The following is a 72,089-nucleotide window of genomic DNA, read 5'->3' on the forward strand; positions in this document are numbered from 1 at the left end:
AGTGCAAAGGAAAATAAATAATAGAAAGTAGAATACTGTGAACCAAGACCAACACGTATCTGCCTGCACACAATCCATATACCTTCCTTCCCTGCGAGAGTACGATCCAATTCACCTCAACCCTATTGAGAACATTGGATTTTGTCAATGGAACTGATGTGCTACAATACTGAGAGATACATTCTACACTCTGTATATTCTTCTTTACTCTATGTGTTGTAGTTGAGTTTAAGCTCATTGTATCTACAGTATGTATGGTGTATCTGATCTTTAGGTTTCCTTAATATAGCTTTAGAGATGCAGCGTGGAAACAGGCCTTTGGGCCCACCGAGTCTGTGCCAACCAGTGATCACCCCGCACACTAGCACTTTCCTACACACTAGGGACAATTCACAATTTTACCGAAGCTAATTAATCTACAAACCCGCACGTCTTTGGGGTGTCACAGGGAGACTGAACAAACTCCATACCGGTGTTTAAGAAGGAACTGCAGATGCTGGAAAATCGAAGGTACACAAAAATGCTGGGGAAACCCAGCGGGTGCAGCGGCATCTATGGAGCGAAGGAGATAGGCAACGTTTCGTCCCGAAACGTTGCCTATCTCCTTCGCTCCATAGATGCCGCTGCACCCGCTGAGTTTCTCCAGCATTTTAGTGAAACTCCACACCGGCAGCACCCATGATCAGGATCGAACCCAGATCTCCGGCCCTGTGAGGCAGCAACTCTACCGCAGCACCACCGTCCCGAAATACAACAGAAGTTGATGCTGTCCCAGAGGGGGGATCTATTGTGTAGGAAGGAACTGCAGATGCTGGTTTACACCGAAGATGGACACACTATGCTGGAGTAACTCAACGGGTCAGGCAGCGTCTCAGGAGGAAAATAAATAGGTGGCGTTTTGGGTTGAGTCTATCGTGTTTATCTTCGAGGATCTATTGCACTCATCTGCGCTATGACTTGGCTGGAACACGTTCTGTACACGTGACAATAAATAAACTAATAAACTAAACTAAACTCTGTCTTTCAACAAGTGTGGCTGGCTTTTGGATCTCAGACTTCCGACCCAGAAGGACAAGAGTTGTTGATGTGGCCACAGCTGACAGGAGACAACAAAGCTGGCGGAGTTGGCAGCCGTCTCCGCTGTTAAACCGCGGCCAAGTTATTTGGCCGAGCAGATAGCTGCGTTTTTTTTCGTGGGGGTTGTGCGAGACAGGGAGGGTGGGACTTCAACTCAAATCGTCCCGCAGACCAAAACAAACAATTTCCTTTTGGGACGCGGGCTGTCCAGGATTTGAGTCATGATGACTGTCAAGACTGTTTAATTCTGACTGGGACCATGGAGAGGGGAGAGCGGAGCGGATTCGTGGAGTGGAGTCAACGCTGCAGGTGGACACTGCCCCTCCGGCCGCTATTCCAAACATTCCAGCTATTCCACATTCCCAATCCCCTTGGCGCTCCTCCTTCTACATTTGTTTCTCATTTTAAAATAAACCAAAAGGCTCGCAGCTCCTGCACCAGAGGAACACTGTGTTTTCTGAACGGGTCGAGTCTGCCTCTAGGTCAGGACTGCATGTTCCCGGAGGTGGGCTGCGGGATGGGGGAGGAGGGGGAGTGGAGAACATTCATGGGGATTGAAGGGGTGCCAAGGGGGTGGGAATGGGATCAGGAAGGGTGAGATATAGAGGGAGAGCAGTGAGCAGACGGCGAACACGAGCAACAGCAATCTCTGGCCCTCGCCACTCAAATTAATTCCGGGATTTCAGGGAAGAATGCACTTCAATTATTTTTTTTTATGCATAAGAATCACCATGGGGCCTTTGGTATTTTCAAGAAACAAGAGTTGCTTCCTCCTTCTTTGTGTCTCTTGGGTAAAATTGCGTAGCTAACCGCATCCCTGTCAAATAGCAGCCGAGGGTATTCATATCTGTAGCCTTTGCAGCTCAAACAAGTGTGATAGAGTCACAAGATCATAGAGTCTCCATGAGACAAAGATTGTATACAGCATGGAAACAGGCCCCTCGGCCCAACTCATTCATGCCGCCAAGATACACTATCTCAACTAGTTCCACCTGCCCACGTTTGGCCCATACTGTACATTTCCAAACCTTTCCTATCCATGTTCCTGTCCTTTAAATGTTACTACAGTACCTGCTCAACTACCTCCTCCGGCAGCTCATTCCATACATCCACCACCCTCTAGCTGATAAAGTTGACCCCTCAGATTCCTATTCAATCTTTCCTCTCTCACCTTAAACCTACTCTGGGTAAAAGACTGTGCATTCAGCCTCCCCATTCCCATCATGACCTTATACACCTCAACAAGATACAATAGATAACCTCCTGCACTCCAAGGAATAAAGTCCCGACCAACCCAACCTCTCCCTATAGCGCAAGTCCTCAAGTCCTAGGAACACCCTGATAAATCTCCCCTACACACTTTCCAGCTTAACAATACCCTTCCTCTAGTAGAATGATCAAAACTGAATACAATACTCCACATGCCGAGACCCTGACCAGCACTGACGTACAGAGGGATCTTAGGGTCCAAATCCATAAGTCCCTGAAAGTGGCAACACAAGTAGTTTTAGTTTTTAGTTTCAGAGATGCATCATGGACCAGCGATTCCCATACACTAGCACCATCCGACACACGAGGGACAATTTACAGTTTTTACCAAAGCCAATTAATCTACAAACCTGTGATAGACACAAAAAGCTGGAGTAATTCAGCGGGACATGCAGCGTCTCTGGAGAGAAGGAATGGGTGACGTTTTGGGTCGGGACCTTTCTTCAGACTCATAGCAGGTTTACCACAAGCCAGTAATTCAGTATTTTTTTTTTGCTTTAGTATATTTTGCTGTTTTAGAGGGCCTAGTGTTTGACTCTCCAAACCTTGATGATTCAAAATAGACCTTAAATGTTGTGATACCCCATCCTTTAAACCCATGCCCTCTAGTTACAAATATCCCTGCTAGGGCAGAATTTATGACTCTCTATTTTATCTATGCCCTTCATTTTTCACACGCTATCAGGTTCATTCCTCTTTAATTGGATTTGTTTTTCTTGACAATATAAGTGTTTACTGCTAATGCCTTGGCGTCACCACGGAAACAGGCCAATCGGCCCAACCAGTCCATGCTCTCCAATATGCCCTATCCAAGCTATTTTCACTTACTTGGCCCAATCCCTCTAAATCATTCCTATCCATGTACCTGTCCAAGTGTATTTTAAATGTTGTGAGAGTTTTGAAAGGAAGTGGATTGCTGGAGACAAATAACTTCGTTTAGTTTAGAGATACAGCACGGAAACAATTCCTTTGGCCACCGAGTTCACGCCGACCATCGATCACCCCGTTCACACCAGTTATATTATTCCACTTTCTCACCCACTCCCTGCACATTAGGGACAGTTTACAGAGAGCCAATTAACCTGCAAACCTGCACGTCTTTGGGATGTGGGAGGAAACCAGAGCACCCAGAGGAAACCCCCGTGGTCACGTGGAAAAGGTGTAAACACCCTCTTCTCCCCTCTCCCATTAGGCAAGAGGTACAGAAGTGTGAAAATACACACCTCCAGATTCAGCAATAGTTTCTTCTCAGCTGTTATCAAGCAACTGAGCCATCCTACCAACAACTGAAGAGCAATCCTGAGCTGCTATCTACCTCATTGAAGTCCCTCGAACTATCTTTGATCGGACTTTATTGGACTTTATCTTGAACTAAATGTTATTCACATTGTTCCCTTTATCATGTATCTGCACACTGTAGATGGCTCGATTGTATCACGTATAGTCTTTCTGCTGACTGGATAGCACACACACAAAAAAGCTTTTCACTGTATCTTGGTACACCTGACAATAAACTAAACTCAAACAAACTCAAACTCCAATCACAGACAGCGCCCAAGGTCAGGATCGAACCCGAGTCTTCAGCGTTGTGAAGCAGTAACTCTATCCACTGCACCACTGTAGTGGAACTACCCACTGCACCACTGTGTCCCTATAAGTGGAACTGGTGTCACATGTTGATCCACCCAACATACCTCCTCCCCTAAATTACATTCACAGATCCAGATGAGTTTTTAGAACAATCTGGTAGTTTTGTGGTCATCATTACTAATGTCTAGATGTTTTAAATTCCAGATTACTAACCGAATTTAAATGGCACAGCTGTGGAGGTGGGACATGAACTCAATGCTCTGGATTGTTAGTCTAGGTCTCTTGGTTATTAGTCCGATATTAATCATCATGCCAACACTGTATCCAAATTATTTTTTGGCATGTGGCCATCAATTGAAAAAGCTCACATTTAGACTCATAGAATTAGAGTCATATGGTCATACAGCATGGAAACAGGCTCTTCAGCCCAACTTGCCCATGCTGACCAACATGCCCCATCTACACTAGTCCCATCAGCCTGAATTGGCCCATATCCCTCTAAACCTTTATACCCAGGTACCTGTCTAAATGTGATAATACCAACCTCAACTATCTCCTCCGGCAGCTTGTCCCCTATGATTCTGGTTCAATTTAGTTTCGACTTTAGAGATATAGCACGGAAACAGCTCGAGTCCATGCCGACCAGCGATCTCTGCACACTAACACTATCCTACACACTAGGGACAATTTACAATTTTACCAAAGCCAATTAGCCTACAAACTTGTACGTCTTTGGAGTGTGGGGGGAGACCGGAGCTCCCGGAGAAAACCCACCCAGGTCACGGGGAGAATGTAGAAACTCCGTACAGACAGTACCAGTCGTCGCGATCGAACCCGTGTCTCTGACACTGTAAAGCAACAACACTACTGCAGCGCCACTGTGCCGATGAACATAGAAAATAGGTGCAGGAGGAGGCCATTCGGCCCTTCGAGCCAGCACCACCATTTATTGTGATCATGGCTGATCGTCCCCAATCAATATCCCGTGCCTGCCTTCTCCCCATATCCCTTGATTCCACTAGCCCCTAGAGCTCTATCTAACTCTCTCTTAAATCCAACCAGTGATTTGGCCTCCACTGCCCTCTGTGGCAGGAAATTCACAAATCTCTGGGTGAAAAAGTTTTTTCTCACCTCAGTTTTGAATGGCTTCCCCTTTATTCTAAGACTGTGGCCCCTGGTTCTGGACTCGCCCAACATTTGGAACATTGTTCCTGTCCAGTCCTTTTATAATTGTTTATGCTTCTATAAGATCCCCCTCATCCTTCTAAACCCCAGTGAATACAAGCCTAGTCTTTTCAATCTTTCCTCATATGACAGTCCCGCCATCCCAGGGATCAATCTCGTGAACAAACGCTGCACTGCCTCAATCACAAGGATATCCTTCCTCAAATTAGGAGACCAAAACTGGACACAATACTCCAGATGTGGTCTTACCAGAGCCCTATACAACTGCAGAAGAACCTCTTTACTCCTATACTGAAATCCTCTTGTTACTCGCTATGACCAACTGGAGTCACATGTTGACCCATGTAGAACCAGAGACTTGTACAACAAAGAAATGGGCCCTTCAGCCCAGCACGTCTTTGCTGACCTTTCAACCTATCTGCATCTTCCTGCATTTGGACCAAATCTAATAGGTAATAAATGAGGGATCATATTTCCCATCTCTAATTATTTTTGAGAAGATGGTTGTAAATTGTTGGTTTAAGGCACTATGGTGGTTTTCCCAGTTGCTAACCATTTCAACTCCCCTTCCCATTCCCATACCAACCTTCCTGTCTTGGGCCTCCTCCATTGCCAGAGAGGCCACATGCAAGCTGGAGGAACAGCACCTCGTGCTGGGCTGACAACCCAATGGAATGAACATGGAATTCTCCAATTTTAAGTAACACTTCCCAATTCTGGGAAGTGCCTCCAATTCTGCCTCTTCCCCCTCTTCCCCATCCCACCCTGATACCTCTGAACTCTTCCACCTTTATCACACCCTCCAGCGTTACATTTCACTCCGCTTCTCTCTTTAACACCCGTCTGTCTCCTATTCTAATCTAGCCTTTGTCCACTTAACTGCCATTCAACACCCCCCTCACCTGTATCACGTAGCTGAGCAGACCAGGCAGCATCTCTGATGATTTTTCGGGTCAGAAACCCTTCTTCAAGTTGATTGTAGTGGAGTGAGAAAGTTGGAAGAGAGGTGGGGGTGGGACAGAGCCTGGTGAGTGATAGGTGGATGCAGGTGAGGAGAGTTGATTGGCAGATTTAGACTTTAGACTTCAGAGATACAGCACAGAGACAGGCCCTTCGGCCCACCGAGTTTGCCGACCAGCGATCACTTTGTACACTAGCACTACCCTACACACTAGGGACAATTTATAATTTTTTTACCGATGCCAATTTACCTACAAATCTTAGTTTAGTTTAGTTTAGTTTTAGTTTCGAGATATAGCGTGGCAACAGGCCCACCTACCTTATCTATGCCTCTCATAATTATATATACTTCTAGCAGGTTTGCACTCAGCCTTTGTTTATAATGTGCATCAAACTTGCTCCACGGCTACGACCCAGTGCTACACAAAGGCGAATACACAAAGTGCTGGAGTAACTCAGCAGGTCAGGCAGCATCTCTGGAGAACAATGATCGGTGACGTTTCAGGTCGACACTCATCTTCAGACTGATAACAAGTGAAGTTAGTCTGACAGGTGATCAGATCGAAGAAATGTCCCGACCGTATCGTCACCAATCCATGTTCTCCAGATATGCTGCCTGACCGGCTGAGTTCATAAGTCATAGGAGCAGCATGAGGCCATTCAGCACATCGAGTCAACTCCACCATTCAATCCTGGCTGATCTATCTTTCCCCCTGAACCCCATAACCTGATCTATCTTTCGCCCTAACCCCATAGCCTTCTCCCCATAATCTTTGATGCCCTTACTAATCAACAACCTGTCAATCTCCGCATTAAAAATACCCATTGACGACCTCCACAGCCATCTGTGGCAATGAATTCCTCAAATTTCCCATCCACTGACTGAAGAAATTCCACCTCATCTCCTTTCTATAGGTAGATCCTTTTATTCTATGGCCTCTGGCCCTAGACTCTCCCAATAGCGGAAACATCCATTCTACCCATGCTTTTCACTATTGGGTCATTTCAATGAGATCGCCCTCATCCTTCTAAGCTCCAGTGAGTACAAGCTCAGGGTCATCAGTTCATGTTCATAAGTGATATGAGCATAATTAGGCCAATAGGCCTATCAAGTGTACTTTGTGCAATCATGGCTGATCTATCTTTCCTTCTCAACCCCATTCTCCTGCCTTCTCCCCATAACCCCTGACACCTGTACTAATCAAGAATCCATCAATCTCTGCCTTAAAGATATTACTCCAAGGTTACTCCAGCACTTTGTGTCTTTCGTTTGTAAACCAGTATCTGCACTTTCTTGTTGCAAAATCTAAGCCCACGTTTAAAACTGGTACAGAAATATGTTTGAAGCCCAAAGAAAATAGATGTCAATAGCGTACAGAGTGTAACAGTGTGTGCGGTTGTGTAACAAGGGTGTAACACACTGCTTTCAGATCAAACTGATAAAGCACTCCCATTTCTCTCCGTTACTTAATAACATTCGCTACAACTTCCCACCAGTGCAGGACAGACTTACAACACATTCCCAGACATCTGTTATTTGTGTAACACTATCCCTATTAATAAGTGACACATGTTTTTTTTTAGGTTAACGTGGCCCTAAATATTGTTGTCAGTGATGAGGGGCAAACTGGTTACATCTGAGCAGGATGAGCGGCCAAGAAGCCCCCTTCAGTTCAGTCCATCACTCAATGAGGTTCTGGCCCACTGCTCGTCTCAAATTCACTTTCTCCACCAAATCCCAAAACACATCCTTGACTGAAACTGCTGACTGAGCCCTCCAGGAAAGGAAATTCCAACAATTCATTTTTCCAAGTGAAGGAATTTCACCTCATCTCGTTCCGAAACGGCCGATCTCTTACTTCTGAGACTGTTCCTTTGGTTGCAGGCTTCACAGCCTGAGAAGGTACTCACTGGCGACTCTACCCTGCATGGTAACACCACCTCCCAGCCTTCAGTTATACAGCGCAGAAACAGGCCCTTCGGCCCAACTCATCCATGCCGAACAGGATGACCCATCTAAACTAATCCCATCAAAGCTAGTTCAATCTGAGATTGACCTATCTAAGATAGATAGCCACAAAGTAACGCAATGGGTCAGGCAGCTTCTCTGGAGAAAAGGATGGGTGACGTTTCAGGTCAGGACCCTTCTTGAGACACATCTACACCCATCTAAGATAGTCCCATCTAAGCTAGACCCATCAAAGCTGGTCCCATTTGCCTGCATTTGGCCCATATCCCTCTAAACCTTCCCTCTCCATTTACCTGTACACTGTGTATTATGTCACAGCCAGTCATATATGCGGAAATAGGCCCTTCAGCCCAACTCATCCATGCCGTAAGATCATAAGACCATAAGGTATAGGAGCAGAATTAGGCCATTGAGCCGACTGAGTCTATTCCACCATTCGATCATGGCTGATCTATATTTCCTTCAGGACCCGTTCTCCTGCCTTCTCCCCGCAACCTTTGACACTCTTACTAATCAAGAACTTATCAATCTCCTATCAATCTCCATATCAACCTATCAACCTCCATGCTGACCAAACCCCATATTCCTCTCAACCTTTCCTATCCATGTTTCCTGTAGTGTCTAATAAATGTTGTTAAAGTAACTGCCTCAACTATACCCTCTGGCAACTCGTTCCATATATTCACCATTAGATGAATATGGGCCAATTGTGGGCAAATGGGACTAGCCTAGATGGGGCATCTTGGTTGGTATGGATGAGTTGGGCCAAATGTCCTGTTTGCATGTTGTGTGGCGCTATAACTGTGTTCCAAGTACCTCTCCGACCAGGATTCAGCTGGTTCTTTAGTGTTAGCCACAATCCGTTGCTTCACGCCCAACAATATTGTGCTGACAACCTTTTTGTAATTCCATTTGTATTTGTATTAAATAGATACCTAGAGTACATCGGAGCAGCACAGTGGCACAGTGGTAGAGTTGCTGCCTCACAGCGCCAGAGACCCGGGTTCAATCCTGACTACGGGTTCTGTCTGTTCGGAGTGGGTACGTTCTCCCTGTGACCATGTGGGTTTTCTCCTGGTGCTCCGGATTCCTCCCACACTCCAAATACATATAGGTTTGTAGGTTAATTGGCTTCGGTAAAGATTGTAAATTGTCCCTGGTGTGTGGGATAGTGCTACAGTACGGGGTGACCGCTGGTCGGTGTGGTCTGGGTGGGCCGAAGGGCCCGTTTCCGCGCTGTATCTCTGATACAAAGTAATAAAAAACGGGGTTTATGGCACTTTTGAAAGTCAATTAGTGGAGTTATTTCACTGGGCTGCAGGTGCAGAGATTGAATCAGTGCTTGTGTTATTGGTAACATGCGTTCTGCATTTGTGAGAAGTATTAACTAGCACAAAATGACAGCCCTGGAGAAAGCACTGATCTGATTAGTGTTCTCTTCCTCATGCAACCAACTCTGCTGCTGCCACACAATGCCTCCCTTAATATGGAGACCACACTTTATCCCCAATCTGAAGTCTCATATTCCAGCTCGGTTCCTGGTCTCACTGTAGGTCAAAGTACAGTGTAGGGGAAGGTGGGAATGAATCACATGCTGGAAGATAAATGTTGGCATCTTGTTCGCATCAGACATTGTGGGCCGAAGGAACTGTTGCTGTGCTGTATTTTAAAAATAAAGAATACCAACATTGTATGCAGTCTCGCCCTTGAGGCAGCACAGTGGCACAGCGGTAGAGTGGCTGCCTTACAGTGCCAGAGATCCGGGTTCAATCCTGACTACGGGTGCTGTCTGTACGGAGTTTGTACGTTCTCCCTGTGACTGTGTCGGTTCACATTCCAAAGACATGCAGATTTGTAGGTTAATTGGCTTCTGTAAGTTGCCCCTAGTGTGTAGGATAGAACTGGTATAGGGGGTTATCACTGGTCGAGTTGGACTCAGTGGGCTGAAGGGCCTGTTTGCACACTGTATCTCTAAACTAAACTAAAATAAACTAAACTAAACCAGCCATCTGTTCAATTGTAGAGAGACTTCTTTGTTTTTGTGCCCCTTTGCAATAACAGCCGACATTGTCTTTACCTTCCCAATGTCTGGTATTATCTGGATCCATGTTTGATGCATGAAGTCAACCGTCCCCTCTGCACCACAGCGCTCTAACAGGTCGCTCTCGGGAATTCTAGGGTAAGCCTGGATCACAAAGGCACAACCAGAGTGTTTTTGTTAATTTTAGTTTAGAGATACAGCGCGGAAACAGTCTCTTCTGCCTACTGAGTCCGCTCCGACCTGCAATCACTCCGTACACTAACATCATCTTACACACTAGGGACAATTCACGATTTTTACAAAGCCCATTAACCTACAAACCTGCACGTCTTTGGAGTGTGGGAGGAAACTGGAGCACCCGGAGGAAATCCACGCGGTCACGGGGAGAACGTGCAAATTCTGTACCGACAGCACCCGTAGTCAGGATCGAACCTGGGTCTCTGGGGCTGTGAGGCAGCAATGTTACTCTGCGCTACTGTGCTGCCACCGTGTTGTTGACACATGCAGCAGTGTTGCAGCGTGTGTTTTGGGCTGCACTGCACCAGCTGCACTCCCATCGCCACTCCGACCACGAGGAACACTGAGATTGATTTCAACAGAGTCGGTGCCAAGATGCTGTGAAACCTCCAGTACTTGGTTCACTTGGTTTAATAAACAGTGTTGCTACTTAACGCAGGTCCTGCTTAACTCCACGCCACTGCAGTCAGTTCCCCATCGCCTGGTCATTCCTTCCACTTCAAATGTAATCACGAAGCAGTCGTCTACAGCCAAGGAGCATTAATGAATATTTGCTTTATCCTGAGTGTATCAGCTATGCCTGCACACATACACACACACCCATATACACACACACACATGCACACATACACACACACCCATATACACAAACAAACACACACACCCATAGACACAAACACACTCACACACACCCATAGACACAAACACACACACACACATGCACACTCACACACACCCATATACACAAACACACGCACATACACACACAAACACATATACGCTTAGATACACACTCACACACATACACACACAGACACCCGAGCACACATCAACTCATATACACAGGCACACACATACAGACACGTACATACACAAAGGTAGACAAAAAATGCTGGAGAAACTGCAGGTGAGGCAGCATCAATGGAGAGAAGGAATTGGTGACGTTTCGGGTTGAGATCCTTTGAGACATATGCAGATGCCCGCGCACAGACACGCACGCACACAGATGCACACATACACAGGTGCTGAGACCCGCTGAGTTACTCCTGAGTTTTGCTCCAGATTCCATCATCTGCAGTTCCTTGTGTACAATCTTGTGTATAACCTATACAATCCCTGGCCTTTATTTGTTCTCCATGATAGCTCAATGGCTCCTATTAATTATTCATATTGACTCCCATCATGTTAAAGCCTTTGGTTTGTTCATATATCTGTTGGTTAGTTGTTGACTGAGCTTGAGGATACATTGTTTGTGAGGTTGATGATACCAGAGAAAATGGCCTGGATTCAGCTCCTTACCTCAGCGTGCGGTGGTTGCTAGTGGAGGCGGGGGGGGGGGGGGGGGGGGGGGGGGGGTTATGGTAGTGCGTCCACATGTGCGTTAACCCAGCTCCCTTTTAAGGAGCAACTCAGCGAATCAAACTGAATAAGGGTCCCAACCTGAAACATTGCTTATCCATGTCTGCCTGACCCACTGAGTTACTCCAGCCTTTTGTGTCTGTCTTCCCAAGAGATGCTGCCTGACCCACTGAGTTACTCTTATTTTTACTTGTGAGTTTTGCTTAAGATTACAACATCTGCATCTGCTTGTGGCTCCATGGACTTTAGAGTTACTGCGTGGAAACAGGCCCTTCGGCCCACCGAGTCTGCGCCGACCAGTGATCACACTCAGGACAATTTTTACCAAAGCCAATTAACCTACAACCCTTGGAAGTGTGGTAGGAAACCGGAGAGCCCAGGGAAACACCATGCGGTCACAGGAATATGTGAGTTACGTAAGCTCGCACTTAAGTAAACAATTCTGTACTCAGTCCCTAGTGCAATTAGTACAGTGTTGTAAATTCCACCACACTGTACGATCAAGTTTACATCAGAAACAAGCAGGCAATGGTGGTGGTGCTTACCCAGAAGGCCGTGCGCTGCAGAAGGTGCCCTGGACGGAGCCGGACGCCACTGAGACAGTTAATATTCTTGGTGATTGATTTCAGACAGTGGATGGCGATGGCGATTCTGGCTTACGTAAAATCTGACTTATGTAAGTTTTCACGGAAGGTAACCCTTAGGGGAGCGCCTGTACTAACACCGGTCTTTCATCTGCCAGGTACAGACGCCCTGCGAATACAGTACAAAGTCAGGAGGGAAACAAAAATCAAAACAAAATGGGCCTTGTCTGAATCCACCCCGCATCGATGAACATAGACTCACAAAATCGTCTCTACAACTTGAAAGGGAACGGAGAAAAAAGGCTCACACAATTTAAAGCACAAATTTAGTAACTAGGACATAGAGACAAAGGTCTCGATTACAAATAAAACGTTTGTTATGATTGTGGGGAGGGGGAGGTGGGGGGGGGGGGGGGGGGTGGGGGGGGGTTGTGGCAGAGGGGTCAGGTTCTGTGTCTTCACTTCTGGGTCCAGAGTTTGAATCCAGCACAGATGAATAGGAGGAAAATATTCTCTCGGTGTTGATGTATGTTGACTTTGGTCCTTAGTGAAGTAGATTCAGGGCAATCTCGCTATTGCACCCTAGAGGTCTGAATCCACAGCACAAGGCTGCCTATAATTCATGACTAATTGCCACTAAGTTGGCACGCAGACCCAGTGAGGTCATACGATGGCTGGTGTGAGGAATGGATAGTGTCACTCCCATGCCATACCAAGTTTCAGGAAAGTTTTGAAGGAGAACAGGAACTGTTTAACTCTATCCCAGCCTCACTCTACCTATGTTGCTGCCCGGGGAAAAAAATCACCCTTTGTTTTGACACAGCACGAGCAGAGAAAATTGGCAGCATGGAGGCTAGGCAGTAAAGTTGCTGCCTAATGAGCCTGTCCCATTCACGCGATTTTTTCGGCGACTGCCGGCACCCGTCATAGGTCGTCACAGGTTGCCGAAAATATTCAACATGTTGAAAATCCAGCAGCGACCAGAACAAGGTATGACTCTGGGCGACCACTCACGACCATACAGGCTTCAACCCGCGACAAGTCTCCTAGTCACCCAGAGTCGTAGCGTCTTTCTGGGCGCCGCTAAATTTTCAACATGTTGAAAATTTTCGGCGACCTATGATGGGTGCCGGCAGTCGCTGAAAAAGTCGCGTAAGTGGGACAGGCCCTTTACTGCGCCAAAGACCCTAATTTGATACTGGCTGCGGGTGCTGTCTGCACAAAGTTTGTACGTTCTCCCCGCGACCCGTGTGGGTTTTCTCCGGGAGCTCCGGCTTCCTCCCACACTTCAAAGACGTACTGGTGTGTAACTTAATTGGCTTGGTAAAATTGTGTAAATTGGTACTAGCTTGTGTAGGATAGTGTTAAAGTGCAGGAATCGCTGGTCGGTATCGACTCGGTGGGTCGAAGGGCCTGTACCCGAGCTGTATTTCTAAACTAAACTACACTAAAAATGGATAAAACCTGTCGGTCCCTTCATTCCAGCTTCAACCCAGCTCACCATTCAGTCCGGTCAGTGCTGGCTACGTTTTAATTCCACCCACCCTCTTAATCTGATATTCCTATCCTTAGTTTATTTTAGAGTCATACAATGTGGAAACAGGCCCTTCTGCCCAATGTGCCCACACCAGCCAACATGCCCCATCTACATTAGTCCCACCTGCCTGTGTTTGGCCCATATCCATCTGTCCTATCCATATACCTGTCTAAATGAGGGTCCAGAGGAGGTTTACAAGAATGATTCCACGAATGAGTGGGTTAACATATGATGAGCGTTTGACAGCACTGGGCCTCTACTCGCTGGAGTTTAGAAGGTTGAGGGGGGGCCTCATTGAAACTTACAGAATAATGAAATGAATGATAGAGTGGATGTGGAAAAGATGTTTCCATTCGTGGGAGAGTCTAGGACCAGAGGTCATAGGCTCAGAATTAAAGGGCGCTCTTTTAGAAAGGTGAGAAGGAACTTATTTAGTCAGAGGGTAGTCAATCTGTGGAACCCTCTAAACCCTCCTTTAGTTAATCTACTCTAAACCCTCCTCTAAATGTGACCTCACCAACGTCTTATACAATTGCACCATGACCTCTCAACTCCTATATTTAGTTTAGTTTAGTTCATTGTCACATGTACCGAGGTACAGTGAAAAGCTTTTTTGCTGCATGCTATCCAGTCAGTAGAAACACTCTACATGAACACAATCAATCCGTCGACAGTATACAGATGCAGGATGAAGTGAACAACGTTTCATGCAAGATAACTCCAGTAAAGAACGATGTAGTCCAAGGGTCTCCAATGGGGTAAATGGGAGGTCAGGACCACCACCTCATTGTTGAGAGAATGGTTCAGTTGCCTGATAACAGCTGGGAAGAAACTGTCCCTAAGCCTGGAGGTGTGTGTTTCCACACGTGTACTCTGCCAAACAAGTCTATTCCCTCTCTTCCCTGTGCCTCTTTCTGTCTGTCTACTTATCATCCGTAGAAGGGTCCTGACCCAAAATGTAGCCCATCTATGTCCTGACCCGCTGGGTTACTCCAACGCTTCCTGTATTGTTATATTTTCTATCGTAATTACAATTGTTTAGGGCCAAACAAGATGGTGATTCTAGCTGCACTTTTGGCTGAGTTTTGAAGAACCCATAGTTCCAATTGAAAAGGAGCAGGGAAGTTTGATCTATATTTTGGTCCAAAGCATTTCACTCCACTGAAGTCACAGCTCCAGAGACCCAGCTTCCACCCTGACCTCGGGTGCTGTCTGCGTGGAGTTTGTACGCTTTCTCCTTGCCCGTGTGGGTGTCCTCCGGGTGCTCGGTTTCCTCCCACATCCTAAAGTCGTGCGGATTTGTAGGTTACTTGGCCCTCTGTAAATTGGCCCTAGTGTGTTGGGAGTGGATGAGATAGTGGCATAACATGGATCTAGTGTGAACAGGTGATCGATGGTTGGTGTGGACTCGATGGGTCGAAGGGTTTGTATCCATGCTGTATCTCTAAACTAAACTAAATGAACTAGAAGAGACACCCAGCAACTGCTGGCTTGTATTTTTCCACACATATTGATTGCAGTAATTAAACACCAACAATAGAAGCCACGGACACTGCCAGTTGCGTTAAGGGCGATGGTTTTGCTCTGTAGTACTTTGGGATTTTTGTTTTAATCAAATTACACTTTGGCTGCAACATCAGACTGATTTTCTGGTCTGACATCAACTTTCAAGCAAAACAATACCACGAGCTGCCAAGGGCTCCTTTTATCCCTGCCATTCCCTGGATGCGGGGTCCACAGAGAATGCTGATTGAGTATCCCCACTCCTGCGATTCCGTGATTCGGAATTCACAACTTTGAACAGAATTCCAAAATTCCTACAGCCCAACATCAAGAAAAGATATTTGGTTTTAAAGCTGCGTTGTATGGTCTGCTTGGAAACACAGGTTTCCAATACAGAAGGTACACAAAATTGCTGGGGAAACTCAGCGGGTGCAGCAGCATCTATGGAGCGAAGGAAATAGGCGACGTTTCGGGCCGAAACCCTTCTTCAGACGCTGGTTTACAAAGAAAGACACAAAGTGCTTGCTTTAGTTTAGTTTAGTTTAGAGATACAGCGTGCAAACTGGCCTTTCGGCCCATTGAGCCCACGCCGACCATCGATCACCCATACACTAGTTCTATCCGTCCCTTTAGACCTACACTTTAGAGATACAGCGCGGAAGAGGGAGTACAGAGATACAGTGCCATAGAGGGAGTACAGAGAAGGTTCACCAGACTGGTTCCTGGGATGGCAGGACTTTCATATGAAGAAAGACTGGATAGACTCGGCTTGTACTCGCTAGAATTTAGAAGATTGAGGGGGGATCTTATAGAAACTTACAAAATTATTAAGGGGTTGGACAGGCTAGATGCAGGAAGATAATTCCCGATGTTGGGGAAGTCCAGAACTAGGGGTCACAGTTTAAGGATAAGAGGGAAGTCTTTTAGGACCGAGATGAGAAAATCATTTTTTACACAGAGAGTGGTGAATCTGTGGAATTCTCTGCCACAGAAGGTAGTTGAGGCCAGTTCATTGGCTATATTTAAGAGGGAGTTAGATGTGGCCCTTGTGGCTAAAGGGATCAGGGGGTATGGAAAGAAGGCAGGGATGGGATACTGAGTTGGATGATCAGCCATGATCATATTGAATGGCGGTGCAGGCTCGAAGGGCCGAATGGCCTACTCCTGTACCTATTTTCTATGTTTCTATGTTTCTATGAAACAGGCTCTGCCGTCCTGACCCACTGTAGTCCTTCTGGTGAAGATGCTGCCAAGGTACACTTGTACAGGGAGTTCCAGGAATTAGATCCTTCAACCTTGGAGGACTAGAGATACGCTTCCAGACCAGGATGGAACCTGCAGGTAGTGACAAGGAACAACAGATGTTGGTTTATAAAAAATAGACACAAAATGCTGGAGTAACTCGACGGGCCGGGTAGCATCTCTGGAGAACATGGATAGTTGACGTTTCGGTTGGGATCCTTCTTCCGATAGATGACGCAAGATTGATTGACTGAAAGAAACAGAATGGAAACAGGCCCTTCAGCCCGGAGTCTATGCTGGCTCTCGATCACAATAGTTCTATGTTACCCCACTTTCTCAGCCACTCACTACACACTAGGGACAATTTATACAGGGCCTATTAACCCACAAACATGCACGTCTTCGGGATATGGGAGGAAACCAGAGCACCCGGAAGAAACCCACGCGGTCACAGGGAGAACATGCAAACTGCACACACAGGCAGCACCCGAGGTCAGGATCAAGCAATGATCGGGTCTCTAGTGCTGTGAGGCAGTGAGTCTACCAGCTGTGCTACTGCGCCACCCTATGCTTGGGTGATGAACCTTTGGAATCCCTGGCTGGCAATGTTCACCGTTTCTCCCTCTTCAGATGCTGCCTGGCCCGCTGAGCAAATCCTGCATTGTTGGATTTGCAGCATCTGCAGGGTTTTACCTTTGTGGGAACTGGTTTGAATCCAGGTCAAGTGGAGCAGCTTGTTGGCTGGGTCCCACTGATTCAACGCCAACTTGGAACTTGTTTGGATCAAAATTAGAAGAAATATAATCGCTTTGGAAGACGGTGGACATGAACATTGCCTAGGCTGCTCCTCCACCCTGCCTTAAACACACACACACACACACACACACATGTGCAATCACACAAGATAGACACAAAGTGCTGGAGTAACTCTGTGGGTCAGGCAGCATCTCTGGAGAAAAGGGATGGGTGACTTTTCGAGTCGAGACCCTTCTTCAAACTGCAGTCTGAAGAAAAGTTCCAATCTGAAACGCCACCCATCCTTTGTCTCCAAAGATGCTGCGCACACATAATCACACACATACAATTGCACAATTGTACAAACACACACACTGTGTGCAGTTCTGGCCATCTAACTATTTGGAAAGAAGTCTTTAAGCTTGAAAGGGTGCCGCAAAGATTCAGGAGGATGTTACAGAGGTGCTGTGGGTAGAGCCGCTGCCTTAAAGCGCCAGAGACCCGGGTTCAATCCTGACCTCAAGTGCAGTCTGTGTGTTTGTGGAGTTTGCACATTTTGCCTGAGACTGAGTGGGTTTCCTCTGGGTTCTACGGTTGCCTCCCACATTCCAAAGACATGAGGGTTTGCAGGTTAATTGGCTTCTGTAAATTCATCCGCATGTGTAGGGAGTGGATGAGAAAGTGGGATAACATAGAACTAGTGTGGACATGTGATTGAAGGTGAGTGTGGACTCGTGGGTCAAAGGGCCGGTTTCCACAATGTATCTCGGAACATGCTGCATCTTTATTTAACCAGAACTGCAGGGCTTAAGTTATAAAGAGTGACTGGATAGGCTGGGGATGTTTTTTTCTGAGGTTTTGGAGGCTGAAGGGTGAACTTATAGAGATGTATCGAATATAGAACAGTTTTGGGCCCCATATCTGAGGAAAGATGTGTTGGCATTGGAGACGGTCCAGAGGAGGTTTACGAAAATGATCCCTAGAATGATTGGGATAACATATGATGAACGTTTGAAAACACTGGCCTGTACTCACTGGAGTTTAGAAGGATGAGGGGGAAGATCTCGTTGAAACTTACCAAATAGTGAAAGGCCTGGATAGAGTAGATGTTTCCACTAGTGGGGGAGTTTAACACCAGAGGCCACAGGCTCAGAATAAAAGGACATACCATTTGAAAGGCGATGAGAAGAAATGGTGAATCTATGAAATTCATTGCCACAGACGGCTGTGGAGCCAAATCAATGGATATTTTTAAGGCGGAGGTTGACAGATATTTGATTAGTAAAGGTGTCATGGGTTAGGAGGCGAAGGCAGGAGAATGGGTTTGAAAGGGAAAGATAGATGAGTTGCAGGGGAATGTATCTGGGGAGAGGGTGGTTTGGGTGGGAAGGGACGAGTTGACCAGGGAGTTGCGGAGGGAACAGTCTCTGCACAAAGCAGAAAGGGGTGGATATGGGAAGATGTGGCTAGTAGTGGGATCCCGTTGGAGGTGGCAAATGTGTTGGAGGATTATATGCTGTATGCGATGGCTGATGGGGTGGAAGGTGAGGACAAGGGGGACTCTGTCCTTGTTGTGAATGGGGGTAGGGGGAACAAGAGTGGAGCTGTGGGATATCGAGGAGACCCTAGTGAGAACCTCATCTATAATGGAAGCGAGAAACCCACGTTTCATAAAAAATGAGGTCATCTCCGATGATCTAGTATGGAAAACCTCATCCTGGGTGCAGAAGTAGATGGAGGAATTGGGAGTAGGGTATAGAGTCTTAAGGGAAGCAGGGTGGGAAGACGTGTAGTCTAGATAGCTATGGGAGTCAGTAGGTTTGTAGTAGATGTCGGTCAATAATCTGTCTCCTGTGATGGAGACAGTAAGATCTAGAAATGGTAGGGAGATGTCGGAGCTGGTCCAAGTGAATTTGAGTGCAAGATGGAAATTAGTCGTGAAGTTGATGAGGTCAGTGAGTTCTGCAAGGGTGCAGGAGGCAGCACCAATGCAGCCAGTGCAATTTAGCGGAGGTAGGGTTCAGGGATAGGGCCAGTTACGCCTGGAACAGTGATTGTTCGACATGTTCCAGGCGTCCGTCTGTCTTTCCTTGGGATGTGTGAGGAAACCGGAGCATCCAAAGGAAATCCACGCGGTCACAGGGAAAACGTGCAAACTCCGCACAGACATCACCTGAGGTTTGGAATCAAACCCAGGTTCCCTGGCGCTGTGAGGCAGCTGCTCTACCCGCTGCACCACCGCAGTGAGGCCTGTGGCTTGCTATCTACCCCTTAGTAAGGAGATGTTTTGGTGCAGTGCAGATGAAAGATGAGGAAGGGTGGGTTTCACCAGCGTTTAGTAGAACGAGAGGAAATCGCACTGAGAGGAAGGGTTCCGTGAGGGAGAGATGGTATAGCGGCCAAGAGAATATCTCCTTAGGCTGTTGGCATCAGAGGATCTGATCTTAGGAGAAAGGGTCAGACATTTAAGAAGTGGAATTGAATTTTGGCAACATTGTGCAAGCGATCCAGCTGTGGCCTTGTTTGCACAACAGGGAGTCTGGGATTCAATGGAAACTTTTGAAAGAAGCGATAGAATTCTTCAACACAATGATATTAAAGAAGGCAAAAGAGACTGCAGATGCTGAACTCTTGAGCAACACGCAAAGTGTTGCAGGAACTCAACAGGTCAGGCAGCATCTGTGGAGGAAATGAGTGGACTGGCGATGTTAGATTTTGGTGTGCTGAACGGCCTGTTTTCATGCAGTATCTTTCAATCAATTAATATTCCCAGAGGTTATTTAGAGATACAGCGGGGAAACAGTCCCTTCGGCCCACCGAGTCCGCTCTGGCAACTGATCACCCCGTACACTAGCACTTTCCTACACACACTTGGGACCATTTACAATTTACAATTTATAGAAGTCAATTAATCTACAAACCTGCACGTCATTGGAGTGTGTGAGGAAACTGGTGCACCCGGAGAAAACCCACACAGTCACAGGGAGAACGTACAAACTCCGTACACACAGCGTCTGTAGTCGGGATTGAACCCGGGGCTCTAGCGCTGTGAGGCAGCAGCTCTACCGCTGCGCCACCGTGCCTCGACGTTTCGGGCCAGGAACATAATGGATGGAATTGTGTGTTTGAACGGTACCCTGAACCCTGCTTTCACGTGGGGCCTCATTGGCCTCTAAATTACAGCTCAGGTCAGGACAGACACAAAGAAAATCTCGTAGAGCGGTGGTGAGCTCCAAACACGTCGGTTTCTATAAGGCATTAACCATATATACAGGCACCTCGTGTTTGGGTGGGGTTTACCTGCTTGGAAAGCAGCGCGTAATTCAAAAATGCGTAAATTAAACACGTACATGACTAAGCCATCAGCGGTAAATTTTAGTGTGTTATTTCGAAAATGTGAATTTGTAAATCAAGCTTTGGAATTAGACGAACGAGCGCGTTATATCAAAAATACATAAATCAAACACAGGTAAAACACGAGGGGCCTGTACTGGGTAATGCTTTTAGAGAACACACAAAGTGTGGCATGGTGGCCCGGCGGTGGAGTTGCTGCCTCGCTGCGCCAGAGACCCGGGTTCGATTCTGACTATGGGTGCTGCCTGTATGGAGTTTGGACGTTCTCCCTGTGACCATGGGTTTTCACTGGGCGATCCGGTTTCCTCCCACACGCCAATGACGTACTGGTTTGTAGGTTAGTCGGCTTTGGTAAAATTGTAAATTATCCCTAGTGTGTAGGATAGTGCTAATGTAGGGGGTGATCGCTGGTCGGCACCGACCTGGACTCCACGCTGTTTCTCTAAAGTCTAAAAGACTAAAGTCCAAGTAGTTTACTGGCTCGCAGAAGCCACAACCTTTTTACACTCTGTGCCGCAATGGTTGTATCCAGATTTTACATTTCTGACATAATTCATCAGTGGTTAATGCTTCCCTAGTATGTAAGCTTCTTTATAGTCTTTCATCCTTGTTCTTTTTACCCTGCTGGAGTTACCTTTAACCTTTTGTTCCCTCTTATTTTGAAAGCCATTTATCTATCAAATGAGTGCAATAAAGTGACTTGTAGGTTTAAGTTTAGATTTATTAGTGTCACATGTACTGACGCACAGTCAAAGGTTTTCCAAACAGATCAGATATATCATACATAACTACAATCAAAATCAAGCTTGTACAATAGAACAAGGGGGAAGATACAGAGATACAGAGATACAGAGATACCATTGTAGCGCATCAGTTCCACAGACAATGTCCAACATCCGCAATGGGGTAGAGGTGAATCGGACGGTCCCCAAGCTTATGGAAGGACCGTTCAGAAGCCTGATAACAGAGGGGGAGAAGCTGTTCCTAAGTCTGGTGGTGCGCGCTTTCAAGTTTATATTCAGCAGACGGGAGCAGGGAGAAGACAGAATGACCGGGGTGGGACAAGTCTTTGATTTTGTTGGCTGCTTTTCCAAGGCAGCGAGTAGTGTAGATGGAGTCGATGGTGGGTAATCTGGTCCGTGTGATGGACTGGGCTACATCTACAAGTCTCTGTTATTATCTGATGATTCTTTTCTCTCATGATCAGTTTCATTGCTCTCAGCCTGGTTCACAGCCACCTATGTTCATCTTTACTCCAGCTAGCAATGCCTCGCAATCTAAACACTTCCTAAACACATTTATTACCCCACCTAACATTACCATTACGCCACCTTCACTATGTTGGCCTCTTTTCCCACCATGCTTCCCTAGTATGTAAGCTCTTGGGTGATATATATTACAAATTGCCCAATTTTCCTATAATCACCAGAATTTCCGCTATCAGACGGAATCAGCAGAATTATTGAAAGTGGAAAGATGATCGTTTTTTGCAATGTGGGTTTCAGGTGCAAGGGTGGATTTCTACACATCTGCCGTGACTCCTGACAGTGCTGCTCCCTGCTATCACGGTGTCTCAGTGGTAGAGTTGCTGCCTTACAGCGCCAAAAACCCGGGTTCGATCCTGACTACGGTTTGTACGTTCTCCCTGTGACCGCGTGGGTTTCCTCCGGGAGCTCCGGTTTCCTACCAAAGACGTGCAGGTTTGTAGGTTAATTGACTTTGGTAAAAATTGTAAATTGTCCCTAGTGTGTAGGATAGTGCTAATGTAAGGGGTGCTGGTCGACGTTGACTCGGTGAGCGAAAGGCCTGTTTCTGCGCAGTATCTCTAAATTAAACTAAACTAAACTAAACCAAATAAGTCTATGGAACTGCACCACTTGTCCTCCAGTTTGCTAACTGCACTTTCCACCCACTGTCAAATAGAATTACCTCCTCTGGCAACTCCTGCCATATACCCACCAACCGATGAGTAGAAAAGTTGCCTCTCGGGTTCCTATTAAAACTTCCCCATCTCACCTAAAAACATAGGACCTCTGGCTTTCGATTCCCCTACCCAATCAAAAAAACAGAGGAGATGTTTTGGAAGGAACTGCAGATGCTGGTTTAAACCGAAGATAGCCACAAAAAGCTGGAGTAACTCAGCGGGTCAGACACCATCTCTGGAGGAAAGGAATAGTCTCGACCTATTTCTTTTCTCCAGAGATTCTGTCTGACCCACTGAGTTACTCCAGCTTTTTATGTCTAAGAAAACAGAGGACATAGGTTTAAAGGAACAAATTTGTCCAACCTTATAGCTAATATCCTCCAATGCAGGCAGTATTCTGGTAAGCCTCCTCTCTTTTAGTGGGAGTGTTTCTTTAAGACTGGAAAACAAACTCACTTGGCTAGTCCCATTAAGGGGTAAATCCTTTAGGCAACATCTTTTGATATTATTACTGGCTGCTTCTCTCTTTCCTCCACTCCCCAACTGCAAATAGTGTTACTTCCTCTCAAGGCTACTTTGCGGCTTTTTTAATGAGTAATTTCAGTATTTTCTCTCGTGGAGAAATGTGAAAGGGAAAAACACAAAGTTTGTCTAAAATAACTGCTCGGATATTGTGAAAGAAAAAAGCAATGCTTCTTCACAGAGAATGGAGGAAAGTAGTTTTTTGTTTAACGAGGAAGGTTTCGGATTCTGAAGTGTACTGACAATTGTAGGTTGAATTGCACAATTTGTGTTTTTGCTGTGGTGGTTAACAATATTCCTTTTGGATAAGGACATATTCTACGAAGAAGCCTGATATTCTTGGCCTGACTTGTGTAGACTTTTCCCGTGTGGTTATGTAGTGTGATTTGCAAGTGAAAGCCCAGGAAATCTTAGAAGGAACAGGTTGTCTACATAATGTCGGCATTGTTAGTGTTCCTAAACCAGCAATACCAGTGGTTTTTCGATTTGCCTGGGTAAAGTTAGTTACTTATTACTCCTGTAAAACCAGAATTTCTATCCCTAGACTATGGGGCACATAATCCCAAGTTCAGATACCCACTTTGTGGATGGCACAGTGGCACGGCTGGTAGAGTCGCTGCCTCACAGCGCCAGAGATCCGACTGACGGCTGCCTGTGTGGAGTTTAGACATTCTCACTGTGATCGGCTAGGTTTCCGCCGGGCTCCTGAGGCATGGTGGCACTGCAGTAGAGTTGCTGCCCCACTGCACCAGAGACCCGGGATCGATTCTGACTATGGGTGCAGTCTGTACAGAGTTTGTGCGTCCAACCTTTGACCATGTGGGCTTACTCCTGGTGCTCCGGCTTCCTCCCGCACTCCAAAGACATACAGGTTTGTATGTCTAGCTAATTGGCTTGATAAAATGGTAAATCATCCCTAGTGTGTGTAGTGTGTGGAGATCGCTGGTCGACGTGGTCTTGGTGGGCCGAATGTATCTATAAACTAAACTAAGCTAAATCTCCCGTTTGCTCCAACATCCCAAACACGTGAAGGTGTCGGTCGGCTAATGGACTACTGTACTTACCCTGCAGTAAAGGTGAATGGTAGAATCTCTTTGGAGGGGGGGGGCATTGATGAAAATATGCAGAGAACAAAATAGTGGGATAATGCAGAAAAAAGGACACAGAGTGCCGGAGTAACTCATCGGGTCAGGCAGCCTCTCTGGAGTACATGGATAGGTGGGTTTTGTATTGGGATCTTTCTTCAGTCTGATTGTACTAGGGGTAAGAGAAAGCTGGAAGATGGGTGGAGGCAGGACAATGCCTGGCAAGTGATAGGTGGATACAGGAGTGGGGAGTCTGACAGGCAGATGAATGGACAAAGACCAGAGATGAGAAGAATGCAAAAGGCTTGAGAATGCAAAAGACAAGGAGAAAAGAGGCGCAAAAATATAAAGCAACAAGAAACTGCAGATGCTGGTTTCTCAAGCAAAGTTTCAAAGTGCTGGAGTAACAGTGTGTCAGGCAGCATCTCTGGGGAACATGGGAAGGTGATGGTTTCGTGTTGGGACCCTTCATGCATTGGGATCCTGGGATAAGAAAGGGTTGGAGATTTATGGGCCAAACGTAGTGAGGTTGTACTAGTGTAGATGGGGCATCTTGATCGGCAGGGGCAGGTCGGGCTGAAGGGCCTGTTTATGTGCTGTAGGACTCTATAGCTCTCTATGACTGGCATTCTAGAACATAGAACATAGTACAGCACGAGAGCAGGCCCTTCAGCCCACAATGTCTATGCTGAACAAGATGCCAAGATCAACTTGCATATACCTGCACATGATGCATATCCTTCCATTCTCTGTATATCCATGTGCTTATTCAAACACCACGATCGTATTGGCCTCCACCACCAGTCCTGGCAGCGCATTCCAGGCACCGACCACCCTCTGGGTAAAAGACTTGCCCCACACATCTCCATTAAACTTTGTCCCTCTCATCCTAAAGCTATGCCCTCTGGTATTTGATTTTTCCATCCAGGGAAAAAGGTTCTGACTCTCTACCCTATCCATGGCTCTCATAATTCTCTATCTAATTTTGTTCTCCCTGTGACTGCGTGGGTTTCCTCTGGGTGCTCCGGTTCTCTCCCACATTCCAAAGATGTGTAGGTTTGTAGGTTAATTGGCTTCCGTAAATTGCTATTGTGTGGGATCGCGCTTACCGAATAGTGAAAGGCCTGGATAGCGTGGATGTGGGGAGGATGTTTCCACTAGTGGGAGAGTGGCCCCATAGCAGAAGCGTCCACATCGCGGGGCTGGAAACTGGAAGTATCCCGAGCTAATGCTGCTCCCACCATCATCTATTGCAACAAGTGATGCCTCCCACTGATTGTCACCGGAAGCTTGCGTCCTTTTCATTTGAAACATGGAAGATGGACACGAAAGAAGAAGTGGGAGAGTCTAGAACCAGAAGCCACAGCCTCAGAATAAAAGGACATACGTTTAGAAAGAAGATAAGGAAGAATTTGTTTAGTCAGAGGGTGGTGAATCTGTGGAAATCATTGCCACAGAAAGATGTGGAGGCCAAGTCAATGAATATTTTTAAGGCTAAGATTGAGAGATTCTTGATTAGTACAGGTGTTAAGGGTTATGGGGAGAATGCAGGAGAATGGGGTTGAGAGGGAAAGATAGATCAGACATGATTGATTGTCGGAGTAGACTTGATGAGTCGAATGGCCTAATTTTGCTCCTATAACGTATGAATTTATGAACTGGTGTAGCGTTGAGCTCTGGTCGGTGTCGACTCGGTGGGCCGAAGTGTCTGTTTCTATGCTGTATCGCTAAACTAAAACTAAACTCAGTCCAGTGGGGGTTTGGGGCTGAGTTGTAACTGGAGAGAGGGAGGAGAGCAGAAACAACAGCGTCCCTGGTAACCTCTGTTCCAGTTGTGCAAATCCCATCCCTCCCCAATAAAGTCTTGGATCGGTTCCACTTGATTACGTACAGCTCTTGCTATTGTGAATACTGAATACCAGAGCAGCCCCTGATGGGAGTAAGCACATTGCAGCAATTACAAGACAAGTTCTCTCCTGTGTTGTTTTAATTCTTTGACGGAAGTGGGGCTCGAAATAAAAACAACTGCTTATTACTGTACTAAATTGGATGTTTATTTGAAACCCCCAACTTCACGGCTTATATCGTGACGATTCCACAATTAGCATTTGGAAATAAAATTGTGCAAAGCTTTCTCCCTCTTTAGTGTTCAGTTCAGGCCACAGTTTCTGCTTCTCTTAGGTGCAGGGGACTATAGGTAGTTGAGCAGGCTAGGGTTTTATTCCTTGGAGAGCAAGAGGATGAGGGGTGATATTCTAGAGGTTGACAAAACCATGGGACAAATAGATAGGGGAAATGCACAAATCGTTACAAGGTCGACTCCTTTGCCCAGAGAAGGGGAATCAAGAATCAGAAGACATAGTGTAGATTTAAGGTGAGGGGGGGGGGAGATTTAATAGGAACCTGAGGGGTAACTTTTTCACTCAGAGGGTGGTAGATATATGGAATGAGCTATCAGAGGAGGTAGTTGAGACAGGTACTATAACAACATTTAAAATACATTTGGACAGGTGCATGGATAGGAAAGGTTTAGGGGGATATGGGCCAAATGCAGGCAGGTGGGACTAGTGTCGATGGGCTATCGTGGTCGGCATGGGCAAGTTGGGCCGAAGGAAACATCTGCGGTTCCTTGCATGTCCTTCCGCAGTTTGTTTTTTGCTCAAGATTCCAACATCTGCAGTCTCTTATATCTCCTTTTTAGAAATCCTTGTTTAACTTTGTTTCAACTCAGAAAGGCAGGCAGCATCTATGGGGGGAAATGGGGAGATAACGTTTCGGGTCTGAAGACGGGTCCCGACTTGAAATGTTCTCTATCCACTTCCTTCAACAGGTAGTGAATTTTCCCGATCATAACACAATTCGATTTGTCAAAAATAATATCCCCAAACCTTCCTCAAAACCTTTTGCACAAATCGTTATATTTATATCATAGTCATACAGCATGGAAACAGGCCCTTCGGCCCAACTCGTCCATGCCAACCATGATGCCCCATCTAAGCTAATCTCACTTGCTGCTCGTTTGGCCCATATCCCTCTAAACCTTTCGTATCCATGTCACCGATTATTTTTCTCCAGAGATGCTGCCTAACCCGCTGAGTTACTCCAGCATTTTGTGTCCTTTAAATAGCTGTTATGGTACCTGCCTCAACTACCTTCTCTGGCAATTCGTTCCATATACCCACACCTTCTGAGTAAAAAAGTTATGCCTCAGGATCGTATTAAATCTTGCCCCTCTCACCTTAAATAAGACAAGAGATAAGACTTTGCCTTCCATCACAGTGAGGAGGAGATTCACTGTGATGGATGTTTGTGTAAATTGTGTTGTGTCTTGGTTCTTTTTCTTGTGTGTATGACTGCAGAAACCAAATTTCGTTTGAACCTCAAGAGGTTCAAATGATAACAAATAAATTGTATTGTATTGTATTGTAAACATATGTCCTCTTATTTATGATTCCACTACCCTGGACAAAAAACTAAAAGACCTAATGTGTTTATGGTTCACTTGCAAATAGGAACAATTCTCTTTGTTTCGATGAGTCAAGATCTTGCAATTCTATGCATTTTGTGTATTTTTTTATTTAAGATTTTCTGCATTCAATTTTTTAATAATATCTCGATCACCCCCATCTGTTCATTTTGTTGTGCGGTACATGAATTCATGAAAATCATGACAACTTCAAATTGACAGTAACATTTATGACCAGGCAACAGATATCCTCATCGTAGACAAACAGTAAACGATTCACATATCTGAATTCATCCCAACATGCGCTGATTACATCTGCGGTTGTTCTGAAATGTATATTTTCCCCTCCCGTCCAAAGCAAATTCTGCACAGGGCAGCACGGTGGTGCAGCGGTAAAGTTGCTGACTTACTGCACCAGAGATCTGGGTTCAATCCTGACTATGGGTGCTGCAGAGTTCGTAGGTACTCCCTGTGACCGTGTGGGTTTTCGCCGGGTGCTTCCTTTCCTCCCACACTCCAAAGATGTACAGGTTTGTAGGTTAATTGGCTTTGGTAAAAATTGGAAATTGTCCTTAGTGTGTAGGATACTGTTAGTGTGCAGGACAATCGCTGGTTGGCGCAGACTCGGTGGGCCGAAGGGCGTGTTTTCGTGCTGTGTCTCTAGTCTAAAGCCATACAGCCCAGAAACAGGCTCTTTGGCCCAACTTGCCCATGCCGACCAAGATGCCCCATCTTCACTAATCTCACCTGCCCACGTTTGGCCCATATCCCTCTAAACCTTTCCCATCCGTGCACTTGTCTGAATGTCTGTGATAGTACTTGCCTCAACTACCTTCTCTGGCAGCTCGTTCCATGCACCCACTGTGTGAAAAAGTTACCTCTCAGGTTACTACTAAATCTTTTCCACTCTCACCTTAAACCTCTGTCCTCTGGATCTCGATTTCCCTACTCTGGGTAAGAGACTTTGTGCGTCTACCTGATTTATTCCACTGATGATTATATACACCTCTACAAGATCAGTGTTGTACTGGGGTTTGCTTCCGAGATGATTCATTGGCTGTAGTCACGGAGGTTAATGAAGGAACCTTCTTGGAGTAGGCCCTCAGATTCACCTACCCCTTGCATCCCCAGCGGAAACCCCTCCCATCTCAACCTCACTCCTTCCAGCATGGTCTAACCCACCAGAACTCTCCCTGTCTATCTGGGTTCAGCAGGCAGTGAGTGGTGGCAGTATTGCACTGGAGGGAGCATACTGTTTGAGTCTTAGGACAGATGGCACCAGTTACCCCCAGGAATGGGGCGGGTGGTGCAGAGAGAATTGCATTGGGGCCACTGTTGATCTGGAGCTGCACTGAGGAACCTTTAGCCTCAGTGGCAGTTTTATCGCCATGGATCTTTCATCTCCAACTCACTTCCAATAGCTTGCGGTGTCCAATGACAAATAGCATTACCAGGAGACCAACCAATACCTGCAAGACTCACTCAGGTAGAAGTCCCAGTGTGCTCCTTATTACGTGGTTGCCTGGTGCCTCAGACCAATGCTACCTGCAACCACAGGACTCTACCACCATGTCCTCGTACTGTTTATAGACCACGTTATTGGCAGAGTCTATGTACAAAATGCTAATGGGGCTGAGTTTTGTTGGCACGCAGCAACTGGGCGGGGTGGATTCAGGGTCCATGGAGTTCATGAGGGTCTGGATGATGGCGTGGTTTGTGGGTTCCAAGTGGGAGCGGAGGGGGAAGTCGCAAACCCCCTCGCAGTGATAAGCTTCGTAGTCCAACGGCGCGATGATCCAATCGTCCCACCCCATCTCCTTGAAGTTGACGTGGAGGGGTCTCCGCGTGCAACGGGGCTTGGCTTTCTTGCCCTTTGTCTGGCGGGATGCATGAGGTGCTCTTCTCTTTCTCCTCTGGCTGAACAGGAACTCGTAAACTGACTTGTCGTCGTGCCCGGACCTGGCTTTGACCTCATTGAAGAACAGGTCCCTTTTTTTGGTCCTACCGGACATGAGTAGGAGAGCCTTCTCTTTGGTCTGACGCCCAGCTCTTCCAAATCCCAAGCTCCTCAGATCCACCGTCCTGCCTCTGTCCAAGGCTTCCAGCTCGAAGCAGAGTTGCATCGAAGGCTGCTCCTTCCTCGATGTCCTGAAAAGCTTCCAGAGGTTGAAGACCTCCCACTTTGACGTGTCCAATGGGTCAATGGAGCGAGAGTCGACGACGATCGGCTTCTGCCTGTCGGCGGGGCACTTGGACAATCGGAGAGTGCACATGTTCCCTGGAGTCCGCCCTCTCCTCCCGTCCACAGGTCGTGTTCGGAGAATCCTCAGCTCCGCACCCAGCAACCCTTCCTTCACCATCGCACTGATGTTGAAGATATACTTCTGCCTCCTCACAAAGGGGTGACGATCATCTGCGGGAAAAAGAAAACAAACCCATTTAATGCTCCGATTAGCTCAATTAATGGGGTCAAGATATAGAGCGATGCATTAACGGAACTTCTGTCTTTCAAATAGATAATATTCTACTGATACAAAAAAGACACAAAGTGCTGGAGTATCTCAACCAGTCAAGAAGTTCTTTGGAGAACATGGTTGGTCATGTTTCTGCTCGCGGCCCTTCTTCAGACCGATTTTTGGGAGAGGAAAGAAAGCTGGAAGAGAGGAAGGGCAGGGCAAAGTCGGGAAGTAATAGGTTGATACAGGTGAGAGGGGATTCTGATCTACAGATGGTGGAGCCTAAACGTCACCTTTCCATGTTCTCCAGAGATGCTGCCTAGCCCACTGAGTTACTCCAGCATTTAGAGTCATAGAATCATATAGTGAGAAAACAGGTTCTTTGGCCCAACTTGCCCACACCGACCAACATGTCCCATCTACACTAGTCTCATCTGCCTGCATTTGGCCCATATCCCACCAAACCTGTCCTATCCTTGTACCTGTCCAATTGTTTCTTAAATGTTGCAATAGACCCTGCCTCAACTACCTCCTCTGGCAGCTCATTCCACATACCTACTACTCTTTGTGTGAAAAAGTTACCCTTCAGATTCCTGTTAAATCTTTCCCCCTTCACCGTAAACCTTTGTCCTCCGGTTCTCAATTCCCCTGCTCTGGTCGAGACTCTGTGCGTCTACACGTTCTATTCCTCTCATGATTTTATACTTTGTGCCTTTTTCGTTATACCACCATCTGCAGTTCGTTGGTTTGCCCCCTTCTCTTGGCACAGTTTAAAGAATTGTTTAAAGTATCACCTCCATGGAAATACGAGCTGGTGACCTAGGAGCTTCTGGAAAAAATATACCGTTGCGTTGCATCACAGCCTGGTTTGGGATCAGCTCTGGCCAGCACCGCAAGAGTTGTGGATGTAGCCCAGTTCATCACACAGTCCAGACTCCCCACCATTGACTCCATCCACACTTCATGCTGCCTCAAGAAACATAATCAAAGAGTAGTCACACTCTGCTAGAAGAATCAGAGTTGACCACTAATGGAGACTGGTGCCCATTTGTGATGGGACCACAATCAGGAGTTGGTAACAGGGTGCAATTCTCGGAGGTGACATCAGTGGTGCCTCTTGCCTGTAACTCAGAAACTATCGCCCTAGCAATCTGCGGGCATTCCGTTTTTTGGGAATAATGGGCGAGTGAGGAGTAGGGTCGGAAAGGTTCCACCACAAACTGAGTGCTTTCCATTGTCCTGCCAACCACTGTAGCAAAGCAAGGGATCAATGCAGAATGCATCGCAGTGTGTGATTCATAAACCCACCGTCGACTCAAGACTGGTTCTTTGTCCCTGTAGACGGCACGTTCTCTCACAAGATGTTTACCAATATCACTGTGGACAGAGGACATCACAACTTAAGCCTTTGCTCATTAACCCATACCATGGGCATACAATGAATGCTTTTGTTTACGGGAAAAAGAATAGGTAACCGGTCTGAAGAAGTGTTCTGACCCTAAATGTCGCCTATTCATTTTCTCCAGAGATGCTGCCTGACCTGCTGGGTTACTCCAGCACTTTTTGTCTTTCTTCGGTGTAAAGCAGCAGCTGCAGTTCCTTCCTACACATTGCGTATGGTATGATTTGCCGGCAAAGAACGCAAAAACCAAGTTGCTGACGGCATCTCGATACACATGACAATGATAAAGATACCAGTTCCAGGGGTGTAAGATCTCAACCATAAGACACAAATTATGGTTAGTATGGAGGTCAGGGATTATGGGGAGAAGGCAGGCGAATGGGGTTACGAGGGAGAGATAGATCAGCCATGATTGAATGGTGGAGTAAACTTGATGGGCCGAATGGTCTAATTCTGCTCCTATTATTTCTGACTTTATGACACATTTCAATAATAAACAAATACCAATTTCAGGGGTGCAAGATCTCAAGCATAAGACACAATAACTCAGCGAGTCTGAAGAAGGGTTTAACCCGAAACGTCACCCATGCTTTTTCTCCAGAGATGCCGCCTGAACTTCTGAGTTACTCCAGCATTTTGTGTCAATCTTGGTATACACCAGCATCTGCAGTTCCTTTTTATTACACCTCATCTCAGATGCAGTTCCTTCCCACACTTTTTTTTAGTTGAGTTTTGTTCTATTTATTGTCACGTGTCAGGTACAATGAAAAGCTTTGTTTTGCATGCTATCTAAACAGATCAAACGTACCACAAATATATACAATCGGTTCAAACTCAAGCACAACAGGTAGTGCAACTGGGAAAAAAATTCCAAAGGAGAAAATAATGTTTAGGTTTAGGGTTATTATTCTCACGTTTAGTGATGTACGATGAAAAACTTTGTTTTGCATGGTCTCCAATCAAATCAGATGAAGCTATACAAAAATACAATCAAGCCAAACTCCAGTACAATAAGTAGAGGAAAGGGGAAGATACAGAGTGCAGAATATAGTTCTCAGCATTGTAGAGCACCAGTTCCATAGAGTCCAGTGTAAGTGATGGGTTACAGATGAATCGGTCAGTGCCCCAGTATATAATGAGAGCACCATTCAGAAGCCTGAGAAATGTTGGCTTGCTTCGCTGTTAGTGTAGAGTCACGGAGTCATAGAGACACATACACCTTCAGCCCAACTCATCCTTGCTAATCAAGATGCCCCCTCCAGTCTGTTCCTTCATCCAATGAGATTGCCTTGGTCAGTGATCCACTTCCATTTAAACATTGTAAATTGTATGTAGGATGGTGCTGGTATACGGGGTTATCACTGGTCGGCGTGGACTCGGTGGGCCTGTTTCCACACTGTATCTCGAAAGTAAAACTAAACTAAAGGAAGGATATGGATCACGTGCAGGCTGGTGAGGTTAGTTTGTCTTGACATCTAATGTTCAGCATGGACATGGTGGGCCAAAGGGCTGTGCTGTGCTGTGCTGTTCTAACTGGTTGTCATTCGCGGGAGACACTCCAGTTCCTGCCACGCGTTACATGTAGAGGTGAAAGGTTTCACCTTTAGACTTTAGAGATACAGCGCGGTAACAGGCCCTTCAGTCCACCGAGGCCGCGCTCACCAGCAATATCCCTGTATACTAGCATTATCCTACACACTAGGGACAATTTACAATTTTTACCGAAGCCAATTAACCTACAAACCTGCATGTTTCCATTGCACTGCTGTTGTCTATTTATTTGCCTTCGTTTTTGTTATATTTACTGCTTTTTGCTGTTATTATGGGTTTTACAGAGTACTATGTTCACATATCTGTTCGTAAGAAATTCATTGTTCGTTTTGGGTCAAATTACAGTAAAATACTCTTGCCTCTTGACCCTACTCTACGATTCTATGACTAATATTTGATTTTATCCATCCTGGGTAAAAGGTTCTGACTGTCAATCCTTTCTATGCCTCCCATAATTTTATATACTTCCAACAGGTCTCCCCTCAATCTCCGGCGTTCCAGAGAACTTACTGCAATGGAGTATGAATTTATATTGAATGATAAATCTACACTTGATTGCAGCCAGCATGTAATGTAAATAGATATTATGCTCAAGGTACTAAAGTTTCCTAAACTTTGCTCTTGAAAAAATAAACCATACATACTGCACTCTTACAACTCCTGAATCAGGAAGGAAGCTTCTTATATCGCCAATAACTGTTTTCAAAGTTAATGTAGTGTTCCAGGCAAGACCATTAATTATTAGCAGTCTCTCATTTCTCCTTAAGAAGGTGGCCAGGCCATTTCAGGTTGATTCCCCCCCTACAGTCAGTCTGAAGACGGGTCCTGACTCGAATCGTCACCTATCCATGTTCTCCAGAGATGCTGCCTGGCCCACTGAGTTACTACAGCACTTTGTGTCCTTTGTGGAGGAAGGAACTGCAGATAGACACAAAATGCTGGAGTAACTCAATGGGCCAGGCAGCATCTCAGCAGAGAAGAGAATAGGTAATGTTTCGGATCGGAACCCGCCTTCAGTCCTTTTGTGTATTAACCAGCATCTGCAGTTCACGGTTTCCACACTTTCCTTGCTTGCTTGATTTGTGTTTGGGACATTATCAATGGGAACAAGAATGCAAAATCAACCACTTTTAGCCAACCTGTGGCATTTGGGTGGCAGTGAGTCAAAGAGTCATCAAGCTATACAGCATTGAGAATGCATCAGCAGAGTTACTGTCTTACAGCGCCAGAGATCTGATGACTACAGGTGCTGTCTGTGTGGAGTTTGCAAGTTCTTCCTATGGCCATGTGGGTTACTCTAGCACTGTGTCTTTTTTCCTATTTCAGAAGGCTATTCTTTCGAACTTGGAAATCACATATAGGCTAAATGCTGTTGAGGGCAGATATAGCATTTCTGAAAGGTCTTGAAATGAATTTGAAGTTTAGGTTCAGATTTATTATTGTCCCATGTACTAAGGTACAGTGAATAGCTTTGTTTTACACGCTATTCAAACAGACCAGTTAATACCATACATAGATACAACCAAGCCAAGCTCAAGTACAATAGGTGGAGCATGCCCTCTGGTATTTAATTTTTCTATCCTGAGAAAAATGTTCTGATTATCTATGTGTTCAAGAAGGAACTGCAGATGCTGGAAGATCGAAGGTACACAAAAATGCTGGAGAAACTCAGCGGGTGCAGCAGCATCTATGGAGCGAAGGAAATAGGCGACGTTTCGGGCCGAAACCCTTCTTCTGATTATCTACCCTATCTCTGCCTCTCATCATTTTATACACTTCTATCAGGCCTCCCCGCAACCTCCGACGTTCCAGAGAAAACAATCCAAGTCTATCCAACCCCTCCCTGCAGCTGAAATCTTCTAATCCAGACAACATTCTGGTAAACCTGTTTAAGAAGGAACTGCAGATGCTGGAAAATCGAAGGTACACAAAAATGCTGGAGAAACTCAGCGGGTGCAGCAGCATCTATGGAGCGGAGGAAATAGGCAACGTTTCGGGCCGAAACCCTGAAGGGTTTCCTTCGCTCCATAGATGCTGCTGCACCCGCTGAGTTTCTCCAGCATTTTTGTGTACCATTCTGGTAAACCTCCTCTGCACCCCTTCCAGTGCCTCCACACCTTCCCTGTAATGGGGTGACCAGAGCTGCATGCAATACTCCAAACACAGAGAGGTTTTGTCACACAAGCAGCGGCACTGGCAGAGGCTGGAGGGAGGGTGATGGTGAGAACATTTCTAAGTTCTAGGAGACCAGGTGCGATTTTCAATCACCAGCCATTCTTCCCCCTGCTAGACACATGAACCGTATAATTCATAATTATGCCACTCTCCCGCACATAACCTGCCTCATCATTTTATATACTTCCATCGGGCGTTCAAGTGGAAACTATCCAAGTTTCTCCTTTAAGCTAATGCCCCCCTTATCCAGGCAGCATTATGATAATATAACAATATTAGACAAAACAATACTTCTCCAAGGTGTGCATGGGACACCAGAAGTGGCACAGCCACAGACACTGCCCTCTAGAGGGAGGAGGAGATGGGCAGAGGTGGAATTGGATGGAGCCAAATTTCTCCCTCCAAGAAAACAAATGAAAGTACTTTACTTTCGGGAAGAAGGTACAGGAGTCTGAAAACCGTGAGCACCAGATTCACGAATAGCTTCTTCACAACAACCATCAGGCACTTGAACACAACCCAACACTAACCTCAGCTATGAACTATGGACTTTCTTTAGTTGCACTAAAACTTTGGGCTATTAATGTATTGATTTATTTATTTATTATTATATGTTATCTATGAATAGAAACAATGAATTGCAGAGGCTGGTGTACAAAGGAGGACTAGACTGATTCAGACTGATTGCAGGGGAGAGGGTGAAAACTGGAAGAGAGGAGGGGAAGGACAGAGCGTGGCAGGTAATAGATGATACAGGTGAGGGTGGGGGGAGGGGGGGGTTGATTTGCAGATGATGCAACTTGTCAAAGCATTTTAAATTAGTTTAGTTGAGAGAAACAGCATGGAAACAGGCTCTTAGGCCCACCGAGTCCACACTGACCATTGATCACCCATTCACATTAGTTCTATGTTATCCCAGTTTTTTATCCACTCCCTACACACTAGGGGCAATTTTACAGAGGGCAAGTTAAGCTACAAACCCGCACATCATTTGAATGTGGAAGGAAACTGGAGCACCCGGAGGAAACCCACACGATCACAGCGAGAACGTGCAAACTCCACACAGACAATATCCGTTCAGGATCGAACCTGGATCTCCGGTGATGAGGCAACAGCTCTACCCGACGCGCCGCTGTGACGGATGGAAAGGGTTTGGATCATTAAACAGCTCAATCCATGTACCCACCACCCTCTGTGTGAAAAAGCTGCCCCTCAGGTTCCTATTAAATCATTCCTCTATCTCCTTAAACCTGTACCGTCTGGTACTTGATTCCGCTATTCTGGATAAAATACTTTATGCATTCATCCTTTCTATCCCCCCTCATGATTTTATATATCTCTATGAGATCGCCTCTCAGTCTCCTGCATTCCAAGGAATAAACTCATAGCCCTGTACATCAACGTCTCCCTGTACATCAAGTCCTGGCAACAACCTCGTAAATTTCCGCTGTATCTTTCCAGGTTTATGACATCCTTCCTAAGTGTGATCAGACACATCGTATCCCATAGGAATCTTTAATAATATGACTGGGTTAATTAATATCAAATAAATAAGTCCTGAAGAGGTGGCCCATGAAGATTGAGCAAACACAATGTGCGGGCGCAACTCAGCGGTGGTGTCAGGCAGCATCCGTGAAACGACGCGTTAAGTAGAAATCCTTCTTCAGATTCAAGAAGAGTCTGAACAAGGGTCTCGTCCCAAAATGTCACCTGCTCCATTTTCCTCCTTAGGTGCTGCCTGACTCGTTGAATTCCACCAGCACTTTGTGTTTTTGCTCAAGATTCCAGCACCTGCAGTTCCTTCTGTCTTGGGCCTTTACATTTTTCATCGTCAACTGCAGACATCCCAAATCTTCAAGAAAGAGTTAAAACATTGAAAGGTTAAAAAAATTGTGCATAAGTTACTTCAATCAAACACAGACTAGGGGATCTCAGCATTGTCCTGAAGCTCGAGATGTGGGCTTGCAGCAGAGGCTTGATACAGGCGACATAGTGGCACAGCTGGTGGAGCCACTGCCTCACAGTATCAGAGACACAGGTTCAATCCTGACCTTGGATACTATCTGTGTGGAGTTTCCATGTTCTTCCTGCGACCTATCTTCAGTTCCCTGGCCTGGGGGGGGGGGGGGGGGGGGTTCAATTTGATCACTAGTGGGATTTCAGGACTAAGGAAGTGCAGGCGCTGGTTTGCACAAAAAGACACAAAATGCTGGGGTAACTCAGCAGGTCAGGCATCTCTGGGGAACATGGATATCCACATGAGTCTGAAGAATTAGTATGGGTGTCAAAGGTTACGAAGAGAAGGCAGGAGAGTAGGGTTGAGAGGGAAAGAGAGATGGGCCATGATTGAATGGCGGAGTATACTCGGTGGGCCGAATGGCCTAATTCTGCTCCTATAACCTATGCGGGGTCCTGACTCTAAACGTCACCTATCCCTGTTCTCTAGAGTTGCTGCCTGACCTACTGAGTTACTCCAGCACTTTGTGACTTTGTTACTAGTAGTAGTACATTTACATAGTAACATCGACAGATGGCACAATGGGCTAAGTGTTCGGCTGGCAACCGGAAGGTAGCCGGTTCGAATCCCGCTTGGAGTGCATACTGTCGTTGTGTCCTTGGGCAAGACACTTCACCCACCTTTGCCTGTGTGTGAATGTGTGTAAATGTGTGATTGGTGGTGGTCGGAGGGGCCGTAGGCGCAGATTGGCAGCCACGCTTCCGTCAGTCTGCCCCAGGGCAGCTGTGGCTACAGAAGTAGCTTACCACCACCGAGTGTGACTGAGGAGTGAATGAATAATGCGATGTAAAGCGCCTTGAGTATTAGAAAGGCCCTATATAAATCCCATCCATTATTATTATTATTACATTTAACTGCGTCAGTCATACAGATTCAACACAGGTTGGTGGTGGTTGCTCTCTCCCAGTCTCCCCAAAGACTTCTCACCATCTCCAAGGCACATCAGGAGAGAGTTGGAATCCCCTCCACTTGTCAGGATGATGAAGATCCAACAAGCTTCTGCCAAAGCAGCGACCCATTAGGCACACGACACCCCCAATCTAAGCATTCACTCCCTGCCCTCCAACACTGAGGCCACTGTGAGCATCATCTGCAAATCCTCTGTAGCAACCTGTCAAGACATCTTAGTTTAGTTTACAGACACAGCACAGAAACAGGCACTTTGGCCCACCGTGACCGTACCAACCAGCGATCATCCCGTATTAACACTATCCTGCACATTAGGGACAATTTACATTTTTACAGAAGCCAATTAACCTACAAAACCTGTACGTTTTTGGAGTGTGGGATTGAAACTGGGGCACCCGGAGAAAACCCACGTGGTCACAGGGAGAATGTACAAATTCCAAGTGTAGTGGTGTTTGGGGGAGGGGGGCGGGATTACTGGAGGTGTGAAAAAAACCCAAGACAAATCAGGGCTACCAACAGATGACCTCAGGCAAGGAGGTTCCCTGATTGTTGGCAAGAGACTGTGTGGGCCCATGTGAGATGCACTATTGCGAACTGTGAATTATTTAATGGATTTTTAGTGAATGAAGATGTGGGGGGCGTGGGAGGGAGATATTTGACAAAATTACCTAAAATTGGACAATTCAACATTCATACCACGGGTTGTAAGATACCCAAGCAGGAATCTAAGGTGTCGTGGGATATTTTAAAATATCGTAAGCAGGTTTGGGATGCACATCTGAGGCAGGATATGGTAGTGTTGGAGAGGGTCCAGAGGATGCTTACAAGAATGATCCCAGAGATGAATGGGTTCACGTATGATGAGCATTTGGCGGCTCTAGGCCTGTACTTGCTGCAGTTTAGATACATTACCACCGGGGGTGGGGGGGGGGGGGGGAAACGATGGCTGCCTTGCCAATGGTCGGTCTCGTCTTTTTTCTCCTTTGTGTTTTTAGTTTGTTGTTGAATGTATGTTTTAGTTTAGTTTTGCGTTAAGTGGGGGGGGGGGGGACTTTTTAAAATCTCTTTCCACGATGGAGATGCGACTTTTTCTGTGTCGTATCTCCGGCTGCACTGCGGCCTAACATCGTGGAGCTGTCGACCTCTTGCTGGGACCTGGGGAGCTTAACATAGTGCATCTCGCCGTCCCTTGGTTAGAGACTGACTTCGTGAGCTCCAAGCCGCGAGAGCCGCGACCGCCCCGAAGTGGGAGCTTCAATCGCCAGCTGCGGGAGCTTCAATCACCCCGACTGCGGGAACTTCAATCACTCCGACTGCGGGAGCTTCAATCACCCCGAAGTGGGAGCTTCAATCGCCGGCTGCGGGAGCTTCAATGACCCCGACTGCGGACGGTTCGACTCCCCGACCGCGGAAGAAAAAGAGGAAAGAAGATAAGACTTGATTGCCTTCCATCACAGTGGGGAATGGTGGAGGAGCCGCTGTGGTGGATGTTTATGTCAACATTTTATGTAGTTGTGTGTCTTGTTGCTTGTTTGGTCTGACTGTATGGCAAACCAGATTCCTACTATGTTGCAAAACATACTTGGCTAATAATGTTTATGATGAGGGGAGACCTCATTTAAACCTACTGAATAATGAAAGGCCTGGATAGAGTTAGCAGAGCAGTCATTGGACCGAATCACCTAATTCTGCTCCAATGCCTTATGATCTTCTGATCCAGGCTTTACCCAACCTGATCCAGTCTTTGAACCGCCCACAATCTCATGTCATCTCCTCCATCCACACTCACTCCCACTCAGCCCAGCACCCTAAACCCTAACCACCACCCTCACCCTTAACCCCTCCCACACCCTTCACCCCCACCATCCCAGGCTGTTTTCCTGACAACCTGACCTCTCCACATCTGGCCTCCCCACTAGCCCCGTCCCACCAACACCCCAGTCACCTGTACCTCGCAACCAGGTGTAGCATCTAGTGTGGACCTTCCAGGAGAGCCACCACCTTGTCTAGGATGGGACAGCCCTCCAAGCCAAATGTGACCAAATTCCAACCATAGAACTTCTGCCCATTATTAAATGGGCAGGCGAATCTACTTTCTTAGATGTTTACAGAGATTTGGCAAATTGTTGCCAGATACTCGAACTTCTACAGATGCACTGTAGTGAGTATCATTGAGAGTTAGGAGTTTAGAGCTAAGCGATACAGCATGGTAAAAAGGCCCTTCGGCCCAAAGAGTCCACGTCAACCAGCAATCATCCTGTACACTAACACTGTCCCACACACTAGGGATAATTTCCAATTTACCGAGGCCCATTAACCTACAAATCTGTACCTTTTTGGCGTGTGGGAAGAAACGGAGCCGCCGTGAAAACCCACGTGGTCACAGGGAAAATGTATAAACTCCACACAGACAGCGTCTGAGATCAGGATTGAACCCGTGTCTCTGGCAGTGAATCTGCCAGCTGTGCCATTGTGCCACCCAGTTCTGGCTTGTTGCATCACAGCCTGCTACGGCAATTTCAATGCAAGTGGTTGCAGAGAGTGGTGGACTCAGCCTGGTCCATCATAGACACAGCCTTCCCCACCATTGGAAGCATCGACACCAGGCACAGCCTCAAGAAGGCGGCATCAACCACCAAGGGTCCTCACCATCCGGGCCGTGCTTTCTTCTCGCTGCTACCGCCGAGCTGAAGGTACAGAAACCTTAAGTCCCACAACACCAGGTTCAGGAACAGATGTAGGAAAGCAGCTGTTTAGTTTAGAGATACAGCGTGGAAACAGGCCACCAAGTCCACCCCAACTCATACACTAGGGGGCGGCACAGTGGCACAACAGTAGAGTTGCTGCCACAAAGCCTGAGACCTAGACTCGATCCTGACTATGGGTGTTGTCTGTACGGAGTTTGTACCTTCTCCCTTGTAACCACATGAGTTTTCTCCGGATGCTCCGGTTTCCTCCCACATTCCAAAGACGTGCAGATTTATAGGTTCATTTGCTTCTGTAAATTGTCCTGTAGGATAGAACTAATGATCGTTGGTCATTGCGGATTCGGTGGGTCGAAAGGGCCTGTTTCCACGCTGTATCTCTACACGAAGTGGCTACTTTCCTACGTCCATGAGGTACTTGAACTGACCCCATGCAGCAACAGAAAAAGAACACAAAGTGCTGGAGTAACTCAGTGGGTCAGTCAGCATCTCTGGAGAACATGTTTAGGCGTCATTTCGGGTAAGGGCCCTTCTTCAAACCCGACTCAAAATGTCACTTTTGTGTATTCTCCAGAGATGCTGCCTGATTTGCTGAGTAACTCTGACGCTGCAGTTTTTTTTTGTAAACCATCATCTGCAGTTCCTTGTGTCCATAACAGAACATCACGGACCACTGTTTGTACTTGCTTTCTAATCCTGTTTTTTTTTTTAAATGAATTTCTTGTTTTTTTGCGTGTCTTTTTCATTTCACTATAGAGTCATGGAGTCAAAGAGACACACACCATGGAAACAGGCCCTTCGGCCCAACTTGCCCATGCTGACCAAGATGCCCCAATTACAATAGACCCACCTGCCCACGTTTGGCCCATATTTCTCTGAACCTTTCCTGTCCATGTTCCTGTCCAAGTGTATTTTACATGTAGTTACAGTAACTGCCTCAACTACCACCTCTGGCAGCTTGTTCCACATTGTTCCATATGTTTTTGAATATGTGTGTAATGTATCTTTCTGTGTGTTATCTGACTCTACCCGCCTGGATGCTGTTGTAAGCAAGATATTCATTGTCACTCAACCTCATTACACTTGTGCAGATGACAATAAGCTCGAAGATAGACGCGAAGTGCTGGAGTAACTCGGCGGGTCGGGCAGCATCTTTGGAGGATGGGTGGCGCTTCGGGTCGAGACACTACTTCAAACTGACGATAACCCTGAGTTGACCATAAGACACGGGAGCAGAATTCGGCCATTAAGCCCATCTGCGCCCATCGATCACGGCTGGTCTGTGTTTCCCTCTCAGCCCCATTCTCCTGCCTTCTCCGCGTCGTAACCCTTGATATTCAGCGGAGCCGGGTGGGAACCTCAACGCCAGGCTTTGTGTCGGTGTATCCCGTACAGTACGAACCGTGCGGGACTACAATACAACCGGGCCACTCCACCCCCCCCCCCCCCCCCCTCTCTCTCCCACCCTCTCCAACCACGGCATTAAATGGAAAGCAACGCTTTGGAGACGGGAGGGGTGGTCGTTTGGGGCGAGCGGTTTTATGAGCTGCAAGTACTGAGCGTTGAAGACCTTGACTTCCAGACTGTTCACCCTTTCTCAAAGGGGCGATGCAACGGGGAGAGCGACAGAGTACCCGGGTTCGATCCTGACCTCGGGTACTGTCTATCTGTGTGGAGTTTGCAAGTTCTCCCTGTGACCGCGTGGGTGTGGGTTTTCTCCGGGTGCTCCGGTTTTCTCTCACATCCCAAAGACGTGCGGGTTTGTAGGTTAAATGTGGCGGGAGGAGCTAACCGCAGGCGCTGGTTTACACCGCATATATAAACCGAATGCTGGAGTAACTCAGCGGGTTAGGCAGCATCTCTGGAGAGAAGGAATAGGTGATGTTTCGGGTCGCTTTAGCGGAGACCTGACTTTCAGCCTGAGTCCGACGAAGGGTCTCGGACCCGAAACGTCACCTTTACATTTTCTCCAGAGATGCTGCCTGACCCGCTGAGTTACTCCAGCACCTTGTATGTTTTTGTTAAATCAGCATCTGCGGTTCCTCGTTTCTACAACGGATGGTCGTTGGTCGGCATGGACTTGATGGGCCGAATGGCCCGTTTCCATTCTGTATTCTCTAAATTAAACCATCTCTGATTTACGCCTGGGCTCCAATGTCCTGAACTCTGTTACTTTTGGATGGGGTGGGGGGCGATTGTCCGGGCTAGAGACGGGGGGGGGAGGAGAGGGAGGGAGGGGGGTGGGGAGGGGGGGGGGGGCAAGTTCTCCTGGAGGATGGGAGCTGGGTTTCGTGTGCTTGACTTCCAGACAACAAGACAGTCTCGTTAACGAGACGGAGAGTACCATCAACTCGCGTTGTTTTCACTGGAGATTGAGGGAGGGAGACCTGATAGAAATGTCTAAAAATGTAAGCGGCACGGATAGGGTGGACAGAACCCCTTTTCCCCCATGGTGTAAATGCCACAGACTGGAGGGGCATAGTTTTAAGGTGAGAGGGGCAACGTTTAAAGGAGATATGCGGGGTACGCTTTTTTACACACAAAGAGTGGTGAATGAGTGAATCTGGATCGCGCTGCTGGGGACAAATACGACAGTGGCGTTTAAGAGATTTTTGGATAGTGCGCATGGATGGATATGGATCATGTGCTGCCAGAGGAGATTAGTTTATCTTGGCACAAGCACACACAAAGTGCTGGAGTAACTCAGAGGGTCAGTCAGCATCTCTGGAGAACATGGATAGGTGAGTTTCTAATCGAGACACTTTTTTTCAGAGTTGAATCTATGTATTAAACCAACATCCGCAGTTGCTTGTGTCTCCGCATTGTTTTATTTTAGTTTAGAGATACAACAGAGAAACAACCCTTTCCGACCACCGGATCCGCACCGACCAGTGATCCGTTCACTAGCACATTCCTACACACATTAGGGACAATTTACAATCTCTACCAAAGCTAATTAACCTTCAAATCAGTACGTAATTGGAGTGCGGAAGGAGATCGGAGCACCCGGAGAAAACCCACGCGGGCACGGGGAGAATGTGCAAACTCTGTACAGACAGCACCCGTAGTCAGGATCGAACCCGGGTCTCTAGTGCTGTGAGGCAGCAACTCTACCGCTGCGCGAGGAGCGATTCCTAAATGGAGAAGGCTTTGCCTGTTTGTATATGCCGGTACCCCACAGAGCAGTGTGTGTGTCACTGTGTGTGCGTGCGTGTCAGTGTGTGTGCCAGTGTGCTTGCAGTGTGTGTGTGTCAATGTGTATGAGCGTGTGTCAGCGTGTGTGTTAAAATATGCGAGTGCATGTCAATATGTGTCAGCGTATGTGTGTGTGTCAGCGTGTGTCAATGTGAGTGAATATGTGTCCGCGTGTGTCAATGTATATGTGTGTGTCAATGTGAGTGTGTGTATATCATTCTGAGTGTGTGTGTCAGTGAGTGTGTGTGTGTCAATGTGAGTGTGCGTGTGTGTGTGTGTCAGCGTGTGTCAGTGTGAGTATATGTGTGTCAGCGTGTGTCAATGTGAGTGTGTGTGTGTCAGTGAGTGCGTGTGTGTGTCAATGTGTGTATGTGTGTGTGTCAATGTGAGTGTGTCAGTGTGTGTGCGCGTGTGTCTGCATCGCGCAAGAACGCGCAAGTGTATGGATCCGTGAGTGTGTATATGTCTGTGAGTGTGTCCATGCCTATGTTATCTCTGTGTGTTAGTGTGTGTGTCAACGTCTGTATCTGTGTGTATGTGCGTATCTGTCTGTGTGTAGTGCCAGTTTGTCTGTGTGTGTGTGTGTGTGTGTGTGTGTGTGTGTGTGTGTTTTGTTTTTTCCCCGGACCGCTGCCCGTCCCGCCGGGCGCCGAGGCTTACCTTGCCCCCTGTCCACGAAGCTGGTGACAGTGTTGGCGAGAGCGGCGGGCTGCGGGGCGCTGCCGTTCAAGCCTCCGCGCTGGATGACAGACAGCGTCTTGTAGAGGAACAGCATGTAGTCGTGGGGAGTGACGGCCGGAGTGGCCGCCGCCCCCTTCGCCCTCCGCCTCAAGCTGCCGCTCTCGCCCTTGCCTCTGTCCCCGTCTCCGGGCTTGCCGCCGCCGCCGCCGCCGCCGCCGCCCTTGCCCCTGGCCGTCCTCACGCCGGCGCTCCCTCTGCCGACCCCGGGGCTCCATCTCCCCGCCGCCCCGGCGATGCCCTGCGACTGGCGGGACGCGGGCTGCCCCTTGCGCGATGCTCCTGCCACCGCAGCCGCCTCCAGGCCGGCGAGGTCCCCGAAGTAGCCGAGGTAGCAAACGAAAAAAGCGAAGTTCCTCAATAATTCCATGGTCCACGCTGGCCGGGAACAGATGCTGCCAAAGCGACTCCCAGTTGCACATGTAAAGGCTCCCAAAACTCCCAAGAAAACGTCTTCACAACTTTCCACCGAACTCTTTCAGTCTGTCCCATAGTGGAATTCTCGTTTTGTTGTTGTAGCGGCGCGTAGTTGAACCCCCCGGACCCTTTCTCCAGACAGCCGAGGCAGAGGGGCAGGGGGGGAGAGAGTGAGAGGGAGAGAGAGTGAGAGAGAGAGAGAGAGAGAAGGGGTGAATGGGAGAGGGGAGGGGGGGGGGGGGTGGGGGAGAAAAAGGTTTGCCCTAACCTTCCCTCGTTCCTTCAGCCCGGGGAGGCTGAGAGAGTGGAAGGGGAGACAGAGAGAGAGAGAGAGAGAGAGAGGGGCGACTCAGTCTTGTTTAAATCCCATGTCCAAAGGAGCAGGAATGGCGTGGGTTCTGTCTAGCGCGCTCTCTTAAAAACTTCCAAAGATTGAATCACGTCCAGTAAAAATAGTTCACACTCAAAATGCGGCTCGGGGCAGGTGCCCACGGATTCGCTCTCGGTGAATGTCAACAATCCTGCGAGGGAGAGAGGCACAGGGAAAGGGAGGGAGGGTGGGAGAGGGGGGCGAGAGGAGGGAGGGGGGGGGGAGCGAGAGAGAGGGAGGGAAAGAGGGAGAGGGAGAAGAGCCTCTAATATTATGTACAGTTCTTGGTGCAATATATAGGTGCACACTTATAGATAGATCTCGGCATCTACAGTGTGCAGACTCTTTGCAATGGTCTGGCAAAGTAAACATTGTCCTGTGTTCCAAAAAGAAAAAATGAAATTTGGATACACTGGTATGAAATTCAGATGACAGCTTGAATTTGCAATTTCCAAAACGCTCCCCTTTTGAGCCCCTGTCCCACTTAGGAGACCTAAACAGCAACCTCTGGTGACCTTGCCCGCCACCCAAGATTTCCATGAGGTTACCAGAGGTTTTGGTCACTCTCCCTTATGGTCGAAAGTGGTTTCCGCATGGTCGAGGCTTCATCTAGGCTTCATGCTGCTATTTTTTCATCATGTTTAAAACCGGCCTCGACTAAAAATATGTTGCCGTTTTAAAAATCGATAAAAAATTTTAGTCGCAGGTCTAGTCATAGCAAGTTTTCTTCATTGTCGAGGAAGGTTTTCAACGTATGTGTGGGAGGTGGTAGGAGGTTGCAGGTCACCTCGACCTTGATTTTTTTTTGGGGTGGCGGGCAAGGTCACCAGAGGTTGATGTTTAGGTCTCCTAAGTGGGACAGGGGCTTTACAGTGCACTTTTAAGGCATGGGATAAGATGTGTAGATAGCTTAGCTTGTCTCTGGCTTGGTTCAATAATTCCCCTCTTGTAGGCTCCGTGCGTGTTGATGGGCTCAGACTTCCATACTCTTGGGGACTTAAAGCCTCTCAGGTAAAAGGCCAGAAGCTGGCCCGAGATAAGGGGAGAAACCTTCAGGGTCCCGGTCATTCGATGATTCAATGAATACTTGTAGTTGGATACAGTAAACGTGTAGCTGGATACAGTAAAATTATTAGTTTTTGCATATAACGTGGTAGAATCACACAGCAGACCTCACCGAGGCAGTACACAAGAACTGCCACGTTTCTGGTAACGACAAAATTACAAAAAGTTCATCAACAGTCTTATCTTCTGCTCACAGCGGTGAACCAGGCCTGTCGCTGCATGTGGCAGCAGGTGACCCCCTCCCCCCCCAGCCGAGCCCTCCTTCGTTATCAGCGGGCCCCACGCCTGGTCCCCCTTCGTGCTCGGCAGCCCCCCCCCCCGCCGGGTTACTCTCAGCGGCACCCCTCACGCTCGATGGGGTGGGTCCCCCTACGGTCTCGGACAATCTCAGACAATTGTTCATCTTCAACCAACTTCACTACAAGAAGGGTCCTGACCCGAAACATCACAGGACAAACTTAGACATACTTTGATTGTTTTCTCTAGAATGCCATGTTGAGGGGAGACGTGACAGAGGTATATACAATTATTGGGCATAGATAAGGTAGACAGCCAGAACCTTTCTCCCAGCGGGGGAAATGCCAAAGATTAGAGGGCATAGATTTAGAGGCAAATTTTTACCAAAGCCAATTAATCTACAAACCTGTACATCTTTGGAATGTGGGAGGAAACTGGAGTATGCAGAGATAACTGGAAAGCGAACGTGCAAACTCTGTACAGAAAGCACCCGTAATCAGGATCGAACCCGGATCTCATGGGCTGTAAGACAGCAACTCCACCACTGTGTCACTGTGCCACTTTTCATGTGGCAGTCATGGCAAAACAGAATGATTCTGCTGATCCTTCGCTGTACTGTATCATTTCTTGGTTAAAATAACCATTACAGCACATAATGGTCAATGTGTGGTCTTACTATAATATTGCAAGCCATCCTTGGTCCTGTCCTCTTAGTAGGAAGACAACATCTCAATTGCCTGCAGAAGGATCCCAACCCAAAACATCATCTATCCATGTTCTCCAGAGATGTTGCCTGGCCTACTTCAGCACTCTGTGTCTATCTTTGGTATAAACCGGCATGTGCAGTTCTGTGTTTCTGTTGGATGGAACTGCAGATGGTCTGATTAGTGAGTTTGAGGATGGAGAGATGGGAGGTTTGGTCTCCCATTGGCGTAACAAACAGATCTGATGAGGTTTTCCTTTCCAGCTTTCTTCTCCCTCATTCCATCAGACTGAAGAAGGTTCCCGATCCGAAACGTCGTCTGTCCATTTCCCTCCACAGATGCTGCCTGACCTGTTGAGTTCCTCCAACACTTTGCGTTTTGCTCAAGATTCCAGCATCTGCAGTTTCTTGCATCTCACAAGAGTGCGGATTGTTGTGGATGTCAGAAATACTCCATGAAGGGTCTGGGTGGAGATTTGAGACGAGGTGGAGACTATCACTTTAGACTTTAGAGGAACAGCGCAGAAACAGGCCCTATGACCTACATTCAACCTCAGTACTTATATATGTTTATATATGTCTGTTAGAACAATTCATTTTTACCACAAATTATCATAAGAAGAATTGTTGTTTATAATAAATTGCTGATTACAGGAGTCTTAATCATTTCAGTAGATTAGGAATAGTGATGCTGCTGTACATTTCTAAGTCTGTTATTTCTTCCGAAAGATTGCTAGTATTGATCGATCCTTCCAATGGATTTTACATTCATTCTTACCATAGTTTTCAGACAATATAATAACCTATCATTATAAAATATTAATTATTTCTAGTTATGCACTCACAAATGGAGTATTGATATTTTCTGTTTGATACCAGTACAAGCAATGTTTTGTAGATTCCAATCTGTGCAAGAATTCTTGCACACAGTTGAGTTAGTTTGAGTTTAGTTTATTGTCACGTGTACCGAGGTGCAGTGAAAAGCTTCTGTTGCGTGCTAACCAGTCAGTAGAAAGACAATACATGATTACAATTGAGCCATTCGCAGTGTACACATACATGATAAAAGGAATAATGCGATTAACTGAAGAAGGGTCTGAAGAAGGGTTTCGGCCCGAAACGTCGCCTATTTCCTTCGCTCCATAGATGCTGCTGCACCCGCTGAGTTTCCCCAGCAATTTTGTGTGATGCGATTAACGTTTGTTGCCAGATATACTCCAGTAAAGTCCGATCAAAGATAGTCCGAGGTTCTCCAATGTGGAAAATAGTAGCTCAGGACTGCTCTCTGTTGCCTGACAACAGTTGGAAAGAAACTGTCGCTGAATCTGAAGGTGTGCATTTTCACGTCTTTGGAGTGTGGGTGGAAACCGGAGCACTCGGAGAAAACCCATGTAGTCACAGGGTGAACGTGCAAACTCCATACAGACAGCACCCGCAGTCAGGACCGAACCCGAGTCTCTGATGCTGTGAGGCAGCAACTCTACTGCTGTGCCACCGTGCCGCCCTGAGTTACTCCAGCACTTTGTATCTTTTGTTTCTCACTCAAGTAACAACTATTTCTAGTCTGTGAAATGTTGGTTAGTTGTGTAATGAGCCAACTGAGGGATTTATTAGCCTGCTAATAGACATAACAATGCTGGGAAGAGGTTTGAATCATTGCAACGTCTACAGAGGGCAGCTGAGGTTAATTATGTTCATTTCAGTCTGGGAAAGATTCAATTCCAAACGTACAGACTGCAGCGTGAAAAGTACAATTCGCAATGTCCTCGGTATGAAGTCAGACCGTCATCATCCATTTGATTCTGCAGACAACAGGAACAATCTGCATTTATCAAGGGTGGCACAGCAGTGCAGCAGGTAGAGCTGCTGCCTCACAGCACTAGGGACCCGGGTTCGATCCTGACCTCGGGTGTTATCTGCGGGTGGAATTTGCATGCTCTCCCTGTGACCACATGGGTTTTCTCCGGTTTCTTCCCGCATCCCAAAGACGTGCGGGTTTATTAGTTAACTGGTGCTCTGTAACTTGCCCCTCGTGTGCAGGAAGTGGATGCAAAAGTGTGAAGTTGGGATTTCTAGTTTCGGCTCCCACTAGAACCCACAGCACCCGGGGCAAACCCAGCGGGTCATGGGGAGAAAGTACAAACTCCGTACAGGCAGCACCCGGAGTAAGGATCGATCCTGGGCCTCTGCCGCTGTAAGGCAGCAACTCTACCGCTGCACCACTGTGCAGCCTCGTCTACACCCTGCTCTATTAGTTTTGTACTTGTTATGCCTTTCACCCTTGTTTACTTACATTCTCCCTCCTCGCCCTTTCTATCTCTTTCTCTTCCAAAGTTTGCCTAAAGTATTTCTTGATAAACTTAGCTGCACCAGCTGTGTTGTGATTCATCTCTTGGTGTGTCCAACAAAAATGTTACAGGAGCCAAGATGAATACAGATAAAGCTCTCTTGGAACAAGTTATCAGCTGATTCTATCCTCCCTTCGACTGGTGGTTAGCAGTGAGAGAAAATAAAAACTAAAGCAGGTTGGCCAAGGTCAGTTTTTGAGCAGGTCATGGTCTCAATGAAGGATAGAACCAGCTAAAGGAGACGGATGGCCTCCCCCTCCTCTCACGTTCCATTTAAACCACCTTAGAGTCATCGAGTCTTTCTGCTGGGAATCGGCCCATCGGCCCAACTTGCCCATGCCACGCAGGACAATGGGGTTGAGAGGCAAAGATAGATCAGCCATGTTTGAATGGCGGAGGAGACTTGATGGGCCTTCATCCCTCTATTTGATATACCTCTACCAGGTCTCCCCTCAACCACCGACGCTCCAAAGAAAACAATCCATGTTTGTCCAACCTCTGTTGATAGCTAATACATTCTAATCCAGGGCACTTCTGCAACCTCTTCCCGCAATAGAGTGATCCCGTGACAAATTAGTTTATTTATTTTGCCTTGTGATCTGACTTTTTTTTGATATATAGAGCTTGATCCATTAACTGCTGAGTTACTCCAACATTTTAGGTCTATTAGTTTAGTTTAGTTTAGAGATGTAGCGCGGAGAGAGGCCCTTCGGCCCACCGAGTCCATGCCGACCAGCGATCCCCATACACTAACATTATCCTACGCACACACTTGGGACTGTTTACAATTTTAACCTGCCAATTGCTCTACAAACCTGTACATCTTTGAAGTGTGGGTGGAAACCGGAGCACCCGGAGGAAACATACATGGTCAAAGGGAGAACATACAATCTTTGTACGGACAGCACCCGTGGTCAGGATTGAATCTGGGTCTTTGCCGCTGTAGGGCTTCAAATCTACCGCTGTGCCACCATGCTACCCATCTATCTTTGCGCAATTAAATTCAGTTCCATTCCTTCTCTGGCCTCCCTATGTCCCGTCCCTGTAACCTCCTGAGCATCACACTCACTTCCAGATCCAAATCCTCGATTCTTTCTAAACTTCCAAACTTCCTAACAGTTACAGTTTCAGCTACCACGACTCTAAGCTCTGAATTTCTCGACGTAAATCGCTCTGCGACTCTCCTCTCAAATGCCCTTACAAAGCTCCCCCTGTAACTAAGTATCTGGTCACATATCCCAGTGTATTGTGACGTGGCAAGGTGCCCTTGGGTTAAAACGGATTCTGTGAAGCACCTGGAGAGGTTATACAGCATGAAAGGCGCTTTATGAATGAAATCACTCCACTGACCCGAGGGAAGTGCCTTGTGAGAAAGTTGCGAGTCTTTGGCTCGAGAGTCTTCGGCGAGGAGGCTGACGTAGGAGACTACGCCAAAAGTTGGAGAGGGTGAGATGCAGTGAAGAAATGGCAGGTAAGCTGATTCAGTGTGATGCTTGCAGGATGTGGGAGGGCAGGGACACTGCTGGTGCCTCTGGCTGCTACAACTATGCAAAGTGTGTCCAGGTTCAGCTTCTGAAGGACCATGTTGGGGCACTGGAGAGGCAACTGGATGACCTCAGGATAATCAGGGAAAATTAGAGTTTCCTGGATAGGACCTGCAGCGAGATTGTTACACTGAAGATACCGGAAGAGAGAAGGTGGGTGACTATGAGGAAGGGAAGGAAGCTTGGAGTACAGGAGACCCCGTGGGATGTACCTCTTGAAAACAGGTACACCCTCTTGGAAGCTGTCGGGATAGAGACACTGCCAGTCTGAGCGGCGGACAGATCTGTGAGGCGCTGAAGAGACAGATGTCAGGCAGAGCCGTGGTAGTCGGGGACTCCACCGCGAGAGATACAGACAGCGGTTTCTGCGGCAATAGGCGGGATTCAAGGATGGTGTGTTGCCTCCCTGGCGCTAGGATCCAGGACGTCACTGACTGATTGCAGGGCATCCTCAAGGGTGAAGGTGAGCGGCCGGTAGTGGTAGTGCATGTCAGCACAAATGACACCAGGAAGAAGAGGAAAGAGATTCTGCAGAATGACTTTAGAGAGCTCGGAAGAAGGTTGAAAAGCAGGACCTCCAGGGTGGTTATCTCCGGTTTGCTTCCAGTTCCTCGTGCTGGTGAGGGCAGGAACATGGAGGTAGGGGATCTGAATGTGTGGCTGAGGAGCTGGTGCAGGGGCAGGGATTTAGAATCTTAGACCATTGGGATCTGTTTTGGGGTAAGGGTGAATTGTACAAAAGGGACGGGTTGCACACCTTGACAGGCGGGGGACCAGCATTCTGGCAGGCAGGTTTGCCACTGCCACACAGGTGGGTTTAAACTAAATAGTGGAGGGGGGGGGGGGGGGGGGGTGAGGAGACAAATTGGAAATACAAGGATGGAGTTAAAGGGAAAGAGAGCATAGGAAAAGTTAAGAAAGACACCAGAATTAACGAGGCAGAAAGTTCACGAAGGGATAGGAGAGTATGGCCAAGTGAGATAGGAATCGGTGTGTAAGGCAAGGTAGGCAATGGATTAAAAGTATTATATATGAATGCACAAAGTATAAGAAGTAACGTGGATGAGCTTGAGGCTCAGTTAGAGATTGGTAGAAATGACATTGTGGGGATTACAGAGACATGGCTGCAGGAGGATCGGGACTGGGAACTGAATATTATGTGTTATACATCCTATAGAAAGGACAGGCAGGTGGGCAGAGGAGATGGGGTAGCTCTGTTGGTGAGGGATGAAATTCAGTCCCTTGCGAGGGGTGACATAGGGACTGACGATGTAGAGTCACTGTGGATACAATTGAGGAATTGTAAAGCATAGAAGACACTAATGGGAGTTATCTACAGACCCCCAAACAGTAGCCTGGATATAGGGTGCAAGTTGCAGCAGGAGTTAAAATTGGCATGTCACAAAGGTAATGCCACTGTGGTTGTGGGAGATTTCAATATGCAGGTAGACTGGGAAAATCAGGTTGGTTCTGGACTCCAAGAAAGGGAGTTTTTAGAGTTCCTCCAAGATGGATTCTTAGAGCAGCTTGTACTGGAGCTTATCAGAGAGAAGGCAATTCTGGATTTAAGTTGGCTAATGAACCAGATTTAATAAGGGGACTCAAGGTAAAGGAACCGCTAGGAGGTAGTGACCATAATATGATGTTTTAATCTGCAATTTGAGAATGAGAAGGTTAAATCAGAAGTGTCAGTGTTGCAGTTGAACAAAGGGGACTTTGGAGGCATGAGAGAGGAGCTGGCCAAGGTAGACTGGAAAAGGATCCTAGCTGGAATGACGGTGGAACAGCAATGGCAGCAATTTCTGGGCATAATCCAGAAGATGCAGGATCATTTCATTCCAAAGAGGAAGAAAGATTCTAAGGGGAGTAAGAGGCAACCGTGGCTGACAAGAGGTTAGGGATGGAATAAAACTAAACGAAAAAATGTATAACATAGCAAAGAGTAGCGGGAAGCCAGAGGATTGGGACACTTTCAAAAGACAACAGAAGGTAACAAAAAGGGCAATACGGGATGAAAAGATGAAGTACGAGGGTAAGCTGGCCAAGAATATAAAGAAGGATAGTAAAAGATTCTTTAGGTATGTTAAGAGAAAAAGATTAGTAAAGACAAATGTGGGTCCCTGGAAGGCAGAAACTGGTGAATTTATTATGGGGAACAAGGAAATGGCAGAAGAGTTGAACAGGTACTTTGGTTCTGTCTTCACCAAGGAAGACACAAACAATCTCCCAGTTGTACTAGAGGTCAGAGGATCTAGGGAGACAGAGGAACTGAAAGAAATTTGCATTAGGCGAGAAATAGTATTGGGTAGGCTGATGGGACTGAAGGCTGATAAATCCCCAGGGCCTGATGGTCTGCATCCCAGGGTACTCGAGGAGGTTGCTCTAGAAATCGTGGCTGCATTGGTGATCATTTTCCAATGTTCTATAGATTCAGGATCAGTTCCTGTGGATTGGAGAGTAGCTAATGTTATCCCACATTTCAAGAAAAGAGCAAGAGAGAAAACAGGGAATTATAGACCAGTTAGCCTGACATCAGTGGTGGGGAAGATGCTGGAGTCAATTATTAAAGAAGTAATAACGGCTTATTTTGATAGCAGAAAAAGGATTGGTCCAAGTCAGCATGAATGGGGAAATCCTGCTTGCCTAATCTTCTGTAATTTTTTGAGGATGTGACAAGCCAATGGATGTATTGTATCTGGACTTTCAGAAAGCCTTTGATAAGGTCCCACACAGGAGATTAGTGGATAAAATTAAAGCACATGGTATTGGGGTTAGGGTATTGACATGGATAGAGAATTGGTTGGCAGACAGGAAACAAAGAGTAGGAATAAACGGGTCCCTGTCAGGATGGCAGGCAGTGGCTCATGTGGAGAGTAAGGCTCGGTGCTGGGGCCGCAACTATTTACACTCTTTATATACTATTTACACTATATATCACATATCATATATATATATGATTTAGATGATGGGATTAAAAGTAACACTTGCAAATTTGCAGATGACACAAAGCTGGGTGGCAGTGTGAACTGCGAAGAGGATGCTAGGAGGTTGTAGGGTGACTTGGACAGGTTGAGTGAGTGGGCAGATGCATGGCAGATGCAGTATAATGTAGATAAATGTGAGGTTATCCACTTTGGCGGCAATAACAAGGAGGCAGATAATTATCTCAATGGTGTCAGATTATGAAAAAGGGAAGTGCAACGAGACCTGGGTGTCCTTGTACACCAGACACTGAAAGTAAACATGCAGGTACAGCAGGCAGGGAAGAAAGCTAATGGCATGTTGGCTTTCATAATGGGACAATTTGAGTAAAGGAATAAAGAGGTTCTTCTGCAGTTGTACAGGATCCTGGTGAGACCACATCTGGAGAATTGGGTGCTGTTTTGGTCTCCTAATATGAGGAAGGATATCCTTGCTATTGAGGCAGTGCAGCGTAGGTTCACAAGGTTAATCCCTGGAATGGCGGGACTGTCATATGAGGGAAAAATGGAAAGACTAGGCTTGTATTCACTGAAATTTAGAAGGATGAGAGGGGATCTTATAGAGACATACAAAATTATAAAAGGACAGGAAAAGCTAGATGCAGGAAAAATGTTCCCAATGTTGGGGGAGTCCAGAACCAGGGGCCACAGTCTAAGAATAAAGGGGAGGACATTTAAAACTGAGATGAGAAAAAACTTTTCCACCCAGAGAGTTGTGAATTTGTGGAATTCTCTGCCATTGAAAGCATTAGAGGCTAATTCACTGGATGCATTTAAAAGAGAGTTTGATGGAGCTCCTGGGGCTAGCGGAATCAAAGGGTATGGGGAAAAGGTAGGCACGGGTTACTGATTGTGGATGACAGGCCATGATCACAATGAATGGCGGTCCTGGCTCAAAGGGCCGGATGGTCTCCTCCTGCACCTATTTTCTATGTTTCTATGACCCTTGCACTCTTCCTTTACAAACTTTAGAGAAACAGCTTGGAAACAGGCACTTCGGCCCACAGAGTCCGCGCCGATCAGCGATCACCCCGAACATTAGCACGACCCTGCAAATTTACAATTTTATCAAAGCCAATGAACCTACAAACACTTTATGTCTTTGGGAAAAAATCCGGAGCACCCGGAGAAAACCCACATGGTCACAGGAAGAACATACATACAAGCTCCGTACAGACAGCACCCGTAGTCAGGAATGAACCTGGGTCTCTGTTGCAGTAAAGCAGAAACTCTACCGCTGCACCAACGTGTCACCCCGTGCTACATTTCATGTCAGTAGCGCAGTTATATTGTCATCGTGACAAAGCGATAAAGAAAAAACATGGATGTAGGAACAAGGAATGACAGATACTGGTTCATACAAAAGAAACAAATGAACCATCCTCTCACCAACCAAAGAGCGGTCCTGAGCTACCATCTACTTCATGGGAGACCCTCAGACTATCTTTAATCGGACTTATCAGACTTTAATTTGCACTAAACGATATTCCCTTTATCCTATATCTATACGCTGTGGATGCCTCGATTGTAATCAAGTCTTATCGATGACTGGATAGCACGCAACAAAAAAGCCCTTCACTGTACATTGGTACACGTGACAATAATAAACTAAACTAAACTAAAAAGGACCCCAAATGCAGCGGGTCAGGCAGCATCTCTGGAGAACATGGTGAGGTGAATTTTCAGGTTGGGAAACATGGATAATATTACACACATGGATAATATTAATAACACACCAGTGAATCTGATGAATGATTATCATTAATCTTGCCTGGACAAACCTGTGCAAGAAGATAAGTACTGGAGGAACTCAGTACTAGAGGGTCAGGCAATTAGACTGACGATGTTTCAGGTCAGGACCCTTCTTGAGACTGATTCAGCCTCATGTTCGGCTCTGAAAAGGTTAACCTTAGGCCCTGTCATGATGACATCAGCAGCGGTGCTATAAGATTGCAAAGAAAATATTATTGAATGCTTGTTATTTGATTTCTGTAATTGATATTCAGAGGATATTATTGCACCTGCGATATCAGCAAGTATATGTTTGTGTATAGTTATCAGGGTGATGGATGGCATTGCTTGGACAGGCACACATGTAGCACTAATGAAGCATTCAGATTTATTTTATTCATCAGTGGGTTCTGGTCATGTTTGGCAAGAGCATTGCTAATTGCCCCAGAGAAATCAGTGGAGAGCTGCCTAGATAAACGGCTCCTACAGAGATAAACACAAAGTGCTGGAGTAACTCAGCGGGTCAGGCAGCATCACTGGAGAACATGGTTATGTAACGTCTCGGGTCGGGACCAGTCTTCAAAGGGGAGGGGGGGGGGGAGAACGAAGAGGGACTACATTGGGACTACATTGAACACTTTGTACCTTTGTCGGTGTCCTGTATGTGGCGACTCTTTGCTTACTTTGTGTATGTTATACAAACCAAATAATTTTACTCTGACATGTGACATGTGATAATTAAGTAATATCCATTCATTCATTCAGACTCCTGACCCAGAACATCACCCATCCATGTTTTCCACAGATGCTGCCTGACCCGCTGAGTTACTCCAGCACTTTGTGTCTATAAACCAGCATCTGCAGTTCTTTGTTTCTACATTTTGGCATGCTCCCAGAGCTCTTGGGAAGGGGTCGGGGGTGGGGTACAAGCTTTAGACATGGTGATGTGGAACGGCTGGTGATATTTTGCCAAGTCTGGTTGGTGTATGTTTTGGAGAAATTCCCAAGGATTTGGTGCATGGTGACATCTGAAGAACGGTCCCAGCCTGAAACATCACCACCTATCCACGTTCTCCAGGGATGCTGCCTGACCCGCTGAGTTACTCCTGCACTTTGTGTCCAAAGTATTGGGTGCCTGGTTCACAACTAGTCAGACCTGCCTGCTAACCTGTTGTGGTTCATGCACAAGAACACCTGGATCCCTCGGAACTTCACTGGACTTTAGACTTCAGAGGTACAGCACGGAAACAGGCCCTTCAGCCCACTGAGTCCCCGCTGACCAGCAATCATCCCATCCGTACACTAGTACTATCCTACACACTGAGGACAATTTACGATTTACAGAAAGCCAATTAATAGTAAGATTAAACGAGAACTTATCAGTTCGAAGTTTGATCGTTATTTTATGAGGAGTACCTTGAGGGAATACATGAAGAACCCCGCCAGGATGCATGCGTGTCATTCTTCAAAGCAGCGGTGTGAAATCACAGATAACTGTAATGACTGAACATAGTAAGATTAGAGAAGAAATACCAGTTGAGTATATGATCATGGGTGGGAGCGGAGGGCACGTATTCCCTCAACGTACTCCTCATAAAATAACGATCAAACTTCGAACTGGTAAGTTCTCGTTTAATCTTACTATTTTACTTCGGAGTCACGTGAGTGACTACGTGAAGATTTCAAAGCTCAGTGATTTCATGCCGTGGAAACGAGTCCATGCATCACATCTGCCTTAATGACAGTGGGAGGAATTGTGTCAACATAATTTAGACATGAATCCGACATTGAAATCCAAATATGTCTCTGGATACACCATTGCCAAATTGTATTAGCCAGATTGTCACATTATGTCGATTTGTTTCCACCCATGTGGTTGATATATGCTACCACGGTGGTATTGTCAATCTGTAGTCTAACATGCTGGTGATATAACCCAGAACAATATGACTTTAGGCCATGGAATGCACCCAACATTTCCAGGTAGTTTATGCCCAGTGTTTGTAATAATGATGCCTCCTGTGCAGTCCATCTACCTCCACAGCTGGAGATGGAATTGGTGGCACCCCAACCAAGTGCACTGGCATCAGTTTGTAGCACCATATAAGGGTTGCTGATAATGATTGGATTGAAACAAAGCCGAATGTTATCTTTCCACCATTTTAGTTCCGTTATAGCTTTGATTGGTAGCTTCATTGGTCTGTCAAAATGACCAGCATTAATTTTGAGTGCTCGTATTTTTGCTCTCTGTAAATTTTGGTAATGTAAAGGTCCGAATTGTGTGGCTGGAAAAGCAGCCACCATTTTGCCAATTACTTTTGCTACCAATCTGATGGACGGTTTACTGATGTCAATGAGGTTATTGCAAGCCTCTAATAAGTCTATAGCCTTTCCCTTTGGCAAAGTGACCGACATGTGAACTGAGTCAATGGTGAACCCCAAATAGTCCATAGTAGTGGAAGGCGTTAATTTAGATTTAACTGGATGGATAATAAACCCCAGTTTTTCAAATAACTGTTTTGTGGCTGTTACGGTTTGTTTGGCCAATTCCAAAGTTTTGCCCACAATAAGTATGTCATCTAGATATGCCATGACCATGTGTTTTCGTTTCCGTAGAAACGCTAGGGCTGGTTTCAAAATTTTTGTGAACAGCCTGGGGGCTGATGTTAACCCATTTGGCAGCGCTCTATACTGCCAACCTGTCCCATCCAGTTGAATTTTAAGTAACATCTGTGGTCACCTCGTATAGGCACTGAATAGTAAGCATCTTTTAAATCGATGCTAGCCATGAAGTAACCTTTGGAAATCAATTGTTTTGCAGTAACAAAGGTTTCCATTTTTAAATGAATATATTGTACAAATGTATTCAATTTGGTCAAATCTATGATGATGCGACAACCACCATCTTTTTTGTTTTTGGTAAAGATATTGGACACGAATTCTAGCGATTCGTGTTGGGATTTTTCAATTACCCCTTTTGCGTAAAGCCGTTCCAGTTCAGCATGCGCTTCTGATTTTTCGTTACCTGAAAGTACGAACATTCGGTTCGGTACATGCTGAACTGGAGGGCTGTATTTGTGTATAAATTCTATGGTATATCCCTGGATACTGCTTAAAATATAAGTGTCGGTAGTTAACATACTCCATGCATCCAGAAAGAAGTGTAATCTCCCCCCAACCTCCATGCTCCCTGCAATTTGTAGGGAACCAGACCCACCTACCTCCATAGTTACCAGTGGCAGGTTTACTTCTTTTTGTAAATCCTTCGTTGATGTTGAGGCGCCGTGTCTGGGTTTGTGGTTGGGTTGGTGTTGGAGGTTTGCGTATTTTCCAAAAAGGCCGGCCTGGGCCATGGCCTAAAAAAGACTCATGTTCGGTGTACCGGACCTTTGAGCTTTCACCAGTTTGTCTTGTTCTACTGGTGGGTGCGTAAGGGTGCTGTTTATGGTCGTAGTAGGTTTTTGATGAAGTCGCTTTTATGAGCCCCAGGGTTTTTGCCTCCTCATCGAGCTCCTTGACTTGCTTCGATAGGTTACCTCCAAATAGTAAAATTGGTGGTTTTACGTTTCCAGGTTTGCACAGACCTGCGAATTGTGGGTTTAGAGCGGGTCAGATGGCACTCTTCCTGATGCTGTTTATTTCATATTGTGTATTGCAAAGCAGTGCCAGTGCATCCTGTTGGTCCTGCGACATGTCCTTCTCATCTACTGTGCGGGCGAAAGCTGTTATTCCCGCTGTTAGGAGCTTTAGTACCTTTTGGAGTTTGACATCCATGCCTCTAACTCCTGCTCCGATATGTTTCCATATGCAATTATTTACAACAGGAACATTCAGGGATATACAGTTACCCGGTGCCAAGTGGCTTGCCGTGGTGTCCAATACAGCCTGTTCCTGTAGCTGGTTAAAGGACATATAATCTATACTGGCAGCTAGTTTTTGTTCCAGGTTTTGGCCAGTCTGGTCTGGCTGTATGAAGTTGGACACCATGTCCAGTAGATTTTCACGTTCCTGCACCCCTTGCACACTTGATTTCTCTTCTGCAAACCCCTCTTCAGGATCAGCCCAGAACTGACCCCCAGTACTCCCCTCTGACGAGGGAGATGCACTGTGCAGCCCTACAAGAGGTGCTGCTGTGGGTTTAACATAGTGCCCACAGTGACTAGACTCCATCTCCCGGAACCTGTCACGTTGGAGCAACTGCTCCATCTGCTCCACACTGCACACACCGCGCCATCCGGCTCCAGCGCTCACGGTCGCTGGCCGCTCGCGGCTGCTCAAAGTCGGACTCATCTGAGTCAACGACTTTGTTGGTTTTTTGTTTTACCGTACCTTACCGCCCGGCCGTGGAGTGGATCTGGCCGGTGCGGAGGCGAAGTCGGGCACAGCTGTTCCCATTACGGGTGATTCATGTGCCGCTGGCCGCTGCTGGCTGCCCGCAACTCCGCGGTCCTCCCCCGCCAGCTTTGTCGCAGCCCTCGTTGTTTTCTTGGACTTGTCCATTGACTCCCCACCTGTAAATCAGTATGGGAACAACACAAAAGACCGCAGAGTATCTCTTACCTGCAGGTTCCGGCTTTTAAAACTGCCGCTGCGGGGGAACGTCGTTCCACCCCGCCTGACTGTTTCGCAATGCGTGTAGCGATAAGACACGCATGCGTCCTGGCGGGGTTCTTCACGTAGTCACTCACGTGACTCCGAAGTAAAATAATCTACAAACCTGTATACCTCTGGTATATGTGAGGAAACCAGAGCACCCAGCGAAAACCCAATGCGGTCACAGGGAGAACATGCAAACTCCGTACAGACAGAACCCATAGTCGAGAACCGGGGTCTCGGACACTGTAAAATAGCAACTCTACCGCTGCGCGATTGTGCCGCCCCCTAATTAACTAATTAGGCATCTGTCTACATTTACATTCCTGATCTCACACTTCCTCAAATTAAACTCCATTTGCCAAGTTTTTGCCCGATGCCTCATCTACCTGTGTCTCATTCCAGAAGCACAACTTTCTCATTGCAGAGCGGGAATGTCAAAGAGTAGAGGGCATACATAGCTTTAAGGTGAGAGGGGCAACGTTTAGAGGGGATGTGCAGGACAGGTTTTTTACACAGATGATGGTGGGCGCTGTCAGAGGTTGTAGTGGAGGCAGATACGATAGAAACGTTTAAGAGACACATGGACATGCAGGGGATATGGGTCACGTGCAGGCTGAGGTGATTAGTTTAACTGGGCAGCACGTTCAGTATCAGCTGATTTTACTCTAATTTACGAGAGATGGGTTAATTAGTATGGGCATGGGAGATTGCAGATGCTGGAATATGGAGCAAAACACAAATTGTTGGTGGGACTCTGTGGGTCAGGTATAGAAGTGGCTATTCCCAATTTGTCAGATTCGACATCTGTAGCCTCTTGTGTCTTCATTGATCACCTCCCAGCCTTTGTCTCCGGTTTCCTCCCACATTTCCAAAGACATACAAGTTTGTAGATTGGCTTCAGTAAAAGTTGTAAATTGTCCCTAATGTGTGGGATAGTGTTAGTGTGTACGGGGTGAACTTGCTAGTGTTAGTGTGTACAGGGTGATCATTGGTCAGCGCGGACCCCGTGGGCCGAGGGACCTGTTTTTTTTTTGCTGTATCTCTAAAATAAACAAATCTAAACAGTCCGGTAGTAAGGGCTTTGTCTTTTCTCATCCAAAGAACAGGGATGTAATGTTGAGGCTTTATAAGGCACTGATCAGAACACATTTGAAGTACTGTGAGCAGTTCTGGGCCCCATATCTGAGGAAGGGTGTACTGGCATTGGAGAGGGTCCAGAGGAGGCTTACGAGAATGATCCCAGAATGATTGGGTTTAGAAGGATGAAGGGTCCCCTCATTGAAACTTACTGAATAGTGAAAGGCCTGGATCGAGTGGACGAGGAGAGGATTGTACCCTGTGACTAAAGAAATTCCTCCTTATCTTCTTTCTAAAGGTATGTCCTTTTATTCTGAGTCCTGGACTCTCCCACTGGAGGGGATTTCTTTGGTCAGAAGGTGCAATTCATTGCCCCAGACGACTGCGGAGGCTGCCAATGGATATTTTTAAGGCTGAGATTGACAGATTCTTGATGAGTGTGTGTGTGAGGGGTCGTGGGGAGAAGGCAGAAGAATGCAGTTGAGAAGGAAAGATAGATCAGCAATGGCAGAGTAGACTTGATGGGCCGCATGACCTAATTCTGCCCCTATAACTTAAGAACTATGAACAATCAGGTGTCACCCTCCCCTTCTCCATCGTGTATGTGGCTATTTGCTAAAAATGCCAATACCTCGAGGCGATCTATTATCCACATTAGTGATTAGCACCTCCAGTGTAAAGCCAGAAACACTAATAGAGCGAGGAAGTGCGATGAACTGATTTGACTGGACTATGGGTCAGTTGAGTTCAAGGTCACTTCTTGGACATTGGCCCACAGTCGTTGCTGGACTGCTGGAGGAATAAGGATCTTCCAACTTCCAAGATACAGAAATAATAAAAGATTAGCCCAAATATTTCATTAATTCACATCCCAAACTGTTAGCTGTCAGTTTTGCATGCACTCACGGCTTCTGATGTGACAGCACCACGAACGACACAGTTTAGAAGCACCTGAATAAATAGTGTTGCAATTAAAGGTCACGGAAAATGTTGCCTTTTATATTAGCAGGAGATTAAAATATGAAAACACAGAGCTGACTAAACTCCATTGTTTCATTTGGACAGTAATTAGATTACTCTAGACACAAGAAACTGCAGATGCTGGAATCTTGAGCCCAAAAAAAAAGTGCTGGAGGAACTTGGTGGGTCAGGCAGCATTTCTGGAGGACATGGGTAGGTGACTTCAGTCTGAAGTAGGGTCTCAACTCGAAACATTTGAAGAAGTGTCCCGACCCAAAACGTCACATATCCATGACCTCCGGAAATGATGCTTGACCTGAGATAGAGGCAAAATGCTGGAGTAACTCAGCGGGCCAGGCAGCATCTCTGGAGAAAAGGGATTGGTGATGTTTCGGGTCGGGACACTTCTTCAGACCTGGTCTGGGTCTGTGCAGTCCCTAGAAGGGCCCCGACCCGAAACTTCATACAGTGTGGAAACAGCCCCTTTGGCCCAACTTGCCCATATCGACCAACATATCCCAATCTACACCACTCACCTTCCCATGCTTGGCCAATAAGCCTCCATATTTGTCCTATTCATGTACCTGTCCAATTGTCTCTTAAGCATCGTGATTGTACCTGCCTCAACTACCTCCTCCAGCAGCTCGTTCCATACACCTATCACCCTTTGTGTAAAATAAGTTACCCCACAGGTTCCTATTAAATCTTTCCTCCCTCAAATTTAACCTACGTCATCTGGACTCTTGATTTCTCTACTCAGGGCAAAAGACTGTGCCAAGCTATTCCTCTCATAATTGTGTACACCTCGATAGGATCACCCCCTCAACCTCCTGCGTTAAGGAATAAAGTCCGAGCCTGCTCATCCTCTCCCTACAGTACAGCTCCTCGAATTCTGGGTTCAATTTTCGTCACCCTGCTGCAGGATAGATGCCATTAAGCTGGAAAAAGTGCAGAAATTAGCTAGAAGAACATTGCCAGGATTGAAGATCTATAGGAAAGATTAGGCAGGCTAGGGGTTTATTTCTTAGAAACTGAGGGATGGTCTTATGGAAGTTTATAAAATCATGAGGATATATAGGGTGAATGCACAGTCTTGATCCTGGGGAAATGGAATCAAGAAGGGCGTAGGTTTAAGGCGAGAGGGGAAAGATTTAAAAGGAGCCTGAGAGACAACTTTTTCGCACAGTGGAAGTGTATAGGGAACAAGCTGCCAGAGGAGGTATTTGAGGCAGGTGCTGCAATAGCATTTAAAAGACAGGTATATGGATATGAGAGGACAGGTTGAGAGGGATATGGACCAAACGCTGGCAGGTGGGACTAGCGTAGATGTGGAGGTCCAGGTAATAAGTTGTGTTAAGGCCGAGTCCATGGGTTTAGGGGCATCACATAGATGAGGCAGGAGAGTGGGCAGGGAGCACAGGAGCAGAACGGAATGAAGGGGCATCGTGAGAGGCCCAATGCCCAACTTCCTAGTGAAAGCAATTGGTGAAAGAACCAGCGGAGATTTATTTTAAACCAAAGATACAGAATTCAATGTGCATCTTCCCTGTGCCGCCCATTGAAGATGCAGAACGGCAGTGGCTGTCTGGAGACTGGCAGTGATTTTCACGTAGCAAGCAGCCCGCAAATAATCTGTCTCCTTGCATTTAAACCTGAATGATTTTTGTGAAATATTCTAGGTTCATCACCTTTAAAAGTTGCTTTGGAAGGAAAGGTTCTCTTTAAAAGCCATAAGGTGGATCACTGGTGCCCTCTGGTGTATGAATGAGGTGCTGCAAACAGCTCAGTTACTGTTCTGCAGACACAGTAAACTTTCGTTATGATAGACCATGGTGGGGGGTGGGGGGTGGGGGGTGCGGGGTTGGGGTTGGGGGGTGCGGGGTGGGGGTGGGGGGTACGGGGTGGGGGGTGGGGGGTGCGGGGTGCGGGGTGGGGGGGTAGAGGGTGGGGAGTGCGGGGTGGTGGTGGGGGGTGCGGGGTGGAGGGTAGGGGGGTGGGGGGGTGGGGGAGTGTTATCCATTATTGTCGATTGTTCGCTATAACCGAGGAAGGGAAAGTGAGCATGCAGGTACAACAGGCAGTAAAGAAAGCAAATGGCATGCTGGACTTCATAGCAAGAGGATTTGAGTATCGGAGCAAAGACGTCCTACTGCAGGTGTACAGGGCCCTGGTGAGGCCACACCTGGAGTATTGTGTGCAGTTTTGGTCTCCTAGTTGAGGAAAGACATTCTTGCTATTGAGGGAGTGCCGTGTAGGTTCACCAGGTTAACTCCCGGGATGGGAGGGCTTACTGTATCAGATGTTGCAGTGAAATCAGAGCCATCACTCGAAGCACACAGATCTCCCCATTCTTCTTCTCAGGCCCCCCTCGGTCATGGCTGACCATGTGTGTCTCCAGGGTGTTATTCCCTATATGGAGGGCGCCTGTGCTTGACTTTGTTTAACGTGGGGAGACTGGTGCACAGACAGCCACCCCACGGTCCTTGACAGATCAGGGTCAGGCATGGAGTTCAAGATGACCGGAGACCCTTTTCTGCTGCAGCCTTCATCCACCTTCCCAGCCGATGTGACGCTCCACTAAGGTCAGCCATTGACCTCCGTCTGTTCCACCGTTGAGGTCTTGGTTGGATTGCTCTTTGTCAGAGACCTCCCCCTCGACCTTACCGCCATGGGTGGCCCTACCAGGAGCATAGCTTGAGACGGCATCGCTCTCAGGATCTCAGGTCCACACTAGCTTCTCCACCACGACAAGGTGACAATCCACGGAGATTGTCACCCATCCATTATCATGTCAAATGATCAAGAATCCTGTTGGTCCTTTCTCCCTCATGTGTTCACCTAATCTTCTCTTAAATAACAAAAGCAGCAGCACCAATAGAGTGATAAACAGATGGTGGTGGAGACCAAGTCATTGGGGATTTTTAAAGGTGAGATTGACAGGTTCTTGATTAGCAAGGGCATCAAAGGTTATGGGGAGAAGACAGGAGAATAGGTTTTAGAGGGAATGCCATGATTGAATGACAGGGTAGACTAGATGGGCTGAAGGGTCTAACTCTGTTCTTATTTATAAAGGAGGCGCATGGTGTGCTTGTCTTCATCAGTCAGGGCCTTGAGTATAAGAGACAGGAGGACATGTTTCAGCTTTATAAGACTTTGGTAAGGCCACATTCAGAGCAAAGATCCTATAGCTCTGCTATAGGATCTTTGATTCAGAGTATTGTGTGCAATTCTGGTCAGCCCAATGCATCAGAAGGACATGGAGTGGGTGCAGAAGGTGTTTACTAGAATAATGTGTAAGAAGGAACTGCAGATGCTGGTTTAAACTGAAGATAGAAGATCGACAAAAAAGCTGGAGTAACTCAGCGGGACAGACAGTATTTCTGGAGAGAAAGAATGGGTGACGTTTCGGGTCGAGACCCTTCTTCAGTAGTTAGGGATAAGGGAAACGAGATATATAGACGGTGATGAGAGATAAAGAACAATGAATGAAAGATATGCAAAAAAGTAATGATTATAAAGGAAACAGGCCATTGTACGCTGTTTGTAGGGTGAAAATGAGAAGCTAGTGTGACTTGGGTGGGGGAGGGATAGAGAGAGAGGGAATGCTGGGGCTACCTGAAGTGAGAGAAATCAATATTCATACCACTGGGCTGTAAGCTGCCCAAGCGAAATATGGATGCTGTTCCTCCAATTTGCATTTAGCCTCACTGAGACAATGGAGGAGACCGAGGACAGAATGGTCTGTGTCGGAATGGGAAGGAGAATTAAAATGTCCGGCAACCGGGAGATCAGGTTGGTTCACGCGGGCTGAGCGAAGGTGTTCCGCGAAACAACCGTCCAGTCTGCGTTTGGTCTCGCCGATGTATAAGAGTCCACATCTTGAACAACGGATACAATAGGGTGATTTCACGAAAGGTCACTGGAGCGTAGATCCGCACCCACGTGACCGAAAATTTTAACTGGGGGACAAGCGTCACTTCCGGTACATGTTAGTGAATGGGAAAACACGCACTTTCACACCCGTTAAAAACATCGAAAACGGCCCGTTTTTGAGCTGCAATTTACTGTACTAGTCTGGGTGACCGCGAGGAACAGCTACCTAAATTTACAGTCCAAACAAAAGATAGAAACTAAGGTAAATTCAAGAGGGAGCTGAAGGTGTAAATACAGCGGAAGTGCTTAGCGGACATTTGCCGTGGAGATTTAAAGATCCAAAATATAGGGAATTATCGCGTTTGCTCGCTGCATTTCATCAAAAGTAAGGCATTATTGACTTTTTATCTTTATTCATTTGTTATATGAAAAGTATTAAAAGTTAAAAATCCATCAGTAAAATTGCAAAATCGCCCATGGTTCTCAGGTGGGTTTTAACATGCAAAATGAAAAAGCTTCTGAAGCTCCATTTACCATTTAAATAATCGTAAACTATCAATGCGTTTTGAAATGTATTTTACTGAGATGTCGCCATGCACGTGCAACAAGAAGAGAGTATTAAAGCAGATTTGGTTGCAGCTCAAGCATCTATAGCTCTGCAAGTTGATGGCGTTCTTGTGCACATTGTCTATCCTGCTCACAGTGGGCGCCCAATCAGGATTGTTGACATCATTCCATGCTGCAGGCTTGTCTGTTATTAGATGATAAATAAATAAATAAGTAGTTTGGGTGATTGTGCAGGCTTTAAACAAGAAACATTGAGAAATATATTTTGGCAAATAATAAAATGTCCTGCTTTTGTCCAACTAACAGCTGACAGCTTGCATCTCAGTAAAATTTATTTCAAAACGCATTGATAGTTTACGATTATTTAAATGGTAAATGGAGCTTCAGAAGCGTTTTCATTTTGCATGTTAAAACCCACCTGAGAACCATGGGCGATTTTGCAATTTTACTGATGGATTTTTAACTTTTAATACTTTTCATATAACAAATGAATAAAGATAAAAAGTCAATAATGCCACTTTTGATGAAATGCAGCGAGCAAACGCGATAATTGCCGATATTTTGGATCTTTAAATCTCCACGGCAAATGTCCGCTATCAACTTCCGCTGTATTTACACCTTCAGCTCCCTCTTGAATTTACCTTAGTTTCTATCTTTTTTTTGGACTGTAAATTTAGGTAGCTGTTCCTCACGGTCACCCCGACTGGCTCAGTAAATTGCAGCTCAAAAACGGGCCGTTTTCGATGTTTATAACGGGTGTGAAAGTGCGTGTTTTCCCATCCACTAACATGTACCGGAAGTGACGCTTGTCCCCCAGTTAAAATTTTCGGTCACGTGGGTGCGGATCTACGCTCCAGTGACCTTTCGTGAAATCACCCTATAGATGAGGTTGCAGGAGGTGCAAGTGAACCTCTGCCTAACCTGCAAGGACTGTCGAGGTCCCTGGACAGAGTCGAGGGAGGAGCTATAGCGACAGGTATTGCATCTTCTGCGGTTGTAAGGGAAGGTACCTGGGGAGGGGGTGGTTTGGGTGGGAAGGGATGAGTTAACCAGGGAGTTGCGGAGGGAATGGTCTCTGTGGAAGGTTGAAAGGGGTGGAGATGGGAAAACTTAACATCGTCGGGGATAGACCTCGGAATTTCCAACTGCGGGAGCCTGCGGACTTTAACATCCTGGAGCTCGCGGTCCCTGGTTAGAGACCGACTTCGGGAGCTCCAAGCCGCAGGAGCTTCGACTGCCCCGACGCGAGGGCTTCGATCGCCCTGACTGTGGATGGTTCGACTGCCCCGACCGCAGGAGAAAATGAGGGAAGAAGATTAGACTTTATTGCCTTCCATCACAGTGAGGAATGTGGGAAATCTGCCGTGGTGTATGATTATGTTAACTTTTATGTAGTTCTGTGTCTTGTTGCTTTTTTTTAGTATGGCTGCATGGTAGTACGAATATCACTGTACTTTAATTGGTACACGTGACAATAAAAGACCTTTGAAACCTTTAATCGAGAAGTCTGCAGGATAAAGGGAATAATGGTCAGTGCAAGATAACATCCAGCAAAGTCTGATTAAATATAGTTCGAAGGTCTCGAATGAGGTGGATGGGAGATCAGGACTATGCCCTAGTTGTTGATAGGACGGTTCAGTTACCTGATAACAGCTGGGAAGAAACTGTGCCTGAATTCTGTAAAATTCTGTAAACTCTCTTGACTCTTGGAGATACAAAGATCTACAGGTGCTGGAATCTTGAGCAAAACTACTGGAGGAACTCAGCAGGCCAGGCAGCATCTGTGGAGGGAATTGAGCCCAGGATGGAAGCTATAGAGTCACAAATTCATACTGCACATAAACAGGCCCTTCGGCCCAACTGCGTAATCTGATGCCCCACTTGACAATGTTTGGCCCATAAACCTTTCCTATCGAGTGTGAAGAAGGCTCCTGACCTAAAACCTCATCTATCCATGTTCTCCAGGAAAGACGCCTGACCTGCTGAGTTACTCCAGCACTTTGTGTCTCTCTTGATCCCAAACATCGTCTGTCCCTTCCCTCCCCAGATGCTGCCTGACCTGCTGAGTTCTTCTTTAACTCTTAATTCCTGCCGCTCATGAACTCAGCTGGCCTTACATCGCCTGGCCTCTGTACGACCAGGAGCCAAGGAAGAGACAAGCACGTTTAACTGACACATATACCAATGTGGGACAATTCAATTCTCACTTGCAGCAGCATAACAGGTCTGTAAACACAGAACATAGGTAACTTAATAATAATACAAGCAAAAAAAGTTCAATAAATTAAAAGCACTCCAATATTAATGCAAAACAAAAGCTCAAAGTCTCAAGAGCAACCAAGACAGATCATAGTTCATAGATTAGTTGGTGTTTGAAGTGTTCAACAGCCTGATGGTTGTTGGGAAGAAGCTGTACCTGAACTTGGAGTTCACGGTTTTCACACTCTTGTACCTTCTTCCCGATGACAGGAGTGAAATGAGAGCGTGGCCAGAGTGGTGTGGGTGCATGATGATGCTGGCTGCCTTTCTGAGGCAGTACCTCCTATACGAGCAGCACAGCTGTGCAGGGGTAGAGTTGCTGCCTCACAGCGCCAGAGACCCGGCTACAACCTTGACTACGGGTGCTGTCTGTGCGGAGTTTGTGCGTTCTCCCTGTGGCCACGTGGGTTTTCTCCGGGTGCTCCTGTGACCTCCCACACTTCAAAGTTGTGCAGAGTTTGTAGGTTAATTAGCTTCTGTAAATTGTCCCTAGTGTGCAGCGTAGAACTAGTGTGTGGGTGATCGGTGTTTGGCATGGATTCGATGGGCTGAAGGGCCTGCTTCCGCGCTGTATCTCTAAAACTAAACTATCCCTTCGATGGTGGGGGGGTCGGTACCCGTGATGGACCGGGAAGTATCCATCACTGTTTGGGTCCATTCCTTCAGAACAACGGTGAAGGATTGGTGTTTAATTCCCCTCTGCATTGGCCAAGCTGGCCTCAGTTCGAGATCACGTGAGGTGGCCAATGTGAGCAGAATCTACATCTCAATAAACCTCAAGGGGGAGCTGTTGACTCAGTAAAACTGTTCCTCCAAAACTTCCAAACAATACTCTTGTCTAAATACGAAATACTCTTCAGACTTCAGACTTTAGAGATCCAGCGTGGAAACAGGCCCTTTGCCCCCAGCAAGTCCACGCTGACCAGCGATCACCCGCCACAGTCGCACTATCCTACACACTAGGGACAATTTACAATTTACAGAAGCCAATTAACCTACAAACCTGCACGTCTTTGGAGTGTGGGAGGAAACTGGAGCACCCGGGGGAAAACCCATGCGGTCAAGGGGAGAACGTACAAACTCCCCACAGACAGCACCTGTAGTCAGGATCGAACCTGGGTCTCTGGCGCTGTGAGGCAGCAACTATACTGCTGCGCCATTGTACCTCTCGACAACAATTTAATGAAATGTTAAAACAGGTTAATCAGGTTAAACAATAATAATAATAATAATAATGGATGGGATTTATATAGCGCCTTTCTAATACTCAAGGCGCTTTACATCGCATTATTCATTCACTCCTCAGTCACACTCGGTGGTGGTAAGCTACTTCTGTAGCCACAGCTGCCCTGGGACAGACTGACGGAAGCGTGGCTGCCAATCTGCGCCGACGGCCCCTCCGACCACCACCAGTCACTCACACACATTCACACACAGGCAAAGGTGGGTGAAGTGTCTTGCCCAAGGACACAACGACAGTATGCACTCCAAGCGGGATTCGAACCGGCTACCTTCTGGTTGCCAGCCGATCACTTAGCCCATTGTGCCATCTGTCGTCCCAAATAGACCAGAGGTGTTCTGTATCAAAGTGACAGTTTGTGATGGGAGTGGAAGAAAATAGGACATTGGATGATGTAACTAGTTAACCATAACTAAAACACAGATGTAAAAACAAGGAACCGAAGATGCTGGTTTACAAAAGAAGACACAGGATGGTGGAGTAACTCAGCGGGTCAGGCAGCACCTCTGGAGAACATGGATAGGTGACGTTATTGGTTGGGACTTTACTCCAATCTTGAAAATGACCCAACCAGAAATGTCACCTATCCATGTTCTCCACAGATGCCGCCTGATCCGCTGAGTTAACCATCACTAACTTATTACCAGTTCATACTCGCAGGTTTAATTTAGTTTAGTTTAGTTTGGAGAAACAGCACGGAAACGGGCTCTTCGGCCCATCGAGTCCACACTGACCGTAGATCACCCGTTCACACTAGGGGCATATTTACAGGCAGCAAATTAATCTACAAACCCACATGTCTTTGGGATGTGGGATGGAAATGGAGCACCCGGGGGAAACCCATATGGTCACAGGTTGAAGGTGCAAACTCCACACAGACAGGACTCGAGGTCAGGATTGAACCTGGCTATACGCGCTACGCTACTGTGCCACCTACTTGAGGAGACCAGAGGAAGGATCAGCAGCTGTCAAGAGGCATGCGAGCAGACACACACGAGAAGCAGGGATGATGTAGAGTTGGCACCCGGAGGGCAGGCTTGGCATGAGGCTTGAACAGCCACAAACGGGGTGGTACAACCGACTGCCAGGTTATTACTGTCACCCGCACTGCCCATTGCCCATCCCCGCCTCGCCAGCGCCCCGGGGGCAAACACCACATCAGCAGCTCACAGGCGAGGGAGCACTCTCGTCTAGTTGGGGAACGGGAGGGGAGAGAGACAGCAAGGGCACCACAGCAGCGCAGCTACTAGAGTCACTGCCTCGCTGCGCCGGAGACCCAGGTTCGATCCCGACCTCCAGCTTCAAGAACAGCTACTTTCACTTGACCATCAGGT

General features: G+C 46.7%; 1 protein-coding gene across 1 annotated transcript; it reads right to left on the minus strand.

The window, feature by feature from the left end:
* Nucleotides 1-28,543: 28,543 nt before the first annotated feature.
* Nucleotides 28,544-44,930, minus strand: gdf5 (growth differentiation factor 5). Its single transcript, XM_033041746.1, has 2 exons — nt 44,710-44,930; nt 28,544-30,052 (listed from the first exon to the last, which is right to left on the minus strand). The coding sequence occupies exons 1-2, from the start codon at nt 44,822-44,824 to the stop codon at nt 29,181-29,183; spliced, it is 987 nt and encodes a 328-aa protein (XP_032897637.1). The 5' UTR covers nt 44,825-44,930; the 3' UTR covers nt 28,544-29,180.
* Between the last annotated feature and the right edge of the window lie 27,159 nt (nt 44,931-72,089).

The sequence above is a fragment of the Amblyraja radiata genome, chromosome 23, assembly GCF_010909765.2.
Source record: "Amblyraja radiata isolate CabotCenter1 chromosome 23, sAmbRad1.1.pri, whole genome shotgun sequence".
NCBI classification, from domain to species: domain Eukaryota; kingdom Metazoa; phylum Chordata; class Chondrichthyes; order Rajiformes; family Rajidae; genus Amblyraja; species Amblyraja radiata.

What these genes read in the sequence shown, in the direction of transcription:
- gdf5 (XM_033041746.1), bottom strand. Translation starts at nt 44,824, where the DNA reads ATGCTGTTCCTCTACAAGACGCTGTCTGTCATCCAGCGCGGAGGCTTG. An exon ending in CTTCGTGGACAGGGGGCAAG is followed by an intron (nt 30,053 to 44,709) that starts GTAAGCCTCGGC and finishes TTTTTCCCGCAG; the next exon opens with ATGATCGTCACCCCTTTGTG.